This window comes from Setaria viridis, chromosome 6 (genome assembly GCF_005286985.2).
Source record: "Setaria viridis chromosome 6, Setaria_viridis_v4.0, whole genome shotgun sequence".
NCBI classification, from domain to species: Eukaryota; Viridiplantae; Streptophyta; class Magnoliopsida; order Poales; family Poaceae; genus Setaria; species Setaria viridis.
This window is the reverse complement of record NC_048268.2, coordinates 24343421-24414587: the sequence shown is the minus strand read 5'-3', so window position 1 is coordinate 24414587 and position 71167 is coordinate 24343421. Positions and strand designations below refer to the sequence as shown.

The following is a 71167-nucleotide window of genomic DNA, read 5'->3' as shown; positions in this document are numbered from 1 at the left end:
AGCAGGAAAGGAAAACCAACGTGCACTCTCACTAGAGCCAGCTCAGCTCGGTCTAGCTCGCTAGACTTACGAGCTGATTCGACTTGGCTTGTCAATAAAACAAGAAGAAAAACATGCCTAAGATCATATCGTTAGTAGCATGAGCTAGCTCATTTGGCTCGCGAGCCACGCACGCAAGGCAAACATAGAATAGAACACAGAATCAAAGCAATTTGTATTTAGAAAATGTATTAAATTTCTAAATCTTTTCAAAAGAAACCACGGGGATCAATACACACGCGAACTCAAGGAACCGTAAGACCCTATAATTTAAGAAATTCTCATAAGTTCAAAAATCATTGAACCTAAAATCAAATTATGCATGTGTACCGTGTACCTACATTTTGGTACCATGGGAGATCCCATTGAAGGAGCATTCATGTGCTTGCGATGTTGGCAAATGTCAAGGAGTCGAATGGATCGGAGAAAGAGGAAAGTTTGTTAGGGTTTAGGATTTATGTCTATTGTTTCTATGGGTACGAGCAATGGAAGCTTTGTGCACCAATGAGCTAGGTCATGAATGTCTTCCATTCACATGATAATCAGAATCCTTTAGGTGTCTACCAACAGTAGGTTGGTTTGCATTTACTATCTTAGAAGGTCTAGCCTTCAGTTGCTTGCAAGTAGTTTAATCCCAATTTGTGACCATACTGCTCCCCCTCTTATTTACAATGGTGGTTGTAACAGGGAGTTGAGTGGTTTTACATAGTACCACCACTCTTTCTGGCACTACATAGGATCAATAAGATTTTATGACACCTCATAGTAAATGCATATGGCAGTTGATTCACAATTTGTTGCAAATCATTGAACCAAGAGGGTTCAGCTTTAGTATGGGATCTTGAGCCTGAAATGCTTAATGCATTCCGATAAATTTTGTAGCATTATTTATGGTACTTGAAATCTCCCCCTAATGCTTGGAAATGCTCAGGAATATAGCTAGCGTACGGGGCGTAAATAGATCCTCACAAAGAGGTTCTAAATACTTATTGATCAACGGAGAGTGAAATCTCACATATATCCCTAGTTTCCTGTGTGCCCATAGATGTACGCTATGGTGGTGAGATTGGGTTTTTTAGAAGAAAAAGACACCCAATGTACGCAAATGGGAAATACTTCATGGATTCCCACGTACTAAAAGTATAGGGGACTGATAAATGCAGTTAATCACAAGTCAGGAGCGTGTAAAACTACATGACTCAAACAAAGATGTTGGAAATGACAATTCATTAGTGATAGTCATGTGATGATCTTAAATGTCTGAATCATAGATCCATCATATGCATTGTGGATATAATCATGAATACCTAGGCAATACAATTGACATTGTAAGCACAAGAGGTAAATTCAGTAGTCTGGAGGCTAATGTGCTCAGGTGGAGCCATTATTAATGCATGGTTTTGTGTTGTCAGTAGGACACACTAGAAGTCATCATATAGATGCATTATAGAACCATGTAATGCCTGAAATGTCCATAAAATCTTTGTATTGGACCACACTTATTCTGTTGAAAGAGTTCAAGGAACTTAAGACATTGAGATCAGATTTTAAGATAAGAGGGACTTCAAATCTAGTTCCCAGTGTTACTTGTAGACTATCCATGCTATGGAAAAATCATGACCAATAGAATTGCCTATAATTTTTCACTTCATCCCAATGATAGAATGGCCAAGTTGATCATACCAAGTGTGGTATGCATCAACAGCTTGAAAAATTATATCAAATGCAACATGTTGCACGGGAAGATGTATGTAGAATACAACCCTAGAGAAATGTTTCTCTTTGACACATATGCCATATCCAGTACTATCATCTTGTGTTTCCACATGATAGAAACTTTTATGGATATCTCTATAATTTGGTAATCAGGATAAAACATCCTAGATGACTTTAGTACCATATGGAGCATGATAGTGGACTATCATTACATTGCATAGAGCGATTGTCAAAACATTTCCTCCTTTTTTTCAAAGGACTGTGAGAATATTTTATTTCCCTAGTATAGAGTTTGTGGTTTAGTTGGCCACAAGGCACATTTCTTCCTCAATTGGAAACATTCCTGTACATGTCTATATAGGACAAGAATTTAATGAAATTCTTATCGACTATACAGAGACATAGTATTGAACATCCAATACGAAGGTATGACATTCCAATACATATGGGTTTGTGTAGAGAAGTAGATGGACTTGAAGAAGGACACCCATATGGAGGAGGCGTTGGACTTCATCGTCAGCGTCACGGGGACGTGAGACTTGACGGAGACAGTGGCGTAGGGGTGGACGGCAGGCGGCAGCGCCGGGTACATGATGAAGTCACCGCCGCCGTTGCTGGGCGCGTCGCCAGCAGGAGGAGCTTGGGGTGCACCGCTAGAGGGGCCGCCGATGCCAGGTGGCGGCACAGATACACCACCATCGGCAGCAGGGGGCAGTCCAGGAGGCGGCACAAGATCAGCAGCAGGAGCAGTGGTGTCGTCGGACACAGAGGAGTCGGCGAAGGACATGGCACATGATAGGGGAGGAAGGGGGGCAGATAGGGAGGTGCAGCGGAGGGTGGGTGGCGGCAGCGTAGCAAGGGGGTGTCACCTAGGTTTGCGCGGATCAGGGGGGAAGAGCAGGGAGAGGAGAGGAGGTCCATGATCTAATCTCATGATACCATGTAGAGAAGTAGTTGGGAAACACCACACACCCTAATGAGGGAGGGTGACCTCTATATGTATATGGCCAATATGGCTTGGAGTACAAGGAATACATCAAGTGTATAAGGAAAGGATAAATACATTCTAATATACACATATACTTCCTAATAATTTGTACAACTCAAAACTCATGAGTTTGTACTCCCCTATCATAACCAAGTTTGTAGAACTCAAGTTATGAATAATTTTTTTCAACTCAAATAGCATGAGTTTGAACATATTACAACATCATTAAATGGGATATCAATGATAGTGAGATTATGCCAAATCTCAAAGTAGATCATTTAAATAGTACTTAATGAGCATGTCATCCAACAAAATGGGGTCCTCTTAGAAAAGAGAAGTGTTCTTACATGATCATATAGGAGCTAGAAGTAAACAACCAACCACTAGTGTTGTGTTAGATTGAAGATTGAAGGGTGCTTCATATCTTGGCTCTGATGAGTACTTTGCATCCCTTAGGGACTTGTGGTATAGGATTAGGTGCTTAGGCATATGACACTATATCAAAATGTATAGTGTAACAACATTATGACAAGTGAGTTGTCATTCTCATTGCCATTCTCTTTGTGGAGTGCATTGGACATTTGCCTCTTGTTGTGTTTGCATTTATCTGCTGGGTTCATAGATTAGCAGGAGTGTCAATCCATTGAACCTCGTGTTATTCTCAATGTTATTCTAAACACTATGAACCTCAGGAGAGAGGAGCCACACAAATTGGGCATTGATGATGATTCTCCAAATGAAGTTCATCATACTATTCATTATGTGTTTTGAATGAATGGAGAATAATGCTGGCAGATTGCAAAATTTCAACTTCAAGCAAATGTTATGAACAACAAGATTGTAGTTTGCAACAATGGAGACTTACATAGTTCTACTTATAAGGCAGTAGGTCTTATGAGTTCCTTTGCTATTCATTGTGTGCTTGTACAGCAAGCCACAAAGCACATAGGTTCTTTTCCAATAGGTACTCATGTGTGAGATTCTTATGGATGTAGAACCTTAAAAGAAAGAGTGCATCACACTTCTTCTAGATGTGAAGAGGTGGATCCCCATGTTAGGGTTCACTAATCACTTTTAGTAGCCCATGGAATGCAAAAATGATCTTGATATCTAATGCACATGGAGGATAATCAATCCCATCTGGCGAGTCCATTGAACTTTATTAAAGTAATTATCCTTGACATGACATAACTATTGGTTTGACATGGCATAACCATTGGTTTCAATTAATTTACAGATGGTAAATTAAAACCACATTGGTGATGTTGTAACATTGATGCAAAATATGAAACATCATATCTTCTTATGTTGGAGAATTGTAGGTATCACATAAGGTGTACCTAATAATTGAGTTATTTTTGAAAATTGGTGGACACAACATAGATAATCTCCATGTTATGAAACAATGGAGTAGATCTCCCAGTAGTGGGAAAGAATCTTGTTGTCTGAAAGCATGGTCTCTAGGCTGATATATTCAAAAGGAACATACCGCAACCGATGCTTAGGTCTCCACTACCCTGTGCTTGACCAAATTTCAAAAATAAAATGGTAATGACCAAAAATGTGTAGACCAAAATTAAATCTCTAAATACATTTATTTGGGAGAACACGTGTAGGTAATCATCATAAGATGTAGATCTCTCAATGATGGGCACATAATATGCTGTCTAAAAGCTTGGTCTCAAGGCAAATAAATTCTTAGAGAAGAATTTATTGCAGCCAATGCCTAGATCTCCATCACCGTGTTTCAATCTCAAGTAAAAGAGATGTAGTATATTTTGCATCGAATTCATTATCAATTAAGTATGGCTTAATCAAGAGAATTCAATTTTGTTAAAATGCAACTTGTAAAGTAAATTGCTAAATTAACAAAGTCAAAAAAATGTAGTACAGGGGTAAATATTCTTCAAAATTAGACACAACCGTACATAATCTATTGTTGAAGTTGAGTACTAAAATAAAGATTGGGAAGTAGCATAATTATGTGAGATCCTGCAGGGTTCTCATCAAAATAACCACAGTTATGTATGTTAAACAACAACATACATATTCTGGTCTGAAATATAATGTATGGAAGTAAATACTCTAAAAGAGTAGACACTCTGCCATACATAATCTGTTAAAGTTGAGGACTAAAACAGAAATATAGTTTCTAGACTGAGGCATTTCAGTTGTGGCTTCAGGCGACAAACCACTAACCGCCGCTTGAACATGCCGACCAACCGCAGCCTCCGCCGCCACCGGAGGGGCGCGGGTGGGCGAAGCCACCGCCGAGCCTTGACAGTTGGCACTGCCGCTGGAGCGCAAGCAAACACTGCTGCTGGCTGTGGCTGGGAGGGTCACAGGATGGCCGGTGCCGCTACTGCGCGCCACACACTATTGGAAAACGCGGCATTAGTCCCGGTTGGTAGGGGTCAAATATACCGAAAACCCATCTAGGATTAAATTTTCGAGACGAAAGGGGGGATTCTTTAGTCCCGGATCATTCACCCGGGACTAAAGACCCCCCTTTAGTCCTAGTTGGTAAGGGGCGGCCACGCCAAGCGCACCACAAGCCCCTTTAGTCCCGGTTGGTTTTACCAACAGGGACTAAAGTGGGTACATGCATGCGCCTGCATGCACGTACCCCTTTAGTATTTAAGACTTTTTTTCAATTCTTTTCTATATTAATATTGTATGCAAGTCATATTAGTATTGTATGCAAGTCGTATATATATTTCATGGTAGTATATATATATATATATATATAATTCTTAGTATATTATACAAATTAAACTAATCTTTATACAATTACTATATATATAATAATTTGTCCACTTCATTCCTAGGATCCTCCTGTCGTGGTGTTGCTCGGTGCGTCTATTGAACGTCCGTCATAATGAAATTCTCCCTCTAGATTTATCACCTCGTCCACCAGGAATCCTATGAGACCTTCACATAGTGCCAAAATTCTTTCCTTCTCCAAGAGTTTTTTGTTGAATTTTATACATCTGTAATTTGAAAATATGTGAATGTTACATGAACAATTAAATATAAGGAGCTAGAAAATATTTAATTATTAATAGTTTTATTTTATGTACATTTATATCATGCAACGATAGCACCTTGGGTCCCACAAAATTGTGCATATGCTCACTGACGTAGTATCCACATAGATTATTGCCTTGTTCTTGTCTCAAGCACTTTAGTGGGAAAAAACAAGTTATGAAATATTCATGTTAATAAATGTACAAAATGTGCGAACTTCATATGTACCGGGAAGTCTAATCTGAATGTAACTTTTTCTTTGAATGGACCACGGTGATTCTTAAGGAATCATTTCCATGCGCTGCGGATTAACATAATGAATGATACAGTGTTAGGTGAAAATTTAGAAAACAAACTTTTGCATAGAGATAAAGGTCCATAATTATTACGAGTTTAGCATGTCTTGAATGTCTTGGTACTCCTTCGGTGGTTTCCTCAACAAAACGAACACAACGACGTGACTTCTATCAATCATAATTATTATGAGGATCCAGTGGAAACTGTGTACGTAAATGTTTATATTAGAGCTAACTAACATTAATTAGGTAAGGAAAAAAAATAAAAATAGATGGTACCCACACTTACTTAAAGTTGTATGGCAGTAGTATGTATCCCTTGTAATGTTGTTTATCCAAGAAATTGTATACCACCTCCAATGTTTTCTTTGGCTGATCCTGTATCTGCTTTTGGTTAACGAGTGGTGGATTCATGAAGCCAACATTGAACTACGATTATCTGCGGCACCTCTGAATTAGCATCCTGCATAAAATCACTACAAGAAATCTGTTAATCTGTGACGAATTTTCTGTGATGATTTCAGAGAACGTCACTACCTGCACACAATCTGTGATGATTTTCAATTTCCTGTCACGAATCTATCAAAGTAGATATGAGGCCCGTAATACAGTGGCGTTTTATCAATTTCGTCACGAAGCGGCCCAAAACCTATGACGTTATAATAATTTCGTCATGAAGCGGTCCAAAATCTGTGATGTTATAATAAATTCATCATGAAGCGGCCCAAAATCTGTGACGTTATAATAAATTCGTCACGAAGCGGTCCAAAATCTGTGACGTTATAATAAATTCGTCATGATTATTAAATTTAGAATTATCATGACACAAGGAGGGCAAATAGAATTTTTGAAAAAAAAGAGCGTAACAAAAAAAGAAAAGCAAATATAATATTTGAAACCGAAAATAGGGTGAAAAACATGAAAAAAAGTGTGATAGAATGGATTCGAACCTAGGATCTCATGTAAAAAAGGCACATGAGTTCACCTTTGAGCTACTTGTGATATGAATGTTTCTGGTATTTTTTTGCTTTGTAGAAGTGCTTATATTTCTTGCTAACGTGGAAAGTCCAGTCATCAGTCCACCTCATCCGCTGCAGCCACGTCAGCAGGCCAAAAAGCGGACCAGGCGAGGTGTTGCGGCAGCGGCCCATCTGCCCAGGCCGAGCAGCCTAGCCGCGGGAGCGGTCTAGCTGCCCAGACCACAAGGCCCAGACCACAAGGCCTAGCAGGCCACGCGGCCAAGCTGTGGCACCCGGCCTGCCCAGGCAACAAGGCCTAGCCGCGGCAATGGCCCAGCTGGCCACGCGGCCCAGCTGCTGAAGCTAAAATGGAAAAAATAAAGAAGCACAAAGTGCTCGGATTCAAACCTAGGTGTCCCAATTAACAAAGGTTGATGCGCACCATTAATCTATTACCTCACTTTGGTATTTAGTAATGAGAAAAATTATATGTAGTTATATTCTGAGCAGCTAGGGAGGAAGACCAAATGACCAATTTACATTTCTCTTTTTAATTCCGAATTAAAACATGTAAATGGTATTTCTCCCTCATAAGAACTCCAAATTTGATTGTTTTTTTCTAAAGTTTTCTAAAATCAAAATATGGCATTTTTTGTATTTGGGTATCTAAGATAATTATTTGATGTATTAGTTAGTTATTTAAAAAATAGAAAAACAACTTTTTGCACAACAAGTGGCAATGTAAATAAAAAATGTGAATATGAGGGTAAAGGTGAGGTTGTGTCCAATTTTGAGGTGTGTATGAGCGATACAAGACTTGAGTTGTATGAAGCTTCAAAGTTTCACTTAAGTTGTATGAAAAAATGTGAGAGATCTATTCATTTTGTGAATAATGTACACTAAATTTTTTTTAAAATCTTATGCAAATTTTATGTCAACCTTATACGTCAATAAATTGATTCTATGATAATTTTCTGAATTTTCTGAGAAGTTTTAGGTATTATTACCATTATTTTATAATAAGGTTGCAAGTAGAAGTTTGAATTATCCCTAGCAAAAATTTGCACATATATATTCAATATATGGGCTATAATTGAACATACAAATCTAAATATAATTTTTTTGCATTTTTTGAATCTTATTGGAGGTACACATAGTTCAACTTGGAATTACTTTCGATAAGCATGTAGAAATTCATTTAAATGATAGAAAATACTAAATCTGTTAAAAAAATTCTTGAAACTTCTACATTACAACTTAGATATTGTCTATTACATGTAAAAATATAATTAGGGGTATATAAAATAATTATTTTGCAAGTTACTTCACAAGGGTGTATTAATTAGTTAGTTAAAAAATAGAAAAATAACTTCTTTCACAACAAGTGGCAATGTAAATTCACAAATGTCAACAAGAAGGTAAAGGTAAGGTTGTGTCCAAGTTTGAGGTGCATATGAGTTTGAACATATTTACGAGGTTTTCAAATCTCAAGGTTGGACTTGAGTTGTATGTACATGTAAAAATATAATTAGGGGTATATAAAATAATTATTTTGCAAGTTACTTCACAAGGTTGTATTAATTAGTTAGTTAAAAAATAGAAAAATAACTTCTTTCACAACAAGTGGCAATGTAAATTCACAAATGTCAACAAGAAGGTAAAGATAAGGTTGTGTCCAAGTTTGAGGTGCATCGAGTTTGAACATATTTACGAGGTTTTCAAATCTCAAGGTTGGACTTGAGTTGTATGAAACAATGTGAGAGGTCTATCCATTTTATAAACAACGTACACTCCAATTTTTGTAAAATCTTATGAAATTTTTATGTCAACCTTGTAGACCTAAAATATGTTGTCCTGGTATTGTGTAGAATTTTCTGACCAAATTTAGATATTATTGTAGTTATTATGTGGTAATTTGGAGATAGAAGTTTGAATTGTCCCTACAAGACAATTGAATTTTTTTTATCTATCTCCAAGACATGGGCTATAATGAAACATTTGAGTCTAAATATATTTTTTCTGCAATTTTTCAAATCTTATCGGAGATACGCATAGTTCAACTTGGAATTATTTTCGATAAGCATGTAGAAATTCATTTAAATAATAGAAAATACTAAATCTTTTAAACAATTCTTGAAACTCCTACATGACAACTTAGATGTTGTCTATTACATGTAAAAATGGAATTAGAGGTATATAAAATAATTATTTTGCAAGTTACTTCACAAGGGTGTATTAATTAGTTAGTTAAAAAATAGAAAAATAACTTTTTTGCATAACAAGTGGAAATGTAAATCCAAAAATGTTAATAACATGGTAAAGGAAAGGTTGTGTCCAATTTTGAGGTGCGTACGAGTTCATACATGGAAAGTGCTACTTAAATCTCAAAGTTTGACTTAGATACTGGAAACTATATGAGAGATATATCCATTTGTAAACAATATATAGTACAAGTTTAATAAAATCTTGTAAAACTTTTATGATAAACTTATAGACTCAAAATATGTTTCTATGTCAATTTGTAGAATTTTTTGATCAAATTTAGATATTATTGTAATTATTATGTGGTAATTTGGAGATAGAAGTTTGAATTCTTCCTAGAAGACAATTGAATTTTTCCTCTATTTCCAAGACATTGGCTATAATGAAACATATGAGCCCAAATATATTTTTTTTGCAGTTTTTCAAGTCTTACCGGAGATACGCATAGTTCAACTTGGAGTTACTTTCAATAACCACTAGAAAATCATTTAAATGATAAAAAATAGTAATTGTATTCAAAAATTAATAAAACTCCTACATGACAACTTAGATGTTGTTTATTACATTTTAAAAATATATTGGTATATTTAAGATCATTATTTTTGTATGTTACTTTACAATAGTGTAATAAAATGAAAAAGAAAAAGAAAAAAACATTAAGCAGAGAAGGAATGAACCAAGCCCGTTTTGGCCCAAATGGCCCAACTATTTCTGGTCGTTTATCTCTGATCCGACGGTTGTGATTGCAACCTCATGGTATAAAAAGACTGGCCACTCCAAAAACCCTAGCTCCTCCCCTCTCTCCGTTCTGCTCCAGCCGCATCCCCCCTCCTTTCCGCAGCCCCCGGCCTCCTATCCGCCGTCCCCCCAGCTCCTATCCGCACCTCCTCTCCGCAGCGCCCCACCTCCTATCCGTCGCCCCCTCCCCACCTCCTCTCCGCCGCCCCCTCCGCACCTCCGGCGGTCGCGCCTCGCTCGCTACCTCCAGCGGTCGCACCTCCTCTCCGCCGCCCCGTCGCTACCTCCGGCGGCCGCTGTGGCGGATCCACTTCGGATTAGCTTGATTAAGCAGGGTTAAGCCGCCTGACATGCGACACTCCTGCCTAAACCGAGTTAACATGAAGTGCCATCGGATTTCATCCGATTTAACCACTTAAACAGGATCGAGTTTAGCAACCTCACACGAAGGTGAGTGGTTCCAGAGAATGCAACGAGTCCATTGAGTTAGGTAAGTTTACCCATTTAGTTTGACCGTAAAACCCAACATCAGAGTTTTTTTACAAGGTTCAAAGGAAAACAACAGAGGTAAACACTAGCGGAAGACTTCGTCGGGGTCGGACATCCCTGGTGAGGCCAACCGGGACGTCACAGATTCCTCTCCTCGCCGTCCGAGGAAGGATCCCACTCGACCGTCCAGCCCGGCGGGAGCTGGGGCGGCCAAGCGCCAGCAAGAGAGAGGTCGGGAGCAGCAACTTCACCTGAAAAATAGGAGCCACAACAAGGCTGAGCTGCTAAGCTCAACAAGACTTAACCGATAGGAGTAAAAGTACTCCACACTCCTATACATAAATGCACAAGCATGTTACAGATGGCATGCGCAAGTCTGGTAAAACACATAGAGTTTTCATGCAACCGGGGCTTGCCTTCAAGCAAGGAGGAAGGAAACTGCTCAACTTCTGGGGCAACTTCGGCTTCAGCGGGTAGGAGCTCAGCTACAGCTTCTTCTTCGGGCGCCGGGTGTAGCTCGTAGAAGCCGTCGGCGAGGTGCAGTTCTACACGAATGCAATGCAAAAGTTAGCATAGACGGTTATTTCAACAGCAACACTGGCTCGCCTGAGCCCAGAAACTCGCGACGAAGAGCAGGAGGGTGGGGAGGTTCAAGGGAGCGGGTGATGATCAAGAGGCAAAGGTCGGAAAGGAACTTATGATCTGATCCTTGAACTAGAGGATGTGATATACTAGGAATTCCCAGACACAGCGCGGAAGGGTTCCCAAATTTTACACATACACCCTCGGGTTGAGGAAAAGATCACAGCCGAACCCTCGGGCGAGGCGGATAAGGGTCGGCGAAACAGACAGGGTCGGGCGAGACGGAACCGGGGTCAGGCGGATAGGAGGGGTCGGGCGAAGCGGACTGGGGTCGGCAACTCACCTTCTTCCTGAAAGGAAGCCTGGGGTCGGGAAGAGGCAAACTTAGGCGGAGAGACTAAGGCTTTGAACAAAGGCTAAGACTGGCAGTGCTCCGGCGGCGGCGGTGCTTCTTGCAAATCACAAGTAAGCTTTTACGCAGCACGGAGGGGCAAGCGGCTGGGCGATTTGGAGAAAACTTAAGGGAGAATCTGAGATAAGAGCTCCTCAAGAACTTGGCGGGTGGCGCTAGGAGCTTGAGTAGGGAGCGAGAGAATGGCTAAGGCAACAATGGCGGAGGGAGACTCCGGCGACTGGTGCATTCCTTTTATAGCTGCTGGAGTGGAGAAGGAAGCAGCGCGGGAGAGAGAGAGAGAGAGAGAAGGGAAGCGGCGCGAAGGCCGGGGAGAAGTAATGGAGTGCTCTGCCGGGGCGGCGATTGAGCGACGAGGGCGGTGGTGCAGGACTCCGGGGGTGACGCCAGCGATCATTGGGTTCTGCCGTCAGGGCGGCGTAGGAGCGGGTAGACCGGTGGTTGAGATTTGGCGGAAGGCGGGCGTCGTCGTGCGGAAGATTTGATAGAAGCGACCGGTTTAATGGCGCTAGAATCGAGGGCGCACAGGTGAGAAGGCAGGCAGCCGCGGGCGCGCGGGCGAGCGCGGAGCAACAGATTGTCGGGCGACTGCTGACAGGGCGGGGAAAGGAGCTGTCGCTGCCGCGGTCGGGGTTGGCGATGGAGGGATCGTCGTGTAGCGGAGACCAGGCGGCACGACTGTGGTCAAAGTGATGGAAAAGACGGGCGACATCGGGCTCTGGGGCCGGGATTTGGCAGCGTGATGATGGGCGCGGGAGGCGAAGCTCTGCAGAAAGGTTGCAGAGGGGCTTCCACTGCCATAGGGGAAGGGGGCGCGAGAACCCACTTGGTCGCGAGCCAGAGACAAAACTGCGCGGCGGGCGTCGGAGAAGACGAGCCACGCGGCAGGGAGACTCTGAAGCGGCATGCAACTCGAGTGCGCCTGTCGCGGAGGATCTGGGGAAAAAGATCTCGCGGGTCCACCGGTGGATAGAACGGACGTTTGAGGAAGATTTAGAAGGATCCGACGGTGGGCTGAGCTTGCTGGGGTCGGGAGAGGAGCGAAACGGAGAGGGATCGGGTCTCCGGGGTCGGGATCGGCTGAAGGCTGAGCACTCAGGCGCGGTAAGAACTAGGTAGATGACTTGTGATCAAGGGCTCCGATTAAGATTAACTTGGAAGGTTTTTATGGGTCGGTCGTCACAGCCTACCCCTCTTAAAAAGAATCTCGTCCTGAGATTCGGACAGCAAAAGCGGGGTGACGTTTTTACCTCCTAGATGAGACAGAAAACCCGGAAAGCGCTTGTTCAGATATTCGTCCGTTTCCCATGTTGCTTCATCTTCGGTGTGGTTTCTCCAGAGGATCTTGTACATCTTTACCACTTGGCGTCAGGTGTGCCTTTCCTTCTGGTCAAGAACTCGATCTGGGTACTCTGCGTAGGTCAGGTCGGGCTCTACTTGAAGCTGTTCTTGTTCTAAGATCTCTGCTGGAACTCGGACACATTTCTTCAGTTGAGACACATGAAAAACGTCGTGTATTGTCGACAGCTGCTCTGGGAGTTGGATCCGGTAAGCAACGGGTCCACATACCTCCACAATCTCATAAGGGCCAATATAGCGGGGAGCTAACTTGCCTTTTACTCCAAACCGTTGCACTCCTTTGGTCGGGGAGACTCGAAGGTACACATGATCACCAAGGTCGAACTGCAGGGGTCTTCTCCGCCGGTCGGAGTAACTCTTCTGTCGAGATTGGGCAGCCTTGAGATTTGTTTGAATCACCTTTACTTGCTCTTCGGCTTCTGTCACCAAGTCAGGGCCATAGACCTGTCTTTCTCCTGGTTGGGACCAGTTCAAGGGTGTCCGGCATCTCCGGCCATACAGGGCTTCGAACGGTGCCATCTTCAGACTGGCTTGGTAGCTGTTATTGTAGGAGAATTCTGCTAAGGGCAGACACTTGTCCCAATTCTTGTCATAGTGGATAACACAAGCTCTTAACATGTCTTCAAGAACCTGGTTGACTCTCTCGGTTTGGCCATCGGTCTGGGGATGATAGGTTGAGCTTCGGATGAGCTTGGTGCCCATGGACGCTTGTAGTTGCTCCCAAAAGCGTGCCACAAACTAAACTCCTCGATCAGAGACGATGGTCTTGGGTACACCATGTAGGGAAACTATGCGGTCGAGGTACAACTCCGCATACTGCTTGACTAGGTAGGTGGTGCGAACAGGAAGGAAATGTGCGGTCTTGGTCAGACGGTCCACTATAACCTAGATGGAATCATATCGTTGTGGTGTAAGGGGCAATCCAACTATGAAATCCGTGCTGATGTCTTCCCATTTCCAAGAGGGAATAGGTAGCGGCTGCAGGGTACCTGCTACCTTTAAATGACTGGCTTTGACGTGTTGACAGGTGTCACATTCTGAAACATACCGAGCTATTTCCGGCTTCATCCCATTCCACCAAAAGGTTTGACGGAGATCATGGTACATCTTAGTACTACCAGGATGGATTGAGAACTTGGAGAGATGAGCTTCATCTAGGATTTGCTTCTTCAGCTCGAGGTCGGCGGGTACAACTAGTCGGTTTCCATAATGCATGCCTCCCGTTTTGTCCTGCCGGAATTGCTTATATCCCTCATCCTTTACTGAGAGCTTACTGAGGATCCGTTGTACTTCCTTATCTCTTACTTGTGCTGACCGGATTTGGTCTTCCAAAACTGAGTCAAGGATGATGTGACCAAGGGTTCCATGAGAAATAATCTCCAAACTGAGGTTTCCCATTTCGTGACGCAGAGTCTTGGTGAAGGCTGTTGGCAACAAGCAGTTGCAATGGTGCTTGCGACTAAGGGCATCGACTACCACATTGGCCTTGCCGGGATGATAGTGCACTTCCAAATCATAATCCTTTATCAACTCCAGCCATCTTCTCTGGCGCATGTTGAGGTCGGCTTGAGTGAAGATGTACTTGAGGCTCTTGTGGTCGGTGTAGATGTTGCAGTGGGTTCCCATTAGGTAGTGCCTCCATATCTTCAAGGCATGTACCACTGCTGCTAGCTCCAGGTCATGGATTGGGTAGCTTAGCTCATGAGGTCGTATCGCCCGTGAGGCATAGGCAATGACCCGATTGTCTTGCATAAGAACACATCCAAGTCCCGTGCCAGAGGCGTCACAGTATACGTCATACGGCCTAGAGGGGTCGGGCTGAGCCAAAACTGGGGCTGTGGTCAGCAAGTGCTTCAGGGTCTTGAAGGCCTCTTCACACTTGTTGTCCCACACAAATTTGACCTCTTTCTTCAACAACTCGGTCATCGGCTTAGCGATCTTAGAGAAATCCGGTATGAAACGCCGATAGTAGCCAGCCAGTCCAAGGAAACTTTTGATCTGGTGCTCTGAGGCAGGAGGCTTCCATTCCATGACTTCCCGCACCTTACTGGGGTCAACGGCGATACCATCCTTGGAGATAGTGTGTCCCAAAAACTTGACACTATCTAACCAGAACTCACACTTGGAGAACTTGGCATAGAGTTGGTGATCTCTTAGCCGTTGGAGAACTATATGAAGAAGGTCGGCATGCTCTTCTTCGTTCTTCGAGTACACTAGAATATCATCGATGAACACCACTACAAACTTGTCCAGCTCGGACATGAATACCGAGTTCATGAGGTACATGAAATAGGCGGGTGCATTGGTGAGTCCAAAGGACATAACTAGGTACTCGTACAGTCCATATCTGGTAGAGAAAGCTGTCTTGGGTATGTCGCAGGGTCGGATCTTGATTTGGTGATAACCAGAACGAAGATCGATCTTGGAGAACACTTTTGCTCCGGCTAACTGATCAAACAAGACATCAATGCGTGGCAGGGGGTACTTGTTCTTGACGGTCACAGCATTGAGGGGTCGGTAATCCACACACATACGTAGACTGACATCCTTCTTCTTCACAAACAGGGCAGGGCAACCCCAAGATGATGTACTGGGTCGGATGAAGCCTTTTTCCAACAGATCATGCAACTGGGTCTTCAACTCGGCTAACTCAGCGGGTGGCATCCGATAGGGTCTCTTAGATATCGGGGCTGTGCCAGGAATCAACTCTATGGAAAACTCCACTTCTCTATCAGGTGGCATACCTGGCAAGTCCTCCGAAAACACGTCAGGGTACTCACAGATAACAGGGAGGTCCTCTAGACGGGCTCCCGATAGAGGGTAGGCACAAGGAAGCACAGACTCAGGAGGGGTCAAGGATAGGGTAGAACTGCCATGGGAGGGTGAGCTGATGCAGAGGGATCGGGCTGATGTATCAAGAACCACATGATGTCGAGCCATCCAATCCATACCAAGGATGATATCTATGCCTTCTAGGTCAAGGATGATAAGGTTTTCCCTGAAGAGGGTGGGGCCTAACTGGAGAGGTACAAGAATAACAATCTGATCCGATGTTATCCTTCCTCCAGGAGTGGCGATCACATATGGTTCCTTAGTGTGACCGACATCCAGCCCACATCTTTCCTTAGCCTTACTCCCGATAAAGCTATGAGAGGCTCCCGAATCAAACAACACAACAACAGCTTGATTTAAAACAAGGAAAATACCCGTCATTACTGGCGCACCTTCGGGGAGCTCGGTCAAGCTGGTGTAGTTGAGTCGGCCTTGTCGGACTTGCACCTTGGGCCTTCTTCCTCTGGCTGCCATGGTGTTCGGACCTTGCGGTTGATTCTTGTTCCTGGGGCAGTCCCTTGCAAAATGCCCTTCGTTGCCGCAGGTAAAACAACGGTTACTGGCTGCCGGGCGGGGTGGTGTTGGCAGGGTCGGCCGGGGCACCTGTGGTTGGAAGCCTGGAAAACGAGGCGCTGTTACTGGCGGGGGTTGGGTAATCCACCTTCCTGACTGTTGGGGTCGGCCAGGGGCTTGTGGGGGAACCATCCGGAACCTTCGAGTCGGCGGACTCGGGAATGCCACAGAGGCTTTCCTCTTCTGGTCGGCTTTGAGAGCTTGCATGCAATCCTCTTGAGAGATGGCCAGATTGACCAACTCATTGTAGGTGTCCACCTTGATGGGGTTCAACCTTTCCCTGAGCTCCAAGCTCAGTCCTCGGCGGAATCTGTCCCGCTTCTTCTCGTCTGTGTCCGCATGATAGCCAGCATAACGGCACAGGTCGTTGAAAGCTTGTGCGTAGTGCAGCACATCTCGGGTTCCTTGGGTGAGGGCCAGAAACTCGTTGAGCTTGCGCTCCAAGAGACCTTCTGGAATGTGATGCGCCTTGAACGCCATCTTGAACTCATTCCAACTGACTACATGGCCAGCCGGCAGCATGTCATGGTAGTGATCCCACCAAAGCCGTGCGGAACCACGCAGCTGTTAGGCTGCAAACCGAGCCTTATTGTTGTCGGGGCATGGAGCGGTGAGAAGCTCAAACTTGGACTCGATCGTACGAACGCAGGCGTCAGCATCGAGCGGTTCTTGTGTCTTTTGGAACAAAGGGGGTTGTGTCCCCAGAAAGTCCTCATACCGAGCGATATGCGGCTGCTGTTGAGCTCTTCCACCATGTGGCTGTTGCTGTTGCCCTTGTACTAGATGCCTTAGCAGCTCAGTTTGAGTTGCCAGGATTGCCTCCAGTGGCGATGGGGGCGGGGGTGGGGGTGGGGGAAGATCCTGTCGCTGATCGCTACTGCCGGGCACAGAACCAGACCTGGTGCGATGCGCCATCTGCAAGAGTTAACGTTCCATCAATTTCATAACCTTAGGTGTACTCCAACAAATGGAACGCACAAATTAAATCCTTCAATGCGACTCTTGCCATTGGTGCAACACACGTCCTCATAGGGAAAACACACTTTTCTCATTCTCAGAGTAGATAACATTTATCTTGACCTGGTACTCAACTTCAGGCAAAACAGGTCATATACAGACTCCTATGATCCAACTTAAGCAAAGGGGTTGGGCTAGGCGATCCTTCCGAGAGAACAAGGGGTCGGCAACGATCCCTACTTAAAAAGGTCGGACGGGGCGGAAACTGCCTCAAGGGTCGGCGCACTCGGCCTCACAAACTGGGGTCGGCCACTGGACAGGCTTTCAGAACACATCATATGGTGCAACTTACTTAACCTAGCATCCACACCATACAAAGATGAAAAAGCCAGGCACCGGAATTGACTTTATACACAACGGTGTCCCAATCACAGGGAGTACTCGACTCAAGGCTAACCTATTACAACCTTTCCAAAATTTAGGCTGCCGAGGAGTACAACAAAAGAATGATTCCCTGAGAACCCTCAATCTACCAATGGACACTATGAGTAGGAGAAGGGGCGCCATCTTCCTCGATATCCATGCTGGACACTCCTTCGTCTTCCTCAGGGTCCTCCTGAGCTTCGAGCTGCATGTTGAGGGCATGCATATCATCGAGCTCAGCTTGATGCTCCTCCAGATGGGCATTGGCAACTGCCAACTCCATTTCCATCTCCATCTTCTCCTCCGATAGCTCTATCATGCCGTCCACGAGGTCGGCGACTTCTCCCTCAAGCTCGGAGATCTGGTCTTGCATGTCATGGATCTGGATACCCCGTTGAATAAGCTGGTAGGTTTGGCCTACCATATCTCTCCGTGCCGCTTGGAGGTACCCGTGAACATCTGCTGCTGTCCGGGCGAAGAGGGTCATGGCTCTCCCTTGAAGCTCTATCAACCGGTAGAGAGCTGCCATGCACCTGATATTGGTGGAAATGGTGACCATGGCGCATGTGGTGGCCAGCACCTCAATGTTCCCGACGCGGTCAAGCCATGCCGGGTCCAGCCGGTTCCTAACAGGGAAAAGGCCGATCGGGTCGAGCGTGATCTCCAAGGGATGCAGCTGGTAGAACTGCGTGAGAAGCTGAAGGGCGGCAGACTCCCATGTATCCTCAGGACCAAGGCCATAGGCTATTATACCGAAAGAGGGCCAGTCGGGCCGCGCAGGGGGAGGAGGTACCACCGCCTGCACCTGGCACGTCTGGATACCCTGCTCCAGATATAACCGTCCGGCGTATAAGGGTGGGGACTGGTACCCAAACCACTTCAACGTGTCCCATAGAATCACGGGAAAACCCTCGAAATGCAGACATGTCAACTGGAAAGTACCGTCCGCTCCAAAAAGAACGTGCCCGGGAACAGCCATCTGGAACCAAGAAACCGAAACCACGTGAGATAGACTCCAAGGATCAGGGGTCGGGCAGAGAAGCATTCGGTTTTAACCGAGAGCAACTGAAAGAAACTAGATATCCTTAGACCCAAAAGAACTCCTCCGAACAAGGTTGCTGTTGAGAAAGAAAACCGTACAACTTTTTAGACATGACGCATGCACGGCCTACCTTACACATAACCAAAAACAACTGCCCGAAACTTTGGGTCTTACGCGGTCAGTGCCGGTGACAAGGCAACCATTACGTCTCTCCCTATAGTAACTAGTCGGTTCTACAACGCCTCCTAAACGAACGCGGTTAGCGTACCTGCAGCAAAACACCAACACACGAACCTTTCGTGCCAGCACCCACGAAAGCGTTCCCAAACATTACCGCTCACTATAGGAACGACACCCATGCGTTTAAGGCTGCATGGACAGCACTCAACCGTGGAAATAGGTTCCCTTTGAATGGAACCATATAACCCTTCGCATACTCGTGATGCGGAATCGGCACACGTATGACAAACGTGGCGAACCAACCGTGTCGATAGGTTCGTTGGAATCGAACCGTACCAACCTTCGTATGGAATACATACGGAACCTGCACACGTGTGATAGACATGGGCAAAAACAACCACGAGGATAGGGTCCTTTGAATAGAACTCCCTATCAACCTTCGCATGCTCTTGATGCGGAACTCGGCACACGTATGATAGACGTGGCGAAGTGCTGGAGGGTTAGCAAGATAACCAAGTAATTATTAGTCACCTAAAACAACCCCAAAATCCCCTAGGGCCTCTCGTACTAAAGCCATCCTTAACGGTCATACGAGATTTTTCAAAAGTTTCTTGCAACTTTCATCTTCTCAAGAAGTGTTTAGGGCTTGTTGTGTTCTCTGAAATGCTAAACACGGCTCTAATACTAGCTGTGGCGGATCCACTTCGGATTAGCTTGATTAAGCAGGGTTAAGCCGCCTGACATGCGACACTCCTGCCTAAACCGAGTTAACATGAAGTGCCATCGGATTTCATCCGATTTAACCACTTAAACAGGATCGAGTTTAGCAACCTCACACGAAGGTGAGTGGTTCCAGAGAATGGAACGAGTCCATTGAGTTAGGTAAGTTTACCCATTTAGTTTGACCGTAAAACCCAACATCAGAGTTTTTTTACAAGGTTCAAAGGAAAACAACAGAGGTAAACACTAGCGGAAGACTTCGTCGGGGTCGGACATCCCTGGTGAGGCCAACCGGGACGTCATAGATTCCTCTCCTCACCGTCCGAGGAAGGATCCCACTCGACCGTCCAGCCCGGCGGGAGCTGGGGCGGCCAAGCGCCAGCAAGAGAGAGGTCGGGAGCAGCAACTTCACCTGAAAAATAGGAGCCACAACAAGGCTGAGCTGCTAAGCTCAACAAGACTTAACCGATAGGAGTAAAAGTACTCCACACTCCTAGACATGCAAGGCTCTTTGGCTGAGGGGTTTGTTTGCCAAAAGCACTACGTAAAACCCTATTTTCAAGTTTTAGCTCCGATTCTAGGTTCATTTACCAGTCTAGGTTTTGCCACCTATTCTAAGCAATCATAGAACCAAACAAGAGTTGTAGATATAACAACAAACATTGCCATCATCAGATTCCTCATTTACTCAGGGTGACATAGTGATCAAGCAATCTCAAACTGTGAGAGGCAGACGAATCGATTCGAGTTTTTTAACCATGCATGGTGAACCTAGCCTCACGACATCCGCGCACCCGGAGGTCGCTTCCTGTGTCGGCCTTCCCCATCAATCCCCTAACCCGTGTCGGGCCCATTTCCTTTGGTGCAAGGTTCCATAGACCCGGCCTCTGCCGTCCTGTGACCACGCTTGCCACCACGTGCGACATTCAGCAGGGGAAACTCCGTTCCAAGAACAATGGGGCGACCGCTCACGTCTAGGTTCAATCCGGTACTAGGCTTCCTCATCCCATACTAAGTATGAGGCTAGTACTTTCAAACACTTGATCACGAACACCACCACTGTCGGGCCTTAGCAAGTTTTCATAGACAGACGGGGTAACCATCCGACCACCAAAGAGTTACCAAGACCCTGCCCCGTCCATCGTCCTTATGGTTATAACAGAAAGGGTAGACATGCAACTCCTATAACTTGGGAGTGACAGGAAATCACTCGACTTTTACCGTCACCTAGTTAAGCAATGCAGCTACTCGGTCCAACAGCTAGTGCTCAGATCATGGGGATAACTAAGTTATGCATCTAGGGCTTCAAACAACTCCTATACGTAAATGCACAAGCATGTTACAGAAGGCATGCGCAAGTCTGGTAAAACACATAGGGTTTTCATGCAACTGGGGCTTGCCTTCAAGCAAGGAGGAAGGAAACTGCTCGACTTCTAGGGCAACTTCGGCTTCAGCGGGCAGGAGCTCAGCTACAGCTTCTTCTTCGGGCGCCGGGTGTAGCTCATAGAAGCCGTCGGCAAGGTGCAGTTCTACACGAATGCAATGCAAAAGTTAGCATAGACGGTTATTTCAACAGCAACACTGGCTCGCCTGAGCCCAGAAACTCGCGACGAAGAGCAGGAGGGTGGGGAGGTTCAAGGGAGCGGGTGATGATCAAGAGGCAAAGGTCGGAAAGGAACTTATGATCTGATCCTTGAACTAGAGGATGTGATATACTAGGAATTCCCAGACACAGCGCGGAAGGGTTCCCAAATTTTACACATACACCCTCGGGTTGAGGAAAAGATCATAGCCGAACCCTCGGGCGAGGCGGATAAGGGTCGGCGAAACAGACAGGGTGGGGCGAGACGGAACCGAGGTCGGGCGGATAGGAGGGGTCGGGCGAAGCGGACTGGGGTCGGCAACTCACCTTCTTCCTGAAAGGAAGCCTGGGGTCGGGAAGAGGCAGACTTAGGCGGAGGGACTAAGGCTTTGAACAAAGGCTAAGACTGGCAGTGCTCCGGCGGCGGCGGTGCTTCTTGCAGATCACAAGTAAGCTTTTACGTAGCACGGAGGGGCAAGCGGCTGGGCGATTTGGAGAAAACTTAAGGGAGAATCTGAGATAAGAGCTCCTCAAGAACTTGGCGGGTGGCGCTAGGAGCTTGAGCAGGGAGCGCGAGAATGGCTAAGGCAACAATGGCGGAGGGAGACTCCGGCGACTGGTGCATTCCTTTTATAGCTGCTGGAGCGGAGAAAGGAAGCAGCGCGGGAGAGAGAGAGAGAAGGGAAGCGGCGCGAAGGCCGAGGAGAAGCAATGGAGTGCTCTGCCGGGGCGGCGATTGAGCGACGAGGGCGGTGGTGCAGGACTCCGGGGGTGACGCCAGCGATCATTGGGTTCTGCCGTCAGGGCGGCGTAGGAGCGGGTAGACCGGTGGTTGAGATTTGGCGGAAGGCGGGCGTCGTCGTGCGGAAGATTTGATAGAAGCGACCGGTTTAACGGCGCTAGAATCGAGGGCGCACAGGTGAGAAGACAGGCAGCCGCGGGCGCGCGGGCGAGCGCGGAGCAACAGATTGTCGGGCGACTGCCGACAGGGCGGGGAAAGGAGCTGTCGCTGCCGCGGTCGGGGTTGGCGATGGAGGGATCGTCGTGTAGCGGAGACCAGGCGGCGCGACTGTGGTTGAAGTGACAGAAAAGACGGGCGACATCGGGCTCTGGGGCCGGGATCTGGCGGCGTGATGATGGGCGCGGGAGGCGAAGCTCTGCAGAAAGGTTGCGGAGGGGCTTCCGTTGCCATTGGGGAAGGGGGCACGAGAACCCACTTGGTCGCGAGCCAGAGACAAAACTGCGCGGCGGGCGTCGGAGAAGACGAGCCACGCGGCAGGGAGACTCTGAAGCGGCATGCAACTCGAGTGCGCCTGTCGCGGAGGATCTGGGGAAAAAGATCTCGCGGGTCCACCGGTGGATAGAACGGACGTTTGAGGAAGATTTAGAAGGATTCGACAGTGGGCTGAGCTCATCGGGGTCGGGAGAGGAGGGAAACGGAGAGGGATCGGGTCTCCGGGGTCGGGATCGGCTGAAGGCTGAGCACTCAGGCGCGGTAAGAACCAGGTAGATGACTTGTGATCAAGGGCTCCGATTAAGATTAACTTGGAAGGTTTTTATGGGTCGGTCGTCACAGCCGCGCCTCCTCTCCTCTCCCTCGCCAGCTCCGACGGTCGTGCCTCCTCTCCTTTCCCTCATCACCTCCGGCGGCCGTGCCTCCCTCCCCACCTCTGGTCCTAGATCCGGTCGCCACACCTAGATTCAGTCGCCACGAACCCCGATCCGCTGACCTCGCTCGATGATGGCCGTCGACGAGGCGTCCGCCGCGGGTGTCACGGTGGCGGCGGCTAACGCGGGCCCGGCTGTGGCGTGCTCGCTCCCCGTGAACGACATGCCCCTCCCCGCCTTCGACGCCAACCACTGCCCAGATCTGCCGACCTCACTCGATGATGTTCCTATTTGAGGGCCCCTTCAGTGCCATCCTCCACACCGGCGATTGCCGCCTCATGCTGGACTACCTCAGCGCCCTGATGCCCCTTCTCGCCCGCCACATCAACTACCTCTTCCTCGACTGCACCTTCACGCGATGTCCCCTGCAGTTCCCCACCAAGGAGGACTCCATCCATCAGGTGAGCTCCTGCTTTGCCACATGCATCTGTATTCGGCGAATTGCTGCCCGATTGGAGCTCCTAGGATCTGAATTCCCCACCCAATTGCTATAATAAACTGTTTAGATGAAGAGAATAAACTGTTTGATATGTTGAGTGGAAAATAAATTATTTATAGACCTCTTGAGAATAAACTATTTGATATGTTGATATGTCAAGGCAAGGAAGGAGAAGCTCGAATCCAAGAGGACCAAGCTTAGCCTGATATGACCATTTCTCTCCCTCTATTTCATTTCTGATGATGTCAATAATACCTTAATTGATCACTTAGATTGCACATGTAGTTCTGGTGTACTGTTTATAACTTGGTAGTGTTTGCTATGGTACATTTTCTGCCCCTTGTATGAATGGTTTAATTTGTTTGATGTATAATATTTTGAGCAAATTTCATTGGTTCAATGTATTAGTACTGGAGTTCTGTGTGAATGTTTTAGTACTGGAGTTCTATGTGAATGTTTGCATATATAGTACTGGAGTTCTGTAATTGCAGATAGATGCAATTGCTGTGAAATTGGGGGGCTGTTAAATGTACTCTATCTTGTAGTGTAATCATGATTGGTCTATTCATTCTTAAGCTGATCCGACTATGTTAGATTTGTTACTATATGTTCTTCTATTGAGCTGTTGGTCAGCCTTTTGGTCTCACTTGTATGTTTGTCTACTTGAAAAAAATAGGAAATTGTGTTAGTCTATCCTGCACTTTCATCCCCAACATTATCAGCAAGTGCAGCTACCAGAGCGTGCAATGCACTTGGACTTCTTCAGGTATAGTGATGATAGCGTAGAAAGTTGGGCTGTGTTTGGCTGGCTGCAAAGGGTTTCCAGCGAGCAAGCAGCTGCAGCGTGCTCTCTGCCGCAGCAGCAGTAGAAGCAGCTAGCCGAACATAGCCTTGGCTGCTGGTTGCAATGCAGTCTTGTTTACTATTGTTATACTCCACAGGCCTACATGATTATGACACCTAGATGCTTAGTCTCAATTCTCACCTTGACTGATCGAGATATAACATAGTGCTTTAAAAGTACTTTCTTCTGCTTTCACATTACCATGCACTTAACATATTGTGGGTCTATACAGTGATCATTGTAATTTCATCAGCATCTATAACCCTCTGCAGTTTTACTGTGAACTTAAAAAAAAGGCAAGTTAGTCTAGGATGTTGTGCACTTAACATCCTATGAAGTATGATATGCATACACATGACCTGTTTGATTAAATACCTTGATGCTCAACTAGTATGCCAACTTTCACACTTGTGTTTCGCACTTGTCAACCTATTTGATTAACCTGTTCATGATTCTAATTTTGTCCGTGATTCCTTGTTTTTTTTTCCAAATACAGGAATGAGAAATCCCTGCTGACGATCCACGACTTCTCAACGTTACCCGTGTTTTGGACAACCTGAACGTCCGATTTGGTTGCAGATTATTGACGAGAAGGTTTAGTGGATGCAAGATGAAAACATAATGTAATGATCTTTTGTGATGTGCTTATGAATGTAACCTGAGATGTTGAATCTTTTTTTTTAATTATGAGATGCTGATCTAATATGCTGTAATTCTGATAAATGGGCTAAAAATGTACTATGTGTTTTCAGTTTAAATGTTGCTATTATAAATGGGCTGACTGTTTGAGTGAGTTGAAATTTGATGGGCTGAAATGTTTATGGGCTGAAATACACGTCGGCGGCCACGTGAGCAGCTACGTCAGCATACACATCAGCAGCCACGTTGGCATACACATCAGCAGCCACGTCATCGGCGCTTTCCACATCATCATCATTATCCACATCACCAGTCACGTTGGCCGCCACGTGGCAACCATCTGTGACGTTTATTTTTGTCACAAAACATTGGGCCTGGGCTGGGTTGCACGGGCCTGAGGGTGGTTTGTGACAGTTTTAAAATATCATAGATTGTGCTGATCTGTGATGAAAACGATGAATACGTCACCTGCGTTAATCTGTGACGCTCAATACATGACGTTATCTGAAATCGTCACAGACGCTGCTTTATGACGGTTTTTCAGCGATCTGTGATGGATTTGGTCTGTCACAGATTAACAGATTTCTTGTAGTGAATGGAAGACGAAGTTAGTAAGACGACGCACACACAAAAAATAATGGTACGTGTCAATAAGATTTTCAGCTAGAATGCTTATGATGGCACCACGGAAAAAGCTGTCAGCACGATCAAAGGCACATAGATCCTCCGAGGTACTGCCCTCGAGCTTTCTGGCTACGACATGCATAACGTTCATGGCTTTCAACCACAATGTAAGCCTCTCACGCAACGCTTGTAATTGGAACCATCAAATACGTTTGGTATAATGGACGTAGCAAAACTAGATACCAAAAGCCTATTAACAAAATAAGGTTTTTGGATTGTTAGAAAACTAGGCCTATTTCAGTATATTTTAATTTCAAAATTAAACATAAATATTATCATGAATATGTTGAGTGATTCAGTGATAGCATAACATGTGCCAGTGTTCAAGTTTAAATATCTAATAAACAGGAATAAGAATAGGCACAAATGATTTAGAATGTACCTTGGGCGGGACCAGTGCCGGAGGCACCGGATGCGCCGTTACCATCTGGATTAGTCATACTAATCGTGGGATGGTCTCAGTCGATGTAGTCGTACAGACGTGATGCCGGAAGAGATCGATGCAGTGCAGTCCCTCGAACGGCCTCCGGGAAGTAGTAGGAAGTAGTCGATCAGCGCGGCTTGCAGACGAACAGGTTCTCAGCCACCCAGAAGTAGACGTTGTAGCAGTTGCGTAGATGTTGCAGACGAACACAGAGAGAGAGAGAGAGCAGTCACATTAAACACTCCCCAAAAACCTTATCGCCCGCCTATCCCGAGCAGGATCTCTGGCAGAAGGCAAGGTTCGGAGGCTCTGCTCTCGCCAGAACTTGTGTGTGCAGTGCCTGGCGATGGGAATGCAAAGATGTGCAACAGAATACAGAGGGAGAAGGGAGAAGTCTCCTGAAAGGAATACTTGGTGCGAGTCTCGGAGGAGGAGAAAGGAAGCCTTATATAGCCGAGTGGTGAGGGAGGGGGGATGAACCTGGACGCCTGGTATTCAACCCTGTCATCAAACGCAATCAATTCACGGCAATCAATCGCAGCAATCAAACCAGTAACCGTTGGAATATTCCAGAGTTACTTGGTGCGAGTCTGGGAGGAGGAGTAAGGGAACCTTATATAGCTGAGCGGTGAGGGAGGGGGGATGAACCTGGACACCTGCGATTCAGCCCTATCATCAAACACAATCAATTCACGGCAATCAATCATAGCAATCAAACCAGTAGCTGTTGGAATATTCCAGAGTTTATTCCTTAGCCGTTACTTGAATGAATACTCTCAATTGATGACTCTGATGACCTTTTACTGGAATGAATACTCTCAATTGATGACTCTGATGGCCGGCAAAAGGTTCACCGCACCGCATCACGTCGCTTCGGTCAGCTCGGCTCGGCTCAGCACGCCCTGGCCCGGCGAGCGAGCACACACGCATGTAGCACGCCAATCTCTTTTATTGACTTCGCAATAGGTGTACTCAAAGTTCACCATTTAAGTCAGTAAAGATCCTCTTCAAATCCCCGTACTAAGCACTTACCTCTCTAGTATTTATTAGTGGGATTTTAATTCTTTTAATTGAATAAATATTTGGGCTAAGCCCATATATTCCAACAGGTGCTGCCCAACGAGAAGGGGTGGAGATGACCTGCGCAGCGTGGCCAGCGCTATGGGAACGGCGAGCCCGCGGCCGGGGTGGGCCAGCGGCAACAGGGTGTGCAGGGTAGAGCGAGTCGTGTGAGGAGAAGGAGAGGGGCGGTGGCGGTGCGACGCGCCGCGAGGAGGAGAGGGACGGAGACGTGAAGGAGGGTGACGGTGGTGGCGGCGCGGCGTGAGGAGAGGGGCGGAGTGCTAGGTTTGGGAGCTTTGCGGGTTCCTGCGGGATTCTGATTTTGTCCAGTGGCTTTGGTGATGCGGGTAAGGGTGGGCCGCAAACAATTTGCTGCTGGGCCGCATAGATCGCAAAGAGCAATATTGCGGGGCGGGTTCGCGGCCTCGTATAAGAACCCGCCCCGCCTGCAATCCTACCGACGCATGCAGTCTCTGCCGTGGCAAGGAAAGCATTCTGTCCAATTTATTCCCTACCTAGGCAGAGGAGAGAGAAGCCACTGCGTTAATATGAGAGACAGCGGGCAGAGCGATGAAATGAAGTGACCGCTCCCCTCTCTCCCCTCTCCTATGCCCCAGCTTTGTAATCCCTCTTTTGCCCCCAGCTTTCCTCTTCTTCGCTCCGCACGGAAGCAGACGCTCCCTCCCCTAAACCCCTCTGCATACGCTCTAAATCTTTGCAAAATTTTGGCAGCAAAAGATTAGCGGTTTCCGTTACCCGAGGCCTATAAATCCAGCCCCGTCCTGGGTTTTGCTTCGAATCATAGTGGATCTGAGGGCATTTCGCAGCATTCAGGAGCGCTCTCAAAGGCGATTTCGGCCCATCTGCTTTTGGGGATTTCTTAGCGCATTCTGTAGCATTTCTCAACGGGATTTGGTGAGCATTTTGTGCTGTTCTTTTCTCGGTCCCTTGGTTGGTTACGTGTTGATAAGTTCCCCGTCGTTGTGGATTTAGTGTCCGTTCTGTTGTGCTCAGGCTCATCAAGTTCTTGATCGTTCGTTAAACATATTTTCGCAATTCTAATTCCATGTTTAGAGAGGTATTAGGATTGTTTTGCAACCCTTCCAGATTGTTGTACATCTGAAAATTCCCGCAGCTTTGTGGAAAAAGAATGGGCCTTTATTTCTCTGGGGAATGAATTCCTGTGGCATCTGATGCTCTAGGACCATAAAGCTCACTAAAGCTTACTTGCAACTTTACTGCTGTCCTACCTCACTAAACTGCCCTACGGAATAAATCCTGAGGCTGTTTTCCTTTTCGTCATCTTTGGCAAAGCAGGGGAAGGGCCTCCCATGGAGATGACTGACATGAAGCCAGAGGAGATGAGCCACCCACCCATGGACCAGCTGCTAGGAATGGAGTACTGCATAGACTCCAATCCATCCTGGGGTAACTAGTACTACTCAAGTGCCTAGGCTTGTAGGATTCATTCATCTAACTGTGTTCTGTCTTTCTGGAACTAATCTGTGTGTTTCCTGTATGGCGCAGGAGGGGCTGTTGTGCTGGGCTTCCAGCATTTCATCCTTTGCCTTGGGACGGCAGTGATGATCCCCACCATGCTGGTTCCCCTCATGGGAGGAAATGCCGTAAGAATCCCTTCACTGTTTAATATCGTTGTTGCCTATAGATGATCTCATGTCGTGCCTGATTGCCTTATGTCGTTTGCTGTATCTTGAAACAAAATGTTAGAATTCAATATTCAGATCTGATTCTACACTGGCCATGTCAGTTACAAGCACAGAGAGCATTGTCTTTGAAGTCAGCATGACTCATGTTATTTTCATTTGATATGTAGTTTAGCGCTTTCCTGGTTGAGTTTATTGTTACAGAACTAACAGCTCTGTTTCCCCTGTTGTTTGAAACTAATAAAGAATTTTGTCTCTTGTTCCATCTAGCATCTTTTATGTTTAAAGATATATCTATCTTGTGCCATGAAAATGTGCTCACACTATTTCATCCCTTGCGTGTATACAGAATTCATCCTTTTGGATTATGATCTTTTTATCTACTATTTTAGTGATAGAGTCCATCCTGATTGGTACATGTTTGTTTGTTTACTTCCAGCATGACAAGGCATTGGTGGTACAGACAGTGCTGTTTGTGACTGGGATAAATACAATGCTCCAAACTCTGTTTGGAACTCGTCTACCTACCATCATCGGTGGGTCATATGCATTCATAATCCCGGTCATATCAATAATCAGTGACCCCTCACTGATGCAAATTGCTGATGACCATACAGTAAGCATGAAACAATTTTGCCCTTTCAGCTAATCAGTATATTACAATTCATCTCAATGCCACAAGCCCACAACTAACATGTTTTCTCTTCTTGCAGAGGTTCAAAATGACAATGAGAGCCATACAGGGGGCCCTGATAATATCCTCCTGCATTCAAATAATACTTGGCTACAGCCAGTTATGGGGGGTATGCTCCAGGTACAGACACGTCCCTCCAGTTCAAATTGAATTTTCATGTGATCCAATTGTTCAAATATTCCTTGTCCGTGTCATTTAGTGTTTCTTGACTTGTATGGGCAAGTGCCCATTAAACTGAGAAGTGTTTTGGTCAATTAAGGGAGCTTTCTAACAGTCCTTTTTTTGTATGTGCAACTTTTGGCATGACATGTGTTGACAATAGGGGCACATGATCAATCAGTAGGTTATATCCTGTTTATTCTTTATACTTGCCCTGGGTCCTTTGATGATCCACTATGCTTTCTTGGTTTGAGAAGTGGGCATCACTTTCGGGAAAAGGCAATATGGAAATATAGTAATCCATGGGTGCAAATTAGCCAAAAGTAATGGCAAATGCCTGAAACCTTCAGATTGACGATAAGGATCTAAATGTTGTTTGATGTCCATGCTGCAGGTTCTTCAGCCCACTTGGGATGGTTCCAGTGATTGCACTGGCGGGGCTTGGCCTTTTTGAGAGAGGATTCCCAGTGGTAAAATCTACAAATGTTATCACTTTGTTGAATTGTTATTTTTCCTGAAAATTTATATGCTCATTATCGGTAATATGTTGCTTGTACTGTCATAATATATGCTTCCTACATGGGATCTTTCAAAAACTTCATTAGAACCATTTATATTTACATGGGATCTTTCAACAACTTCATTAGAACCATTTGAATTAATGTCTAGCATACTTGAGCATTTTAACTGTATTCTTTCTATACTGTATCATGAGTTTCTCATCCCTAATGCTAATCAATCGAGTTGTTGTTCTTAGATTGGAAAATGCGTGGAGATTGGTCTTCCGATGCTCGTCCTATTTGTGACACTTTCCCAATATCTGAAGCATGTGCCAGTGCGCCATTTTCCGATTTTGGAGAGGTTCTCGGTGCTCATCTCCATTGCACTTGTCTGGGTATATGCCCACATCCTCACTGTGAGCGGGGCATACAAACATAGCTCGCTGCTCACCCAGGTCAATTGCCACACCAACCATGCCAATCTCATCACAACTGCACCATGGTCAGTAGATTAGTAATGCCTTAACCAGTGCTCCGTTTTCCTCTCACTATTTCACACTTCAAAATAACTTGATCAAAAATATTCTTCAGGATCAGTATTCCATACCCACTGCAATGGGGTGCACCGACGTTCAGTGCAGATCATTCATTCGGTATGATGTCTGCCGTGCTGGTGTCCTTAATAGAGGTAAGGTTCCATTACTACTATGTGATTTATTGTAGCATACACAATGCAGTTAGTTAACATTATGCTGATCTGATTTGTCTGACGATATTTTGAACATTGCAGTCTACTGGAGCATTTATGGCTGCTGCCCGGTTGGCAAGTGCGACGCCACCACCACCGTTTGTCCTGAGCAGGGGCATTGGATGGCAGGTCAGTTAATGTCACACACTAGGAAACAATGAGAAATTTGGTGATTCCTCTATTGAGAAGATGATTTTTGGTTTCTCCTCTTTCTGCTGATTTATGTGAAAATTCAGGGAATTGGTCTGCTATTTGACGGTCTATTTGGTACTGTGAGCGGCTCTACAGTCTCTGTGTAAGTGTGTTAATCTGTCACACCAAGTTTGCTTTCAGATAAAGAGTGTCATGCCAGGCCTAACTTCATGTATGTTACTTTGCCCAAAACAGGGAGAATGTCGGTCTCCTAGGATCAACCAGGATTGGTAGCAGAAGAGTGATCCAGATCTCTGCTGGTTTCATGATCTTCTTCTCCATCCTAGGTAGAATATTTTTTTCAATATAGTTCAATATACTCACCAATCTTTCTCTGGTTCTGAACACATTTCATAATTTCAGGGCGATTTGGAGCGCTCTTCGCATCGATCCCATTCACACTGTTTGCCGCCATATATTGCGTGTTGTTTGGCTATGTCGGTACGAACTTTCAGTTTCAGATGTCAAAAGAAAACTTCTCTCTTCTGTTAATAATTTGTTATTGGTTTTGCTATTTCACAAGATTTTAGCTCTCTAAGGCCTCTGTTTTCTCTTTTGTTTTCAGGTGCTGTGGGGCTCTCCTTTATGCAGTTCACAAACATGAACTCGATGCGCAACCTCTTCATCATCGGCATCTCACTCTTCCTTGGCATCTCCATCCCAGAGTACTTCTTCCAGTTTACAATAAGCGCTCAGCATAGCCCAGCACACACAAGAGCCGGATGGGTATGTACTATGTAGCCCTTTTCTGCTCGCTGTAAATACCTTGTATAAGCTGAAAATGAATGGACGCAGAAAACTTTTCTGAACTGAACTAAACTGTTCTGTGCAATGTGCAGTTCAATGACCTCATCAACACCATCTTTTCCTCACCCCCAACCGTAGGATTCATCATCTCGGTGATCCTCGACAACACGTTGGAGGTGAGAAACAGGGCGAAGGACCGCGGGATGCCTTGGTGGGCGAGGTTCAGGACGTTCCGCGGTGACAGCCGGAATGAGGAGTTCTACAACCTGCCATTCAACCTCAACCGGTTCTTCCCACCATCATAAGCTGGGTGACTGCGTCGGCAGTAGGACTTAAGTGGAATAGAAGCCAACCGTTGAGCGATTTTAGCTACCAATATCATTGTAATTATGGTTTGGCTTCCATAGAGATTAGAGAGAGTTAGGAGTAGAGGTAGAACTAGAGCAAAGAAATGCTGGGCATGATAAGAAACTGCCGTCTTACCAGCAAGAAAGCAAGGATTTGTTGGTTGTGCTGGGAGGTTCCGGTGGTGGTTGTGCATGCTTCAGTTGTTGGTTGGAGATGAGCAATAAGAATCAATTATTTTGAGTTGGCTTTCCTGTTCTTGTGTGAATTTAGCAGTATTCAGTTATCAGAACTAAAAAAACATTGGGTACATGGAGGAAAAATACATTTAATAAGTCTTTTTTTTAAAAAAGGAAATGATTAACTCAGATGGGCTCTTGTAGGCATATAGCAGCTCAATTACATGGGAACTAAAAGTCTGAATAATTCAAATGGGAACTAGCATAGCAAGTCGAACATTCAGAGAACATGTCACAGTAGCCGGGGAGTCTTTTTACATGTTGAAAAGTTGTTAAATGAGTTGCTTAACGTTTTGATTGCTAGTAAAATGTATATTACTCCCTCCTTTTACAAATATAACAACTGTAACTTTTGACTTTATTGTTTAAAGTCTGGCCGTGGATTTTTTTTCCAAAAATAAATGAGGATAAACTAAATCTACGATGTTTTTAAAGTATTTTTGATGTAGCAATCTGATGACAATGCAATCTACTGCATTAATTAACTAAAATTCAAGGGGAAAATTATTTTGTCAAAGCATGCATTGTTAAAGTCAAAGTACTCATCTATTTTGTAAACCAAGATAGCACTGTGTAATCCTGATATATATTTTTGAAAGATAATCATGATATATTACAATTACCCTTTTTCGCAATGGCAAATAAGCAACATCAAAAGTAGCCTGTTGCAAAGAATGAAACAATAACAAACAAAAAATATACTGGGTCACATGCATCTTCTCTTTTTTCCTGCAAAAACATTTTAAGACCATTTTTCACCAAAACCACCCTGCTGCGCAAAAATATTTGCTAATGAAATTTGCTTTTCTACAAAGCTTTTTAAAACTATTTGCCATGCAGACTAGAGTCCGGAAGATCAAGAAAGACAAATACAGGAAAAATAAATCAAAACAAATACATCCGACCTGCCGGATTCGAACCAGCGACCTAAGGATTTATCTGCCTACACTACAGTCCTCCGCTCTACCAACTGAGCTAAGGTCGGTTTGTGGATATGCGCCCACTTATCATTTTTATTTTCTAGTCTGGCATGTCCATAACCTCTCGCTCAGGTTTAGGTTGTTTGCTGGTTCTTCGAAATTTGAAAGTTCAGTATTACAGAAACAAGAATTTCGAGAGTTCGTATTTCCTTGTAAAACGTCGGTGGCAGTTACTTTGCTAGTTAACCTTTTCGGGAACCGCAGTAAATACCTCTTTCGTTTGCTGTCCAGGCGTTGGGCGACCAGCCATGTGCGTATCCTACTGTAGGAGCACACGCAAAGGCCAGCAAGCCACCATGGAGGATTGGAGCTGGAGGGTACAAAGTGAAAGGCTGGTACAACTTTTACATCTATAGGAGAAATGACCAGATGAAAAGTTCATGGTTCCCAAACTACCCTTCTCGATGCACTCGAATGCCGGAAAAAGACTAGAGAAAGGCACCAGCTCTTCTTTTTTTGAAAGACCAAAGGCATCCGCCCTTGTCACAAAGACTTCACGATTTTACAACATTGTCCTCACAAGAGAGAATTTTTCCCGCGGTTCCGTGTTGACCATTTTCCATGGATTAATTAGTAGTAGGACAACCAGGCGATATGATTACATGGGCTTCAGATATAGGAGAACAGATCCACGCATGTCTAGGCAAACTATTTATATTACAGAGGCACAACTCAAGAATGTACAGGACTAAGAAAACGTTTTTACTAGCATCTAGCATACGTCTAGGAACCGTTCAGCACAGACCAGATTCTCCTGAAACGAACGCCATTTTCACAGATCAGAATCATGGATTAAATTATGCTAGAACCAACGGTACTCTGTAGGGTTAGTACTTAGTCTTTGTTTGTCGACGCCATTCTCGTGAAATGCAATGCTTGCTCGACCTTGCTGTTCAATTTGGGAACCTTTCCGAGACTTCTCCACGGAATGGAAAGTCAAGCGTCACTAATAGTTACAGGAGGATGGAGGAATCATTCATTCATTTGCCTGCTCCTGGATATCCCTCCAACCGTTCTTATGGAGGAGGTGATGCGCGAGCTCGTTCGGTGGGCTGGCTGCGGCTGCAGCTGCAGCAGCCTAGCACCTAATTAGAACGGCGCTTGGTCGACATAGGCCTGGTTCACCCGTCACATCGAATGTTTAAGTACTAATTAGGAGTATTAAACGTAGATTATTTACAAAACACATAATATAAGTGGAGGCTAAACGGCGAGACGAATCTATTAAGCCTAATTAGTCCATGATTTGACAATAATGATGGATTAATTAGGCTTAATAGGTTCGTCTCGCCGTTTAGCCTCCACTTATATAATGGATTTTGTAAATAGTCTACGTTTAATACTCCTAATTAATACCTAAACATTCGATGTGACACGTGATAAAAATAAGCAAAGGGAACCAAACACCCCCATAGAAGATAGCTTCTCTCCTGTTGAAAGAAAAGGCATTTATTTCCATACTATTTGCCATATCAAATACCGAAGATGGAAAGATAGTAAAACAAAATACATAATGCTTCAGTAGCTTAGGTCATTATGTGTGCAAGACTAACCTTGCACTCTGCCACAGTTTGCGAGCTTACAGAGGCAGTCGCGGAAACTGGTCAGTACACGCCTCTCTTGCCCTATGAAAATGTTTGGCAAGTTCTGTATCATGGTTGAGCGAATTGCATCTTCAGCTCTTGACGACTGGAGAACAGCATCATGCTCATCACACATCAATACCTGGGATCCAGGAGACATATGCCTGTTGATATCGTTCCATCCATAAGAACTGCTTTCTGGTGAATATGCATGTATGTCCTGTCCTTTCTGAACTGCTTCCCTGTCAGAGTTTCTGGAGGACAGGCAACTTTCTGCTTGGTCCAACTTTTTTGTGCTGGTGTTCTCCGTAATACCTGAATCTGAAAAATTAGAGTTTCAGAGAAAATATATCACGGTAAGGTGTTTACAAAGTATATATAATATGCACTAATCAAAGAATTATCAAGCAAATGCACTTAACAAAAGTTAGCAACCAAAGTTCAATATCTGCAGATGCCCATCTCAAGAGTGAGGACTTGGAGACTTTTATCAGTAAAGAATACTACAGTTCAGATGATCAATGAAAGGTGAGTATCTTTCTTGTAAAATGTTGGTGGCAATTACTTAGAAGTGAATAAACTGTGAGTCCAGAAGGTAGATAACACTTGAAATCATTTGCAGTAAGTGTATGGCAAAATAAGTCCAGAAGGCACAACTGCCTGACATGTGGTCAAAGTGGTAATCTAGATGAACCCTGGTGCCTTGCCTCGTTCTTCCTCTACTCCCTTTTGTGGTGGTTTGTGGTTGGAGACAAAGCATACAAAATAATTGCTTTGGAAATTCTAATATTTATTTTTATGAAATATTATCCAGCTGGTCAACCCTATGGCTCCTAACACCTAACCAACCTACTAGCCAGGGGTGGACCCAAGAACTGCTAAGGACCGGGGCTGCTCCCAGCTTAGTAGAAACTTGTATGTGTTTGTCCTTTGATATTTGACTAACGTTTCCTAAACCACCATTGGAATTTTGGCCTTGGACTCAGGCTGCAGCCTGGGCAGCCCAGGTCGTAGGTCCGCCACTGATTCTAGCCCCTTGGGCTGATTGGTCTAATACAGGAGATAGTAGAAAAAAGATTGAGATACTGACTAAACACTGCATGGGGCCTTAACTTGATTTTCCTTTTTTAAGTCTTAAACAGGGGGAGTATCAGGTTACATTTGGGGATTGATTTGGACTGATAGGCGTCCACTTAGTACAGAGTTACCTGTACTATCAAAATTTCATTTGTACTTTAATATATATGCATAATTTCAGCTGGTGGAGGAACAATGCAATTCCCTCCCAGAGTCCCAACACTTGGAAATCAGCAAGTCATCTAAAGAAAAACTAAAAGTCCCTGTCACCGGGTAGTGACCATGATATCTGCAGGTGGTGTTTTATCTTACAAATCACATCTCAAGTCGTAGTTCACTAGCATAGTTTTTATAGAGAATAGAAAACAATACCCAGAAATGCTTCGGCAGCTTGTCTTGATGCTAGAATTAAATGTTTACAGAGTTCATTTACATCCTCCATCTGGATAATGTCTGCAAAAACTGACCTTCAGGAGGATTGGAAATACGTATTAGACAAAAAAAATTAAATAACCACAGAAGTGAAATATACAATAAGCATGAGCTGAACAACACCTGTTACCTGTAAGTAACTCCATGAGGTCCTAATTTGGAGGAGCCCTTAGTATCTCTTTCCGAAACAAGACCCTTATTATCATCTACGGGAGGAGAAGTGGGAAAACACAAAAATATCTGCAATCGGCCGAAAATAAGATGTATTACCGACCAGAATTTAATTTATGTTTGACATTTAGTTTATAAATCAAATAATTCGACGGAGGTTCCGGTGGCGGTCACCCCTCGCCGGCGGCCACTCCGGCACCGGTGACCACCAACCCCGCATCGGGAGGATCCCCCTCCCCGTCCCGAAAGCTCTCCCCTTGCACGGAGCCCTTCTTCCCCACGGGGACATCCGGCGGCCGAGGCAAGCAGGTCCGGTGGCTGGACGATTCCGGATCTGACTCGTCCTCCTATGGCGGCTTCCCGCGGCCGTCCTACCGCGACATCCTCCTCTCCAGCCCCCCGCCTCCTCCACCAGCAATCGCCCCCCCCCCCCCTCATCCCATCCCACCACCAAGCTTGCGCCACCCCCGCGCCTCCTTCCCCCTGCTGGGGTGGACACCCCGGGGCCGCGAGGTACCGGCCGCCCCCCCCTTGGGCGCCGCGACCAGACCTCTGTGGCCCTCGACCCCCCCCCCCCCCCCCGCGGGGCCGCGCCCCTCCGGCGGATCGATCTGCGGCCATCCTCCCGCCCCCTCCTCTAGTGCAGCGGATGAGGGATGGACTATGGCGGAGAGTCGCCGATCTCGGTCTAGAAGGCGTCGGCGCCAACGCCTGGCCCAGCGCCAGTTCTTGGAAGCACTCAACCCCCGACCAGCGACGAAGCGCATCCCGCCGGAGCTCTCTGGTCGTTGCCTCATCTGCCTCTCCTTCAACCACCTCATCGCCCAATGTCGACGCCCTATCCGGTGCTTCCGGTGCACGGGTTCTGGCACCTCGCCCGCGACTGCAAGCGTCCGCGCAGTCCTACTAGCTCCGCCTCCTCCGGCGTTGGGGATGAGCGTCGCTTCGTGCGCGCCCACCGCGATTCCCCTCCGACGCCACATGGGCGTGACGCTGGAGGACGCACTCCCTCGCCGCCACACCTTGAGTCAAGCTCCGCTCGTGCCCCCGCCCCCCGGTCGGCGGCGGGCGGTAGCCATGCCACCCCTCAACCACGTGGCTCCCAGGTCTCGTCATCACTGCAACTGAACCCACCGCGGCCTCCGCTTCGTGAAGGGCCGTCGGGTTCAGGTACCCCCTCGGACGATGACATCGCCAACGCACTCTACGACGAAGATATGCCCCCCGGCCACCCGGACTGCCGCCCGGGGGAGGTTACCTGCTTCCTATCCAGGGATGCTGCCATGGACGCGGAGGAGGAGCGTCTCCGCTTTTCGCTCCTGGCGGCGGCCTCAGGTGCCCCGGCCGACCTGCCGCTCGATGGTTTTCGCCGAGCCATCGCTGAGCTGCCGGTGGCTGGGTCGGACAATTTCTCGGTGCGTCAGTTTTGGCCCGAGTGTTTCCTGGTGTCCTTCACGTCGCAGCGCACCAGGGACGCGGCCTTGGCTGCGAGGTTCGTGCCGGTGGGAGAATTCCGTTTTTCTCTCCGCCCTTGGACGCGGCTGGTGCGGGCGAGCGCTGATACTTGCTTCTTCCGCGTTTCTCTAGAGCTGGACGGCATCCCCGCGCATGCCTGGAGCGCCCGAACAGCCAGGAAAATTCTTGCTCCTGGTTGTTGGGTGGAACAGGTGGCGTCCGCTCCCAGCGATTGGTTGGACATGAGAACGATGAAGGTGCAGGCGTGGACTGATGATCCGGCCCGCATCCCGAAGTGATGTAGGCTCTGGATTGCGGAACATGAACAGCAAGTTTCGTATGAGGACCCGACGATGCAGCGAATTTGGGGGAACCTGCCGCCATACCTTAGGCAGAAGAAAGGCCTGTTCTACGACATTGTCATCCGGCTTCGCCATGTCACGGATTTCCGTTCACGCACGCCGATGCCGTCCCCGTCGCTGCCGTCCAGTGATGGGGGGTCCGACCGCGACGGCGACCCTGATCGGAACACCTCTGGCGGGGACGGGTATGGTCCGTGTCTGCATGGCTTCCCCACTAGGCAAGGCTTCGAGGACGGCTCCTTCTTCAGCTGCGACGACGTCAATGCTCCGGGTCCCAGCTCCAGGCGCGTCTCTTTGGCGCCGCCACCGTCCAGGACGCTGCGGCGGCCCGACGGCCCCGAGATGGCGCTTACGGCGGTGGCTCCTCCTCAGTCGCGGCCCCTTGACTGCCCGCCGGTCTCGGAGGGGCCCACCATTATGGCTCCTTTACCAAATGTGACTGTCCTTCGCGTGGGGTACGTGGCCATGGGCAGCCCGCCCGTGAACGTCCACGCTACCTCTGGTACGTCTTGCAGGGTGCATGACCAGGGCACAACGCGGTCATGCCCTGTCACCGCGACGTCGTCGCGGCGTGTGCATCGGGAGTCCGGAAGTCTGGGGAGGTGCCCATGCGTGCCTGTACCTCTCCCACCCCCCCCGGCTGACCTCTCGGTTGACCTGCTCCCGGACTTCCTGCCTTCTACGCCCCCGTCTCGTGACGACCCCATGTTGCTTGAAACCACCCTTCTGTCTTCGTCGCCGGGGGGTCGGACGCCCGACATAGGCGGGCACGGAGAACTGCAGGCCTGGGAACACCCGACCCCTCCCTGCACGTACTCCAGGCGCCCTCACGGCTTGCAGGGCTTGCCGACCGACCCCTCCCCGTCCGAGCAGGTGCCGCCGGCGCAGGGGGAGTCTACGCCACTGGCGACGCAGCCGACGTCACCACCATCCCCTACTTCCTCCATGGTGGCGTGGGAGAAAACTGAGGCCTTTCTTCACAGCGTTCGACTTCCCTTGGACCCCCCGCTGGCAAAACATCCACTGATCCAAGCCGCGCCGCTCATCACCACCGTGACGCCCCGCCGTAGCAACCGGCTCGCCAACAAACCTCTCAATGCAGCAATTTGCCCATCGCGCAAGGGTGAGATCCTCGCCATGAAGAAACTGGGTGTTTTGTCCCAGGACGCCGATGACGACTGCGCTACTCCCCGAAACTTCGACAAGTTCCTGTCTTCCACTGTGCAACCCCAGCACTTTGCTGCGCTCCGTGACATACTGCCGCTGGCCAATGGGCTCTCTGATGCCCAGTTAAGGCAACTGGTGAGCCAGGCCGGAGAGCTCAGCGTCTAACGCAGCTGCCGCACCCCCGCTGCTCGTGTCGCCGCGGTTACTAATGGAAGTTGCCAACATAAATGTTCTGGTGTGGAACGTCCGTGGCCTGAACGCACGTTCCCGGCGCGACTCACTGTGCACAGTGGTGTCCGACACGACGGCGTCGATTGTATGTATCCAGGAGACTAAACTGAGTGTAATCTCGCCTTTCCTTGTTGCTGGAATGCTGGGTAGTTCCTTCTTGTCGTTCGATTACATACCGGCTGTGGGAACCAGGGGGGGCATCCTGATCGCTTGCAAGGGCCCAGCTGTGTCATGCGTGCGGGTGCACGCTGGACGCCACTCTTTAACTATTTCAGCACAGGTTCATGGCCATGACATGCCTTGGACCCTTACCACCGTCTATGGACCTCAACCGGACATTGACAAAATCGAATTCCTTGAGGAATTACGCTTGGTCCACTCCCTGGCCTCGCCAATGTGGCTTGTTGTGGGCGACTTCAACCTGATTTTGCGGGCAGCGGAGAAGAGCACCTCCAATGTTAACCGTCGCAACATCGGACGTTTTAGGTGCTTCGTTGAAGATGTCAACTTGAAGGAGGTCTACCTCCATGGTAGACGATACACCCGGAGCAATGAGCGGCAAGCCCCGGTAATGGCCAACTCGATCGGGTCCTTGTGTTCATGGACTGGGAAGCCTGCTACAGTTTCGCCATGCTCCAGGACCTCTCGTCGGACATCTCAGATCATTGCCCGCTTCTACTGGCGTCCAACGCCAGCTACTCCCCCAAGCGCCGCTTTCACTTTGAACCTTGGTGGGTTCGGGTGCCGGGATTCACCGAAACCGTCCAGATGGCCTGGTGTGGTCTGACTGCCACAAATGACCCGTTGATCACTCTCGACCAGAAGCTAAAGCGCACCTCCAAAGCGCTGCAGAAATGGAGTAGCAGGAAAGTGGGGGAGGTCAAAGCGCAGCTCATGATAGCTAGAGCCATGGTCTTGTGGCTGGATAGGGCGCAGGAACACCGGTCCTTATCGCAGGAGGAATCCAGTTTGAGGAGTCAGCTCAAATGCAAAATTCTTGGCCTCTCCTCCCTTGAGCGCACCATTGCACGCCAACGCTCCAGGCTCCTCTTCCTGAAGGAGGGTGACGCCAACACTAAATTGTTCCATATACATGCCAGCCACCGCACAAGAAAGAAGCACATTGCTAGACTTGAGCACGAGGGCGTCACTACAATCACACACGACGAAAAGGAGCTGCTCCTATTCAACTATTTTGCGATGATCCTTGGAACTCCATCGTCAAGAACAGAAGCCATCGACCTAGCATCGCTAGGCTTGCTGCCAGTTGACCTCAATCATCTGGAAGCACCATTCCTTGAGCAGGAGATATGGAGAACCATTGTTGAGCTACCAAATGAGCGCGCCCCCGGGCCGGATGGCTTCACGGCGGAATTCTACAGAGCGGCCTGGCCGGTGATCAAGAGAGATGTTCTTGCATGTTTCGACGCGCTCTACCATGGGGCATGCGCCCAGTTTGGCCGACTGAACAGCTCACTTATCACCCTGATACCGAAAAAGCAGGACGCGGTGTCCCCAGCCGACTATAGGCCTATCAGCCTTGTTCATAGTTTCGCAAAGCTAGCGGCGAAGCTGCTCGCCAACCGTCTTGATCAGGAGCTACACAATCTGGTGGATGTTAACCAGAGTGCGTTTGTCAAGGGACGGTCAATCCATGATAACTTCAAGTTTGTTGAGCTAGCTGCAAAAACCTTACACAGGAAACGAAAGCCAAGCTGCTAATTAAGCTTGACATCTCTAAGGCATTCGACACGGTGTGTTGGCCATTCCTCCTGCAAGTCCTACAGGCGAGGGGCTTTGGGACCAAGTGGAGGGACTGGATCTCTGTCCTAATGTCTTTGGCCACCACCAGAATTCTGCTCAACGGTTCCCCTGGTCAATCAATAGGCAATGCTAGAGGGATGCGGCAAGGCGACCCCCTTTCGCCAATGCTTTTCATACTCGTCATGAAGGTACTGCACCGGCTCCTTAGGAGGGCGGCCGAATTGGGTGTCCTCTCCCATCCAGCCGATAACACTATCTGTCATCAGTGCTCCTTACACGCCGATGACGTGATCATTTTTGCTAGGCCAGTGGTCCAGGATGCAATCGCCATTAAAGGGATTCTTGACTTCTTCGGCAACGCTTCAGGGCTGCGCACAAATCTGCAGAAGTGCTCTATCGCCCCAATTGCTTGTAGTGACCAGCAAATTGAGAGGATCAGAGGTATTTTCCCCGCTCAAGTGGTTGGGTTTCCAATACAGTACCTCGGTATGCCCCTATCGGTTCGGCGCTTGAGGAAGACCCATTTCCAACCTTTGATTGACAAGGTGGCCAGTAAAATCCCTAGCTGGAAGGCTCAACTCATGAACAAGGCGGGGAGGCTGACCGTGGTCCAATCGGTCCTGACAGCGACTTGCACCTACAATCTAATTTCTCTTGACATCCCGGCCTGGGTATTCCATGAAATCGACAAACTCCGAAGAGGCTTCCTGTGGGCAGGAAAGCGGGCCGCCAATGGAGGGCAATGTACTGTTGCCTGGCTAATTGCTTGCCGTCCTAAACCTGTGGGGGGTCTAGGAATCCAGGACCTCCGAATGGCATCGTTGGCTCTCCGTTTGCGCTGGCTGTGGTTCAAAAGGACTGATGATCGGCGGCCATGGAAGTACCTTGCCAACACGCTGGACAACAACCACACCTTGCTCAAAATCTTCCAGATTTCCACTCGTGTACACTTGGGCAGCGGGAATATTGCACTCTTCTGGGAGGACTGCTGGCTGGGCGATCTCTCTCCCTGCACTTTAGCTCCTGACCTGTGCCTCATGGTTAAGCCAAATATTAGGAAAACAAGAACTGTGGCGGCTGCTCTTCTGGGGAAAAGATGGATCCGTGACATCGTTGGACGACTAATAGTGGCTGCAATCTCGCAATACGTCCAGCTATGGCACGCTGTATCTGATGTCCAGCTCCAGGAAGGTGCAATGGACACGATAATGTGGCGTTGGGAGAAGTCAGGCACATACTCCGCTAGGTCGGCCTACAATTTCTTCTTCGTGGGGTCAGTTAAATCACCGGCTTTTGGTTGTATCTGGCGAGCTTGGGCCCCCCTCCGCGTTAAGCTTTTCATGTGGCTTGCTATGAGGCAACGGCTTTGGACATCGGCTCGCCGTAAGAAGCATGGGCTACAGAATTGGGACGAGTGTTGCCTATGTTGCCAGGAGCCCGAGACCTCTGATCATCTGCTTGCCACTTGCAGTTACACGCAGCAGGTATGGCACTCAGTTGATCAAATGACAGGCAATGCCTCATCCATACCAGCCCCCGGGTCTTCACTCTTGGATTGGTGGTTGATCCGGAGACGAAGCTACTCTTGGATTGGTGGTTGATCTGGAGACGAAGCTTCCATGGTGCCAGGAAGAAAGGGTTCGACTCCACAATCATCTTGGTCTCCTGGCGCATTTGGAAAGAGCGAAACAATCGGGTCTTCACCGGAGACCCTCAACAGATACCGCAACAGCTAGCAGTAGCAGTCGCGGAAGAAGCAGCGACCTGGTTCATGGCTGGGGCACATTGGCTATATAGTGTAGGATGGCATTTTGAGAGTCTGTGATGATGTGCCATTCGTGGTTTAATATCTAGGAGCTCCCGCCTCGTGTAATCAGCCCATAGAACCATCTACCGTGTGCGTGTGCCCGGTTTAGGCCCGCGTTGTATTAGTACTTTTATCTCTTCTTAATGGAATGATACGCAGCTCTCCTGCGTATTCTAGAAAAAAAAAATAAATCAAATAAGTAAGATTTAAGAGTAGAATTACTAATTAGGTACTCCCTCCGTCCCAAATTGTAGAAGGTTTTGGCTTTTCTAGGTGCATATTTTTTATTATGCACATAGATATAGTGTATATCTAGATGCATAATTATATCTATGGATCTAGAAAAACTAAAATAACCTACAATTTGAAACGGAGGGAGTAATCAACAACCCTCATATTCAAAGGGCAGCACAACAGCCCATATCATGTATACTACAGTAAGGTAGCCTTAAATTGTATTGGAAGTCCTATAATGAAAGTAGAAAACATGACAATTGACAACATTGAAAAGTATGTTTAAAAAGAATTATTTGTGAAGATCCATTGTTGCTAGTGGGATGATGGATGCCTGATGCAGCCATTGAGGTAACAGAGTCATTTTTTGTTGTACGAGGAAGGACTGAAGATGGTTGAAGAATTCCACTTGAAGCATAATTCTGCTTGTTCTGCACAAAGACGGTATGCTTCTGGGCACGAATTGCTTTCCTCTCTTCATTACTCTCATAGTTCTTGCAATCCATGCATTTGCAGTTATCTGAACAGAGAACATTAGATTGGAAGCACTCACAGTATTTCTTCAGACATTCTGATTTCCGGCAATTGCAGCCTCTTGTATGCTTCCCAACATGTGGGCCTTCTGCTTCTTTTCCCTGTAACGTAAACGAGATAACATTCACACATGACATGATGGTATATAGTATGCAACTCAGTATCTGTATTGTTTCTCTGTTAACTTTCTCTGACACAGGAACATGGCAATTTTTGCATTCATTGAAAAGATACCGTAAGGAAGTAAGGCAACAAAATTATGACCATAATAAGGTATTGCTTTTTAACTCAAGCATCCAGTTTGTTACTTAGGTAACAATTACCTGCCTCGTGATCGACTATTATCATTTAATTGACACAAAGGATCATGTTAAATTTTGTCTATATTACGAAAGCATTGAATATGTATCAAAAGATAGAAAGTTAGATAATGAAATCATGACCATAAAATAGTTCATGGATAGAAAACTTCAGATGACCAAATAAAGAAAAGGCCTTTAAAGTAAAAAAAAACCAAACAATTAGCATCAAATAGTACTTGTGCACATCACATGTGACACTTTTTCCAATGATATTAAACTCTCAACCCAAGAAACATTACCTGCAATTTTACTTAAAAGGTCACTTCAAGTTTTTCCTTTATTGTACTTCCACCATTTAGAAATGAAAATAACAAACAACTCTTGTTCACAAATGACATAGGATAGTTGAATAACTAAGATATTAAAGAAGTAGAGACCCTGAAATAAACATAAGCACCATAATAAAAGTATACACCATGCCCTACCTCAGAACTTTGCTTTGAGCATGATCTGTTCTCGACTTTGGGCATAAAGGCCATAGGTCTACGTTCCAGTACAGCATCGATAGCATCCTGTATTGCTCTTGCATTATCATGACTACCATTGTTATAACAGTTTGTGCAATTGAAACCTTTGCAGTATCTCCCTGCTGCAAAACACTCACAATACCTAGAAATGATTCAATCAAAAGACCAATGAGTAGGATTATGACTTAAAAAAAGAAACCAGGTAACATAAAAAATATTATTGAAATGCTAAGAACTGTTAACTGTTTTTTTCGTGAATACGCCGGAGAGCTGCGCATCTTTGTATTAAGAAGGAAATAATCATACAACACCTTCCGGACGCACGCACACGGTTCAAGTTGCAAAACTTGCTAACACATAAAACCTTTACAACCAATGGGTGGAAACCTAGCTATAGAGTTCTAAGCGTGTGCTGAGAACAACAGCGCCATGTTTGGCGTCCCTAGGTTCCCTGGCCAGCCCAGAGCTGCTAGATCTTGGCGCCTGCCGCGCACCACCTCTCACCTTCTGCTGTGATCTGTTGGACTCGTGTAGTGACATTCTTGGCCTGGGAACGATTGAAAACTCCGTCATTCCTCTCCTTACAAAGGTTCCAGGAGATTAGCATGAAAGCTGAATCAAGGCCTTTGCGCTTGTTTGTAGTGAAACCAGCTCTTTTCTGCAGCCACCAATCCAGCAGTGACTGATGCTGTAACGGTGCAGTGTTCTGAATGTTGATTGAAGTGCTGACTTCATGCCACACCTGCAACGTGTAGGAGCATCTGGAGAACAGGTGCTTTGCCGTTTCCAGTGCTTGATCGCAGAGGGCACATCATTAACAGAAGCAACAGAAATTCAAATGTATCAGCTCATCGTTGTTAAAAGGGACACACTATTCAGAGAAATGAAAGGTGCTAACTGCTCAACAAGTATGAGTTTCCCAACATGGGACTTAAAATAGGATTCCTATGTACTCCTTATACTCTTTCAAAATTTGAGACCAGAATTCTGCTTTCTATGGTTTTTTAGCTTCCATCTCTATAGTGAAGGCAATATGCATGTGACTGTAGGTTGCTTTGCTCAATCCATTGTGTCTGGTGCACTGACTGTATACAATACAATAAAGCAAGTTTCATATAGCAATCAACTTAGTGACAAAGTTATAAAAAGATGAAGTAGCAGAGCCCTTAGTCGTACATCAAGTAAAAATTGTCACATGCATGCCTCTTGAGAAAAGACTAAAATAGGGTGCTGTGTGAAATTATTTCCTTGCAGTTCCTACAGTTGCTCTTTATCCATTTCTTCTAACTTTCAACTTTATTCGATGTGATTGTTATACATATTACTCAGGTGAACTTTTTACATCCAGGTGGAACTAAAACAATAAAGGTGGCAGACACACAACATATGATGAAGGTACAACCATAGTGATATTTTAGCATGCAAACAGTTTGGAGTAAGGCTTATGTGTTGTATCTAAATAACTAAAGGAAAACATAAGAAGAGAAAACAAAAACCAAAATTCAACTGCGATGGCAAGATAATTCTTTTGCTGCATAGTTTTTGGATGAAAATTGATAGGACCTTCACAAACATAGAAGAAACTTATTAGGGAACCTACCGCTTCAGACATTTTGAGTTCTTGCACTTGCAGTTTCTTATCCCTGCCGGTGTCTTATTTTTCGATCCAGATAGTGTTTCAATCCACAAATTTTGGGAATTCAGCATCGTGAAGAGAACAAAAACAATTCACCAGTAAAAAAATATCGTCAAAAGATGGTGATGTGTCATTAAGCCTTTTGACACAAGTATTTCAAGTTTCCAGGAAACTCTTTCTTGCTCTGACAAAAGTAGAGAAGGAACAAGTACAATATACATAATTTTTTGTAAATCATATCTTAATGTGTCCTGGTTTTCTCACTAAATTATGATTTAGATATTCACATACACATTTGGGCAAATATCTCCAAAAACATTCAGCATGGCTCAAACAGGAAGTAATCTGAAAGATATTCAATTCTTTGGAAGCATTCCATCTCATTATATACACCATAAGACTTAAAGCTTAAGAATCACATGATAAGGTGCAACGAGATAAAACTCACAGGTTAACGGAGGTTGCAGATGTTAGTGGTGTTACCGGCATCTCCTGCTTCAGTGACTCTTTCTCCAGCACTAGGGATGCCTGTTGCAACGGGTTATGCATCTGCAGCTTTGGCAACGGCCGACGCACCTGCAGCTTTGGCAATGGATGACGCACTGGAAGCTTTGGCAGTGGCAACTCTACAACTGGCAAAGCCTCCGTATCTGGCAAAGCTGGTGTCAGTACTGATGAAGTTTGTAGCAACTTCAGCTTCTTAGCTGGAGGGAGATGAGGTAATGGCATAGGGTGCTTCACAGCAGCCCATGTAGACCATATCACCGGAGGCCACAGAAGAAGCGACGACTGGAGGCTCTGCAGTGAAGGCTGAAGGCGGGGACATGTTTGTGCTTGCCCAAGCGCCTGGGAGAGCGCTGCTGCTGTGGTAGCAATCTCTGGCTTGCCAGCATAGAAGGCAGAGGCAATGTCCAGATGCATTGAGCCCAGAGAAAGCTCTGGTGGCTTGTCCATTCCCCCTAATTCTTGATCCAAGCTGGTGCTACTGCTAGATTTTCACTATCATCTCCAGGATCACCTATAGCATCACAAGTTAAAATTCAATTTAACTGTAAACAAGCCAGTCACTTGCTCATTTGCGCTGTGCAAACGTCTATGATGGATTCCAAGGTCAATCAGTATAATGAGGTCAAATAAATTACACAAAAAGAACTGAAGCCCGCAAACAATTCCAGAAACCCAACCCAGGAATCGAACAATTTCAGCCCAAAACACAACATAACCCCCTGATTTCAGCCCAAAACACAACATAACCCCCTGATTGCAGCAATCCATGAACCCACAATGGACAAATACAACGAAATTACGACCTAAAAATACCAGGATCGAAGAAAATACGCATTGCCACTAAAACAACCGAAACTCTCGGGGACTTGACAAACCTGACAAAAAAAATCCCCCAAAACACAAGCAAACCAGAGGCCAGAGGATCACCACAATCCCACCAAAAATTTTGCTCCAGCCGCCAATATTCATCAAACTCTAGCGAATCCTAGCGTCATCCAGTCCCACAAACCCCAGCATTCCACTAGAGTTCCCCACAAATTCCTCATGGACAGACAAACCCCCGTACTGAAATGTTCCCCAACACACCAAACAAAAAGGGAACTAAATCCTAAGAGCCCGAAACACGCAGCATCCAACACCCCCTCCGTTCCCAAACTCTTGAGAACGGATCGCCCGAGGCCCAAACCAAGCGCGCACCCACCCATGAATCAGACCTCCCGCAAACATTACCAACCAGATTAAAAATGGGAAATTAGCCGCGCAAGAGCTCGCAGGATATAACCTTACCTGCGAAGCGCGCTGGACCGCCCTACCGATCGTTCGATCTGGAATCGCTGGACAGCGGCAGCGTGGTGCGGCGGATGCGACGAGGTGGGGAGTGGAGGAGGGCGACTGGGGTTTTCGTTTCGCTTCGCTCTGCCGTCAGCGCTGCGCTGATGATTTGGCTTCGGCTCCCGGTTTGGAGGGAGAGCGAATTTATACCTCCTGATGAGTGGGACCATAATCTTTTTTTCAAATCGACGGAATGGACGATTAGATTCGGTGGAGTGTGGACGATTAGATTCGCGGTGGAATGTACGATGGATCGGACGGTGGCAGGGTCGTCCCGCAAAAAACCGAGGCCCTGTTCAGAACTTTAAATGAGGCTTCCTAACGATTTTTTAATAATATACTTATCCATAGCCTTTTTCCTGAGGTTGAGTTCATTCCTCTGTCCTTTGGTTTTTTTTCTTATGCCTTTGGCGAGCAGAATCATATTTTCTAGATCGGTTTCCTGCAGAAAATATAGCTTTGATCTTGAAACACCAGATATCTAGACCAATTGACGTGCATGTATAAAAAAGATAAGAAAAAAGCTCGTTAACTAGTCCATGTAAAGCAATAAGTAGAATCGATCAGCAATCAATCGAGTAAAGAAACAGAAAATCACCTTACAATTAACTTGCTTGTCTTCTAGCTGTGTAACTCAGTACGTGAGCATGTCCCGTTCGGAAGCAAGAAGATCTCAAGAGGAATCAAGTTCCACGCCTCCACGCCTCCACTGCATTGGCGGCATGATGGGAAAAGAAGCTTTGGGTTTCGGTGTTGCTTCAGTGATCCAAATGATCAAGAGAAACATGTTTTGGGCCAGGGATTAGTAGGCTTGATGGGTTGAGCACTAGAAAATCGAGGCCCTTAAAAATTGGAGACCCTGTACCGTCGCATGGGTCGCACACCTCTAGGGTCGGGCCTGGACGGTGGGCTGGGGGAAGATGTGCTAGTTGTCAAAGGTGAGCTTAGATGTGATTGTGTGAATGCTTGTCAGTGGGTATTAGGAAGATACTGGTGTGCTACGGAAAAGAAATGGGTTGATTGGAAGGTTTCCTACCGGACCATTTTTTTTAACGAAGCATACCATTTTTTTTAACGAACCAAGGAGCGCTGCTGATTATATTAAAAAGAAGGTAAAATCCAAACTGGACCAAACAAATACAACTGCAACACCGAGCAACAACATAATGACACCGCATGACACCTCGCTACTCCATAAACACCACTCCACTCCTAACCGATTGCCAAGCTGCACCGCCATCACTGGAGGATAAAACCATCAAACCGATAAGCCATTTGTCACCGCTTGCACCATCATGGCCGACGATGTCCCACACTGAGCTAGCCACTGCCATGTAGGGCTAGTTGCCATAGTCCACAGCAAGCTGTGTAGCTGTCACACCATCGGATCCACTTGTGCCGCCTCTCGACGTTGTCACATGCCGGACCAGCCCCTGATAGCCAGAGCATGGCCACCCTGACCCGCTGCAAGCTTAGGCCGAAACATGAGTAGCTGCCGAAACATGAGTAGCTGCGTCCGACCGTCGCCATGATGACCCCACCCACCGTGATCTGACCGCACACACCATAGCTCAAGGCAACCCAGTTGCCTCAACAAAGATAGCAGATGTGCCACACGGGGCCTCCAACGGCCGATAGAAGGTCTCCTTGCACCAGAACGGCCACCGCTATGCGGGCACATCTGCCGCCACACCACACAGGTGCTCCTTTGTCATCCCACTCCTCCCACGGCGACCTTCATGCCAACTTCGTGGTTAGACGCATGGCACACCAAACCACCACCCTAAACTGCCAACAGAAATCATGCCCACCAATCCACCAACACCTCTTCTCAGCCGCCATCTGCCACCGCGTACACATGCACCTTGAATCGGCAACTTGGTCTCCACCGTCAACACCAAGCTCAGCGTGCCGACCTAACCACACCTCACGAGCAAGTAGTGCCAACCACCAAATAAACCACAGAGTAGCCAACATGACAGGATGAGGTGAAGCAAAGCTTCCATAACGACGCCTCGCCTCCAAGAAAGGGCACGATGCATAGCGCTGTCGGACGCGCATCCATTGTGGAATGGCTTTCACCTAGAAGACTTCACCGCGCATAGCCGTGGTACACCGTCATCACGCATCATTGCTGCCACACACAAACATCGGCTTTTGGTGACGCATTGCAGGCGTCCCCACCATCACCGAGCACTGCCGCAAGGACCACAGGCGTCCCCGCCACACCCGCCGCACAAGTTGAAATCGACGGAGCATCGCTGCTAAGACATCGCCGCCCGTGCCACCAGCTGCAGGCATCGCAGCCTCCGAAGGTGCCGCACCACCCTTGGCTGCCGCAAGCTCCACACCGCAGACCCTTGGCTGCCGCAAGCTCCACACTGCAGACCAGGCACCAACAACTTCTTAGAAAAGCTCAAAAGTTGTAGCTCAAACAAACAGGCCCTAAGGATTCTAGTTCCAAGCTTCTAGAGCGAAGGCTTTTTTTCGCTAAAAGATAAGAGGATCAAGGTTCAATACAAAATGGTTTAATTTCACAATTTTGTATGTAAACCTGATTAAAAAAATTTAAGAATTTGCTTTAGAATTTTCAAGAGTAAGATAATAACTCAATTTAAGGGGGTTGATGATGTAAATTACAAGTTCAAGGAGCTATGTGAGAAAATATACCTACAAGATAAAATTCAGGCTTATTATGAGATTTTCTCTTCAATAATAACCCTACAGTTTTATTTAAATAAACTCTAAGGACTATAATCAATGGGTTAATCTTAAAACAAAAGAAGACAAGTGCTAGATCTAAAATAACATACATTGAATACTCTAAGTTCCATATAATAAAATGATGGTAAAATTGGTCAAGTGAATTGTTAGGTCGACCCAATGTATTTGGATCAAGTAGTCTTTAGAGGTGGGATCATATGACAGTGATCTATAGGCTATAGATATTGCAAATGTCATAATGGCCAGTACAAAAAGTAGGCAGTAGCGGTGGGGCATGGAGAAAGGGGAGGAAGGAGAGAGATGGAGAGAAAGTGAAGGAAGGAGAGAAATAAATTGTTATATGGACTAGTTTTATAATGTATTTGGATTAGTATAGAAATTGTTTATTCCCTATATACTGTTTTTAGCTTCCATTGTGGTCAATCTTAGGGATTTGCAGGAGGCTAAAGGATCAAGAGAGAGAAAGACCACAAAATCGAGGTGGGCAGATAGTGGCTATGAGCATGTGTGGGGTATCAAACCACTGAGACGACTGAGAAAGGCAAAAAGGAGATCGTCTAAAGTTGGAGAAGAATAGGAGAATATGAAGAAGTTTGAACTCACGTGTAATGGTGACGCTAAGGACTGCTCGCTTGGAGTCGTGTAGGAGAGAAAATAAGCAAGATCCTATAACAGTCTCCTATCCTAAGTTTAAAGGGTTAATAAAAAAACGCATTTCAGTAGGTTCTCTACATATCTCTCTATTTTGGGAGGTCTTCAAATTTTCTCCTCCATCCTCTATTTCTAGGGTCTTTAGGAAGCCCTCTATTCATGGGAGTATTTCTAGAGTTAGAATTATTTTTGTGACAAAAAAAAGAGAACCTTCCTTGATCTTTGGAGGTTTTAATTTAAAGGCTATTGCTTTTAAAATCCAACTCTTACATAAATTAGTACTTCAGAAAACAGCAAGATTTGTATCATTATGCACTTCAACGTATCAAGCAGTCGAATCCAGTTGCCCTCAGTCATCACCTATGGATGCGTCTGAGGAATGGACTGGAACGGAGCCGTTCCATCCCAATTTTCACTGCGTTGGCTCATGGACTCGAGGGATGGAGCCATCCCACAACAAGAATATTCCTTCGAGATGCTGCACCGGCTCATTCCAAATTTCAGGTCGGACGAGCTCATCCCTTTCCAACGGCGTGAAAAACCGTTAGCTTGCTCGCGTCTCTCTCGCACAGGTGTTCAAGCGGCGGGTGCCGATTGCCGGCGCCGCCGCCCGCCGGAAGCTTGCAACCAGGGCGCGAGGCCAGGCCGAGCAGCAGCGCTGCAGCGGTGGGGTTCGCAGGCGGGGCGTGCGAGCCGTGGGGCGGCGGCCGGCCGCCGGCGAGGCGCACGGCCAAGGCGAGCAGCAAGCAGGGCTGCGGGGCGACGGCTCACCTGCGGCGACGGGGGCTTGCCTACGGGACGAGCAGGCTCAACGGAAGGGGCTGGACCGGCCGATGCGCATGGCAGCGACGGGTGCTGGACGGAGACAAGACGTGGCAAAATTTTCTTTTCTTGCTCCATAATCCGATGAAGAAATGACATATTGCTTCGGGTGTGATCTTCAGGCCAAGGTGTGAAGGAATGATTAGTTGATTGCTGATATTTCTAGCTTGCGCATGGTTCAGATTTGAGCGGTCGAGCGGATGCAAGGGCTTGAAATGAAGGGCGGCGGCAGCGTTGAGGAAGAGGGTGAGAGACTTGTTTCACTGACAAACGGACCCCACGGTTAACGGTGTTAACGGAATAAGAACCCTTCCATCCTCACTCTTTCGAAAAAAATGAGGCAATTCCCCGTGAGCCATTAAAAAAGTTTCTAATTCCATATTTACCATAAAAAATTTACGGTGCCTTGGGAGCCACCGCTCCAACTTTTTTTGGACCTCGGTGCCACTTCTGTCTAGATTAGCGGAAAAGGAAGCTACCAGCAAGACCGAATGTCCATTTTACCCTTCTGTTCATCTTCCTGCTTTCTTCTCCCAACTAAACAGGCGCGGACGTCACCCATCAGCACCACGAGCATGGTGGTGTGCGAGGTCTTCGCCGGGGCGGGCACCATCCTGGAGGTGAGGGAAGCGGAGATGCCTCAATCGTGCCGCCCTCCATGGAGCCTAGCTCCGCGCGCGCTGCTCCGGCCCGAGCTCCTCCCCCCGAGCTACGTCGCCGGACGCCCTTCGACCCTGAGGCCAAGCTCTCTGTTGCTCGAGCTGCTCCTAGAGGACTTGCGGGGCCGGCCTTGCCCAGGGTGTCGCGGCCACGCCGGGGGCTGACTGCTAGGATTGACGCCGACGGCACCAATGAGAACGAGCAGTAGCCGCCGCTCCCATCTCGCCGCTACGCCCTGCCGCGCCGCTCGCAATCTCTGCGCCCCGCTGCCATTGCTACGCCTCGCGGCAGGCCGTGGGGGCGGATGGAGGTCCTCCACCGGGTAGGAAAGGAAGAAAAAAGAAAGGGCGGTGAAGACAGGGAGTGTAAAGGAAAACTAAGGGTAAAACTGTCGGTTACAAAATAAACTGACGTCCAGATAGCTCCTAACGTCAATTTTACGTAACGGATCGAAGTAACAGCGGTGGCACTCAGAGAACAAAAACATGAGCCAATGGCACTGAGGGACCAAGAACTTTTTTTCATGGCAGATAGCAGATACGGAACCAAGACCTTTTATAATGGCGCAGAAGGAATTGTCTCAAAAATAATCGAACAGTTCCATCCTCCCATCAAACACGGAGATGGATCTATCCTATCCTTAAAATTAGGTACGGATCCATACCATTTTACCTCGCTCTCCAAACCAAAGGCTATCTAAGGGTCTGTTTGATAGAGCTCCACGCAGCTCCAGATCCTTAAAAACAGCTCCGCTCCCATTTTTTCCAGCTAAACGGTGCAGCTCCGTGAAATCCAGATCCGCAAAAAAATTGGATCCAGCTTCCAGATCCACCAAATCCACGAAGCACCCCTGGGGTGCTCTCAAAACGCTGGTTTTGTAACCCCTCATGGAGTTGGTGGAAATTACCCACCAATGCCATCGATTATACACATCCTCGTACCGGTTCGTGTCTATTCTTTTCTCCACGCCGCCCCTCTTTTTTTCATCCGACGCTTTCTTTCTTCCTTCTTCCCCGCCGCATCCAGCGCCGGCCGCCGCCTCCAGCGCCTTCGTCTCCGTCGGTGGCCGGACCGCCGCCGGGAATGAGGAGATCAGCTCCTCCTCCACCTCCTCCGCCCCCTTCATCTTCCAATCCGACCCCTAGGGTTGGACTTCCCCATCCCGGCGGTGTCACTAGCGCGCCCGGCGGCGGGACCCTGGCCGCGGCGGGCCTGGGCGGCGCGCCCGGCCGCGACTGGCCTGGGCGGCGCAAGCCTGGCCGCGGCTGGCCTGGGCGGCGCGGCCGGCCTGGATGGCGCAAGCCTGGCCGCGGCTGGCCTGGGCGGCGCGGCCGGCCTGGATGGCGCAAGCTGGGCCGCGGCTGGCCTGGGCGACGCGGCCAACGGTGGTAGCGTGGCCGCGGATGGCTTGGTACCATTTTGGCATTCTCGCATATTTTGTCCGATTTCTATACTTTGTTGCTTGTTTTGTCGAAAGACCCGAAATATCTGATTGTCAATACCTTATGTTAATCATATCTGGTTAAATTATTCAGCAGGTGTAGGGACCCTTATTATTTCCTGACAGATAAAATCTCTGGCTTCTTGGAAAATCACCTCAACTGTGTGCAACGATAGTCCGTAAAAATGCACGTATAGAGCATTGTACAAACAAGCTTATTTTGAAGCTCCTGTATATACACGAAAGCCATGATAAGATCCTGAAAATGAGAGGAAAAGATCAGTGCCCAGAACGAGAAATTGCATCACTATTTATCGCCCAGCTAATAGCAAGTGTCGATTAAGGGTGGTACGAGTTGAATCGCTTGTTTACCTCAGCATCCATAATGAAGTTAGATAAAATTTGATGGGTGCACAAAAATGTATAATGCATATAGTTTACATAATCAAAATTAGACAACTTGTCACATATAATGAACTAGTTTGTGGGCTTATAGTGCAGTTCTGCCTGTCTCGGTAGCAGAGGTGGACTTGTTGACATAATACATTTTCACATATGTGTCAACGGGCCAACCAGGAACTATGCATGACACAAGTGTGTTATACAATGCATTGAGTGTGGACGAGAAATTCTTTCCACATCCACCGCAAGGTAAAATTTATTGAAATAGTTACTTTACCATTATGCGTGACTATAAATAAATTTATTTTTTGTCATCATTTGTAGGTAAATACTACATTGTCGATGCAGGGTATCCCAATCGTCCAGGTTATCTAGCTCCATATAAGGGTGAGAGGTATCATATGCCTGAGTAGCATAGAGGTATGGAACCAAAAACTCCAAAGGAAAAATTCAATCGCATCCATTCTTCTATTCGAAATGTGATTGAGCGAAATTGAAAATGAAGTGGCAAATTTTATACAAAATGCTGAACTACCCGATGTGGAAACAAAAAATGGTAGTTATTGCTTGTATGGTCCTTCACAATTTCATTCGTGAGCATAATAGTGAGGATTCAGACTTTGCTCGGTTTGATTGTGATCCTAATTTTGTCCCTACAATACCGCAACGGTACAATCGATTTGTAGTTCCATCGGATGGATCTACTTCAGAAGGCAGTGTCACTACAATGGATATTTTTCGCGATGAGCTGGCCACCAATCTTGCTCTTGCTTGGAGGTAGAATGTAATGAAGTAGTGAATTATCAAATTTATTTTTTATGTATGGACAATTATTTATGTATGAACAATTAATTTATGTATGAACAATTAATCAACTTCTTGGGGAAATGACTGGGCTTTTGTCCGGTCTTTATCGATCTATGGATTCAACGGCCAGATATGACAGCAGGATGATCACTATTGCGTACCTCCCCCGTAATTAGAAAAAATGAGAATAAAAAAATGGGAAAACACCCAATCGGTAGCTACCACGCCGAACATAAATTCACTAGAAACTTTATATAAGCCGGCAACCAGCTAAACGACACAGTTGACAACAAATCGTTAATTGGCGCATAACTGTTTTCTCACATTTACATTTATTTCTTATAAGCAGAAAAAAATGAGAAGAAAAAATGGAAAACACCAAGGGCATTAGTGGACAATCCAACCAAAAACTCTGTTTCTGAATTTGGAGCTGTTGTCTCAGCCAAACACTTTTGCTCAGCTCCACGGTGAGAGCATAGATCCACGCTGGAGCTGCTCTGTGGTGGAGCTGTTGTTTTTTGATCTGGAGCTGCGTGGAGCTCTGCCAAACAGACCCTAAAAAAGTCCTGCGCGGCTGCGCCCTAGCCTCGTGGGACGGAAATTCATCGTTGCGCTGGTGGGCCGCGGCGCTGGTCTTGCGCAGCCGTCGGATGGGAACCTTGCCGTTTAAACAGAGAAATAACGAGAGATTAGGAAGGAGCTTATACATTGGTGTCGTCTAATAGGTGGTCTCATGCATTGACACGTAATCTTGAGACGATTCAACAGGCAACTCGTACAATGGGTTGTCCATAAGTTGTCTGGTAGTGGTATATAATTCCTTAATTTGCGCATAAGAAAAATAAAATAGTATGAGTTGCGTGGCAACAATAACTCGTACAATAGTTGTTAAGTTGTTTCGTAGTCCTACAATTTAGCTCATGAGGTGGTTGTTTCGCGAAGCAACGACCTCTTTCTTTCTCCTCGCTCTCTCTCCTCCACATCATCAAAAATCCTACGTGGTACTGTATGAGACTACTAACGTGTAACAATGTCGTGTAGCAATGTATTTCCTTGCTGTTACCTTCTTGACCGGTCTTTGCCTTTTCAATCCCACCCTACCCGTCTCTCCGTATCCCTCTCTCACGCTCTCTCTTTTCGCCGGCGCTAGCAAGGAGACGGCGGCGGCGGTGGCCGGATTGGAGGCGCGACCGAGACGGCGGTGCATCATCACCGGATCTACAGAGTCCGGAGGCGGCGGCGGCAAGATTTGTGTGGCGACCGAGGCCCCGGCGAGACAAGTTGCTGGAGTTTCTCCTCCCCTTTTCCTCTCCGTTTTCTCACTTCTGCGTGGAATCTACGGAAGGTGAATCCATGGAGGCGAGCTCCTCCACATGGATCTATGGACGGCGGATCCATGGAGGGAGGGGCGGGCTTCTCCAGGTGGATCCATGTGCTTCGCGCCGCATGCTTCTTCTTCAGCAGTAATTTCCTTTGCGTGGTCCACGGATGGGTGACCTCCTCCACGTTTTGAGTTCGCCGGAGCCACGCCTCGTCGACGTTGCCAATTATTTTCACCAACCGTATCTTTTTCTCTCATACGTCACTCTTCTTGTTGATGCCCATGATGCCGTATCCGCATCTTCCATTATGGGTTTGTGGCTGCAGCGTCCATGCCAGAAAGTTTATGTGATTTTCCATGATGCTCACGCAAATTCGTGAGATGTTCATATTTTCTTCAGAAATGTACATGGAAATTTTGTAATTGTTCCTTTGCGTGTTTTTTTTAAATTTCTGTGCTCTGAACAAAGGATGCAATTTATTTGTTTTTGTGCATGTTCACGGAATTAGGGTAAGTATGTTTAATTTTGAGATGATATGATCAATATTGTCCATTTTGTGGCATGTCATGTGAATAAATAAGATAGTGTAAACGGTTGTGATGATATTTTTTTAATTCTTGGTTCAAATTTGTTGAAATAAAAAGAAAAGGAAAGATGGCAGGTTAATGGTGAGGGGAAATGCCATAATTCGTTGTAAACATTCTTGTTAATCGAATAAAAATTTAAAAAATCTCGAGTGGTTCCATGGTCTACAGTGTTTATCCATGACCGTTAAGAGCAACTCTTAAGAGTATAAAAAAATTCTTTGCTAAAACTATGCATTGGGGACTCTTCTAAAAAATTTCTCCCAAAAACATATCAACCCACAACAAATAGTTAATAATTAGTTCACAATATTTCAAAATAGGCTACATCATCATATTGGGCCCATTAGAAGTCCGTTTCTTTTTCCCCTCCATCACCGTGACCAGGTCTCAATGTCATTGATTTTTCCTCCATCAAAATCAGCAGCAGAGAGCAAGAAGGCAGGGGCCGATGTTCTTGGGTGAGGAGCGGAGGAGCAGCGGGTCCGCAGCGACGTCGGCGGCGATGTCGGTGTGGGAGAGGTTGACGCCAGAGAGCATAGCGAGGATGGCGTTGGGGTTGGAGGTGGAGTTAATGTGGGCTTGAGTTGAGTCGAGGCCGGAGGCGGCGACGAGGTACTCCTCGAGGGAGAACAGGGGCGGCAGAGGCGAAGGTGGAGAGGAAGCAGGTGTGGTGGTAGATGCGGGCGGGGAGTAGGGTGGCTGCCCGGAGAAGAGGGAGGAGGTGCCTCCAGAGGAGCAGCGTACCGGTGGCGGAGGGGGCTACGGCGCGGCGACAGTTGAGAGGAGCAGGGCAGGTCTGCGACTCCGCGTCGATAGATGGGTGGTCCGCGACCCCGCTGGTGCCGTCACCCCTCGCCCCGCCGTCCGCCTCGGAAACCTGCCTCGGAAAGCTGCCGCTACTGCCGCCAAAAGCCGAAGATTTGTGCGTCGTGAAGTGGAGGGGAGCTGGCGGGAATGGTGAATCGCACGCGGGAAAGCAGGCTCGAGGGCGGATTGGGGGTGGAGGAAAGTCCCACATATTTGCGCGGCGCGGGGAAAGATTTTTCGCGTCGCAAAAAGATTGGGGGAGGTTGGGGAACTATTGGAGTTTTTTTTTCATTTCCCCCCTAAAGAAGGTATTATGGGTGAGATAGAGGTGCTCTTGGAGTTGCTCTAATGTCTTTTTTTCATTTCCCCTAAATGTATTTTGATTTTTTTCTTTGAAATGTATAATTTAAATTATTAGCAGAAGTGGAAATAAGCGACATATTTAAAAAAACGAAAATGTTCCACTGTCCACTCATTAGCGGGTCTGCAGTACTCCTCTGGTCCTCCTCAGGGGACGTTTGATTAGATGGGCTAAACTTTAGCAAGATCACATCGAATTTCGGATGCTAATTAGAATGATTAAACATGAGCTAATTACAAAACTAATTGTATGGTTGGAGTCTAATTCGCGAGACAAATCTATTAAGGCTAATTAATCCATCATTAGCAAATAGTTACTGTAGCACGGCATTGTCAAATCATGGACTAATTAGGTTTAATAGATTCGTCTCGCGAATTAGACTCCATCTGTCCAATTAGTTTTGTAATTAGACTATGTTTAATAACATCCGATGTGATAGCTGCTAAAGTTTAGCAGGATGTATTCAAACACCCCCTTAGTTTTACGAAGTACTCTAAAAGCGAAGGAATTAAGGGGGTGTTTGGATACACCCGCTAAAGTTTAGCACCTGTCACATCAGATGTTTGGATACTTAAAGAGTATTAAATTTATAAAACTAATTGTACATATGGAGCCTAATTTGCGAGACAAATCTATTAAGCCTAATTAGTCAATGATTTGACAATGTGGTGTACAGTAATCATTTGCTAATGATGGATTAATTAGGCTTAATAATTCATTTCGCGAATTAGCTCATAGTTCTACAATTATTTATAATTAGCTCATGTTTAGTCCCCTAATTAGTATACGGATATCTAATGTTTAGCCTAGAGTAATAATAATTCTCCTTTCACAAATCAAGAGGCACGAATCCAACGCCACTCGACACCGACGACGGGGCAGACCACCTCCAAATCGACGCGTCCCTCGTGGGAGGCAACACTGCTCATCCTCTCAGCCCGACCCGGCTCGCTCAAAGCCAAACCCGATTCCCCTTCCGCCTCCCACCGGCACCGCTTACCCCGCCGCCGCCGCGTTGGCAGCGGCGATGGCGTCGTCGTCGACGCGCCCCCTTCTCCGCCGCCTAGCGGCGCTGGCCGGTGGCCGCGTCCGCGCCAACCACCGGCTGCTCTCCTCCTCTCCCTCGGCTGTCTCCGCGGAGCGGGCGTCGCAGTCGCCAGCGGAGCCGGAGGCCGTGCGCATGACGGAGGGTTGCGTCCGGGTACGTCTTTCTCCCCTACTACCTACTACCTACAAGTAGGTTGTTCCACCGCAGTTTTTCAACTCTGTGCGTTTGGGGGGGGGGGGGGGGGGGGGGGGGGGGGGGGGGGGGGGGGCGGGCGGGGTGGGGGTGTGTTCTAGTTTTTTTCGGGGGGCTTTAGCCTCCTATGGAGGATTTGATTTCTGTGCTACCTTAAATTGGTCCCGATGGGGAAGCTGGAAATGCCTTAGTACCTAGTTTTGTTGCTCTGAAGGGATAGATGGTGGATCCAACTGAAGAAAATTAGTTTTAGTCATCCTGAAGCACCAATACTAATTTGTGAATCCCAGAAGCATGATACATGTCTAGGAACTTGACAAAAAAAATCTGGTGATTACATATTGCGACCAATTGAATTCTGGATTGCTAAAATTTGCGTGGGGGTACTTCCCACCATGTTTTATCGGACGAGCTGCTTGCATCTCATTTATGTTCTATCCTTTGTGTCAAGTGGACTTACGATGTGCCTTTTGCGACCGAGAAAGCATTCCTGTCATGCTGTCCTTTTATTTCCGTTGTAGTTTCTTTTTATGCTGTGCTCAGAAATTTAACACTTTGCAGAGATTAAAACAATTACATGGTAAGGAACCATCTGCTGAAGGTAAGATGCTGCGGTTAAGCGTTGAAGCTGGTGGATGTTCTGGGTTCCAGTATTCTTTCTCTCTCGATGACAAGAAAAACCCAGATGACAGGTGAGTTATCTATTTTGATTGAGATTCTAGATTTTCTTCCATTCAATTATTCCTTTAAGATTCATTGCGCAGCATGTGAATTTATTGTGCATTACAACTGTGACCATGGTTCTCCTTCACTTTTTTCCCTCAGTAATTGTTTAATTTACTTGTAGGGTCTTTGAGACTGATGGTGTTAAATTGGTTGTGGATGACATCTCGTATGACTTTGTGAAAGGCGCCACTGTGGATTATGAGGAGGAACTTATACGTTCAGCATTTGTGGTTAGTTCGAAACTTTGTTTCTTCACTTTTTCCAGATATTTTTTCTGCAAATTAGACTAGTTAGTTCAAAATATGCTGAAATCTTAAATGTTCTAGCTCCTTTGTTTTTCAATGGATTATCACTCAAGAACATTCAGCTCATGCGCATATGCCTGTGATAAGTTGGTACAGTGGAGAAATATAAAGTTGGAAGAATGTGAAACTGAAATACCGGCCACCTAAAGATGGATTTCAGAAATACTGTTGACTTAGTATTTCCAATTTTGTTAAAAATAAAGTGAAATACAGATACATAAATTTCTATCTTTGTTTTTTTATTCCTCCACGATCCTCTGTAGTCTGTACTCCATTTAATAGTTTTGTGGCTCTTTCTTCCCCACCTTGAGGACTCGGTGTGGATCTTGGCTCATCAGAACATTTTGTATTGCTTCAAAACATGTTACAAGCACAAGATTAACTTGGAGCAGTTGCCTTGGAGGTGGTAGGAAACAAAGAATAGAAAATTACGGTCTAAATTAAATCTTGCCAGGCTGTTTCTTGCTTAAACTTTGCCACATGCTACTGTTCACAGTGGACATCTGTGAGCTAGCGGCTTTACTGGCTAGCTGCCTAGCTTGTACTGGGTTATTGAAGTAATTGTTGCCCATTTTCATCTAATCATCCTAGATTCTGTTCATAGAGTAACAAAAATGTGCACACATAGCAGTTTATTGACCTGTGCCTCACTATAACATTGCACATCTCATTGTATTGTATTCTGGTTATCTTGCTGCTACTCATTTGAGACCCTTCTGGAAGTAAGGGGAAGAATGAGAATGAAATGATTCAGGAGGTGTGAATTGTAGGTATCGCTTACCTGTCTTCACATGACTGAGAGAGCCACTCAGGCCAACACTTTTCAGGCACTAAAATCAGCCATTCTATGTGTGGCCATCAAGTAAGAAATTAACCAATTCGTGGCATAGGCCACGCAAACTGACTCGCTGCTCAATGTTTGGTAGCCCTTGTTGCTTATGCCCATGTGCATCTAGTCACCATGTGCAATTCACTTGTATGTGCCTAGGTGCCATGCAAATAGATTAAAGGTCAAAGCCTCCATGACCTCAGAACGTTTTCCCAATTTGTGGGTCAAAAGTGAACATGGTTGATGTCCTCACGCTGATTGGGTAAGATGCGTGAGGCAGGCTATGGAAAAGAGGACTATGAGAAGGAGGGAAGGAGAGAGGGAACAAAAATGAGAGAAGGGAGGGTTTGGGCAACTAGGTTAGATTACGCTGGCTAAGACAGAAGACAACAGCCTAGCTGATTCAGAGCATATCTTACCTAATCAACCCAGCTTAGTTGAGGTCACATTCTGTGTTCAAACTAGTGTCCAGAAAACAATGCCCCCTGCAACTAACAATTTGGACACCTGCGATCCATGCCCCTTGACCTGGATGGTGACTAGTATGCGAATCAAGATTGGTGAGGAAGATGAGACTGGGTTGCTTCCATTGGGGGGGGGGGGGCCCACACCACCTGCAGTGGTGAGGGGTTGGTGTCATGGTTGGGTTGGGTATTCCTCGGCTTTGTGGAGTGTGGTCCCCCTCTACACCTGCTGCAGCATATCCTAGCTCGTCAACCTAGCTTAGTTGGGTTCTTCTTCACTGGCTAGCTGCTGTAGTTTATGGTTCTTTCTTTTCATTGTGAGTGTTGCTTTCCAATCATATGCTGCTTGTAAATTGTGCAAAATAGTTTATTTGCTAATGTGTGAACAAAAAATTCTGGAACTAGACTTTCGATACCTAATGGCTGAGACTTATTTTCAAGAGTTGAGGTTTCAGAGAAGTTTAGAAATGGACAAGTTGTTTCATCTTTTAGGGATTTCATGTTTCAGTCACCTTCCTCAATACACATGCTTCATTTGGTTCCACTTCCCACTTTTGTTACTTTCTTGCTATGCATTCCAAGTGTTTGTTAAAAAATCAAGAATATAAAAACCTGTGGACTGTTGCCAACTTCAACTCGAGAACATCATATATTCTCTAAGTTCTGTTGTGCGTGACTTATATTTGCCTTTATGATACGCAGGTCTCTACAAATCCTAGTGCTGTTGGGGGCTGCAGCTGCAAGAGTTCTTTCATGGTCAAATAGCTTCAACTTTGTTAGCTTGAAGAGAGGGGTAGCCGGAAATAGTATTTTGTAGTGAAATATACCTTTTAGATACAGAGTGCACACTTCATTTTTGGTAGTCCTGATGATGTTTCTTTATGGTTTTTTATTGCTGTTAGATATATCATCACAAACAGCCTGATCCTATTTGTACCGCTCTACCTTGATCACTAGATGACACATTTATGTACATGTAATCATTTGGCTTTTCCCTTTTTCTATGTTGCTTTCTTACAAAATGCTAAATAAGACGAACAGTTTTGTTGTACTCATGACTGAATATATTCAACTTTTGAGTATCAATCTTCAGTAATTCTTTCTATATTTCCACATGACCACATGCTTTCAGAATTTTAACAATGGTTGTGCAATGCCACTAATTCCCAATAGTATCTCTTTATCCTGGTATGTGTTCCTACAGAAACCAGGAACATGATCATTTTCACATTTCGTTCTCCAACCTCCAGGCTCCTCTCCTCATGTTCACGCGTGAATAGTACCTGCCCAGCCCTAGCCGCGGACCCCTCTCCCTCTGTGCCTCTTCCATGGCCGCCGGCCACCCTCCCCTCCAATAGATCACATACAGGATAGGATGAGGAACATCTACCCATTACGAGAAGAGACAATTCCTTATTTGACACCTTAACCCTTAAATTTTTTTCGTTCCTTATTTAACATTGACTTCAACTTTCGTTCCCAAATTGACACTCTATTCGATTTGCCATCCGACCACCGTTAAATTTCCTGTGAAAAGACTATTTTGCCCCTATTAAGAACATGGGACCCACTGCAACCACCCTTCTCCTTCCTCCCTCCCCCTCTCTCATGGCCTAAACAACACCGCCAGCCCGCTTGCCTTTGCCGAGCGCCCCGTCGGGCATCCCTGTGCTACCGTCGCCACGCGCTATCCCCGTGCCGTCCACCCCGGCCAGGGGCATCTCCTTGGCGCGCGGGGCCGGAGGGCACCATTGGCACATGTGGTCGGGAGAGCATGGCCTGGGCGCGGAGGGTGACCGCGGCTAGCACGAGGCGGAGCAGGGCTGCCGCCGTGGACGGCCTCAGGGCAGAGCTCGGTCTCGACACCATCAGGGCCCAGTGTTAGGAAAAAGGACTTCGGGTGGCGCCCCTCTTCTTTTTCGATACAGTTCTAATCTCTCTTTCTCCGGAAGTCACTGGGTTATCGAGGAGTTTATGTATGGTTTTTCAGGAACAGACGGTGGAAGCGAAGTGGTGACTTCGCGAGCTGGAGAGAGCGGAGGCATATCAAGTGGGAGCGAAATGGCAATTCCGCTAGCTGGAGCGAGCATGAGCGAAGTGGAGACTTCGCGAGGCTACTTTACGAGCAAGGTAGCCGGAGACAGCTCGGGCTGAAGCGCGGGGCGTGGAGTCAAAAGGCGGCATCATCGGACCGGGCAACAACAATGTGTCCGGGGAAAGGGCGAAGTGGCTGGGCTGCTTCGTGGATGTGAGCTGGCATATGCTTAATTGTAAAGTGATGAGTTGTAAAGGGTGTGGTTAAAGTGGTGTAATGTTACTGTAATGCCCTCGAATATGCTTCGCATAAAGTGAAAAATGAGGGTGATGTGTTGTAAAGTGTAAAAATTACGGTTCTATAAAATGGAGCCGTCGTGAATGGAAATGGACACGTTACGACGGAATCTCCCCCGAAGCCATTTCCTCAGTTCTTTATCTTTCTTGTTACCTTGGTTTGGAAACTCGTTGCCCCACTTCGGGGATGATTTTTACCCCAACAGTTTTGGCGCCCACCGTGCTTCGTTCCTTTAACCGTAATGATGCTGAACAAGAAAGCAAAAAACACCAATACACAAAATGCTGCTGATGACCCGTAGGCAGCAGCAACGAACCCTCTGGACATCGTACCAAGTTGCAGGCGGGTCTGAAGACAAAGTGAAGATGAAGTTGAGGTTGAAGACATCGCTGACAGCCAGTTTGAAGTCGACCTAACCGATGCTGGAGTGGAAGACGAAGACGTGGTGGCTCTCAAGCGAATCGAAGCAAGATTGTTGAAGAGATTCAGAGATGCACAGTCCACGTCCAACATCCAAACAAGAGCGCAAGCCGAGGCAGCCATAGTGAAGGCAAAGACACCACAGCAAGGTGACCCAGAGAGAGAAAAACACAAATACCAAGCTATGTTGAAAGAAGTAGTGAAAAAGAGAAAACTGATAGAACAATTGCAGAGAGAGAAAATGGAAGATACTGTAAGGCAAAGAAAATCACAGTTGCAAGAACAAGTGAAGATATTGCAGGCACAGATCAACTCTTTGTAGGCGCAGAATGATAACAACCCAATTCAAGTCGAAGAGGGTCAAGGTGATAGTGAAGAGTAACGGGAAGATGATTCAAGTCTTGAGGTGTTGGTGGAACATACACCACAGTGGCAGCAGTAGGGAAATGCATATCCTTACAAGCCGAAGCTAATTCCACCTTTAACAATTGATCTGAAGTTAGCATACTGGCCTCCAAGATTTAGGATGCCAACGTCAATGCCAGAGTATGACAGGGAGTTAGACCCAAGGCACTTTGTCTTGATATACAATGCTGCAATTTCTTCGGGAGGTGGAAATGACTGCGTAAAAGCCAAAGCACTAGTGGTGGTGCTCAAAAGCTCGGCTTAGCAATGGTAAGCATTGTTGCCTAAGGGGAGTATTTCTTTGTGGGATCAACTTCGGGACAAGTTGTTCGACAATTTTCAAGGATTTCAGCCTCAAGAGTACACTTCGGGAGATCTCCATAACATCAAGCAAGGAGATAAGGAATCTTTGCAAGAGTACATGAGAAGGTTTGTGAAGGCGAGAGCGAAAGCTCCTCAGGTACCAGAAAACACAGTGATTGATGCTGTTATTGGAGGGCTAAGGTTGAGGCCCTGCGAAGAGTACTTGGACAGACGAAGGTCTAAGTCCGAAAAGCAACTCTTTGACATAATGCAATAGTATTGCAAGTTTGATAGAGAAAGACAGAGGACAATAGATGAATACAATGCATAAAAGAGAAATGACAAACCAAAGCAAAATTGGCTGCCACAACAGTCGAATAGCCAAAAATTCCAAGCTGGGTAGCAGCATGAAAATACTATCAACAATGTTTCTATGCAGCCAACTTTCAAAATTCTTCGTACCAGTTCTCTGGAACGAGAGGGGGCCGGGGTGGGGGGGGGTCGTACGAACTCAAGAGGAGGCCACTCAAGAAGAGGCTCTGAAGTAAAGAAAATACCGTACTGTTGGTTGCATGGGAAAAACAAAGGTCATTGGACAAATGAGTGTAGAGCAGCACTAGAGGCGAGAGAAAAAGAAGCCGCAAAGCAAAGAGCAGGCGAAGACAGTGAACCACACTTCGTCCACTTTTCAGTCAGCTGCTTATAGCTCTGCGCCAAATTGACACTCATATCAACAACCAAATTACTTTGCACAAGGTTTTTATCCACCTCCACCACTTCCTCCACAGTACAGTAAAATGAGACTGCCTATCCCAGTTAGCATCAAAATTACAATATACCACAGCCACCTAAGATAGACCCACCCAGCAAATGCCTTCGCAATACTACCCTATCAAGGAACAAGATCATTCGGGTCATAGAGTAAATGTGATCAATGCGATCAGAGGGGGATGCAACTTTCCAGTATTCGAAAGCAAGAGACAGAAGAAAGATCACATCTGCGAAGTCAGGCACGTATCTACTGGTCGAGCATTTAGATCGAAGTGGTCTCACATTCCAATAATTTTTACAGAGGCAGACATGAGGTTAGACAAGTTCCCACACGAAGATCCTCTAGTGATCAGGGCCACCATGGGCAAGAAATACAAAGCATTTGTTGGACAATGACATTTGGGGAATATTGGTAGACAATGGGAGTTCAACAGATGTCATAAGCTATGACTTATTTAGGAGGATGGGTTACGAAGATAGTCAAATGAAGACAACAACGAAGCCGTTATATGGTTTTGGAAACAAAAGAGTGGAGTCCCGCGACACAATTGAGATGAGTGTAAGCTTAGGTGAGGGCACACTGATGCAAACAAATATGGTCACCTTCGATGTGATTGACATCACATACTCTTATTTGACAATTTTTGGCAGAGGAGTTATCAACAAGTTTGCTGCAGTAATCCACATGCCATTCTTATGCATGAAAATTTCAACACACAACAGAGTGCTCACTATGTATGGAGATCAGTAGGATGCTAGGGAAAAAGAGCACATTACTAGGATAGATTAGAAACCAGTACATATGATAGAAGAGGAAGAAGAGGAGGTCAAGTTCAAAGAGCAAGATGAGAAATCAATATATGAAGAGAGAGTTCATCCCATTGAGCATACCAAAAGAGTACAATTGTGTGAAGATGTTTTCTCAAAAGAGTATAATTGTGTGAAGATGTTTTGGACAAGACAGTCATTATAGCAAGAGACTTGTCCGAAGAAGAAGAACAATGCTTAATAACTTGCCTCAGAAATAATCAATATGTGTTTGCATGGAGAAAAAAAGATTTGCAAGGTGTCCCGTGTGCCACTGCGAAGACAAAAGTTGAGGGTGTTATCCCCAGAGAAAACTTTAGCAGCGCAAAGGGAAGTCCAAAAGCTGTTAGATGCTGGAGTGATACGCAAAGTGCATTATACTACCTGGCTCTCGAAGATTGTCATGGTCCCAAAGAAGAATGGAGTTTGGAGAATGTGCATAGATTTTACATTGTTGAACATGGCATGTCCTAAAGATGACTACCCCCTGCCAAGAATACATATACTAGTTGACTCCGCAGCAGGCTGCGAAATGATGTCTTTACTTGATTGTTTCTCTGGGTATCATCAGATTTGGATGAGAAAACTTGACGAAGAAGAAATGAGCTTCATCACGCCATTTGGAGTATTCTGTTTTGTGAGAATTCTAGAAGGACTTCGCAATGCCGGGCCAACATTCAATAGAATGCTTCAAATAGTGCTGGGCCCTTAGTTGAGAAGAAATATCTCCGCGTATGTTGATGATGTTGTTGTGAAAAGTAAAAAGAAAGAAGACCACATCGCAGACTTGTGTAAACTTTTGCAAATTTGAGAAAGTATGGTCTCAAGCTTAATCTGGAGAAATGTGTCTTTGGGTTAAAGAAGGGAAAGTTTTTGGGCTGCATGGTGTCAAAATCTGGCATACAGGAAAGTCCTAAGAAAATTGAGGCGATCAGAAAAATGAAGTAGCCAAGAACAAAAAGAGATATCCATAAATTGACAGGAAGAATAGCAGCTCTGGGTGTTTCATTTTGAGGTCAGCAAAAAGAAGTTTGCCTTTCTTCAAGTTACTAGCAGTGAAGAATAAATTTGTTTGGGGGCTCCAGAGCAGAAAGCATTTGAAGAGTTGAAAGCGCACCTAGAAAACATGGCAGTTTTGACAAGCCCGGGAGAAAGGGGAAGTTACTATTGTACATCGCAGCGTCTAATCTAGCATTGAGTGCGGTATTAGTAGAAGAAAGAGACGTTGACGGTCACATGAAGTAGTTACCAGTGTACTTTATTTCTGAGGCTTTGGCGGGTGTGAAGAGGTTTTATTCTGAGATGGAGAAAATGGCTTATGCAGTCGTGATGGCTTCCAGGAAGCTAAAACATTACTTTCAGAGCTATACAATCACTGTGCTAAGGTCTTTCCCATTGAGAGACATTTTTGAAAACAAAGAATCTTCGGGTAGAATTGGCAAGTGAGCAACAAAGTTGTCACAGTATGCAATAAACTTCACTTCGCGGTCTGCCACAAGTTTTAGCTGACTTTGTGGCAGATTGGACTCCATCTGATGAGTACAAAGAAAACAAAGAGCCACAAGAGAAACCCTGGGAAATGTATTGTGATGGGCATATTGTTATGATGGAGTGGCGGCATCAGCTGTATTGTTGTTGCCCTAAAGAATCAAGTTGAGGTATGTATGCAGTGCGCTTGAGTTTCGCAGAGCACACGAATATTGTTGGGGAGTATGAGGGATTGTTGTTGGGACTTTTCAAGGCAAGAGCACTGGGGGTTAGGAGACTTATAATCAGAATAGACTCCGAGCTTATAGCAAACCAAATTGGCAAATCATACAAAGCAAAAACCTAGAGATGGCAAAGTACTTGAAAATAGTAAGATCAATGGAAAAATACTTCTTTAGTTTCACAGTCAAAAGAATACTGAGAGAAATGAATGGTGAAGCAGACGAGCTAGCGAAGAAGGTAGCAACAAATGAGCCGTTGCCACCAGATGTGTTCTACGAAGTGGTGAAGTACAAATTGATAGATTGCGATGAAGCCTAGTAAAGTTCGTGGATGCTATCACGAGCGAAGATTGATGAGCACCAATAATCACATTTTTGAGAGGTTATTATGAGCAAGAAAGTGATGCGGATAACAAAAGAATGGCCTTGAGGGCAAGAAGCTATTTGATGAAGGGGGAAGGCCTATACAAAAGAGGAGGATGCACATCGTTGCTAAAGTGCGTATCCACACAAGAAGGAAAGAACTTGTTGCATGAAATACACTTAGGAATGTGTTCTTTGCGCATTGGCACTAGAAAATTGGTGAGCAAAGCTTTCCGTCAAGCATTCTATTGGCCAACAACAATTCTAGATGCTGAAGAGATAGTGAGGAAGTGTGATAATTGTCAAAAACATGCCAATTACAACAAAACATCACTATATGAAATACAACTGCTTCCACCTGTTTGGCCGTTTGCAAGATGGGGCATTGTGACATTGTGAGTCAATTACCAGGGGCACCGGGAAATTACAAGTACACAATTGTGGTAGTAGAATACTTCTCCAAGTGGATCGAAGCCAAACTAGTACAAGTGATAACTTTGTGCGTGGTTCAAATTTTTCTAGCAAAGCATAATATGTAGGTTTGGCGTACCGCACGAAGTCACAGTTGACAATGGAAAGCAGTTTGACAGCTGAAGATCAGGCAATTCTGTATTCAGGTGGGAATGAAGTTATGTTTCGCTTCTATCTATCACCCACAATCAAATGGTGCAGTAGAAAGAGCCAATGGAATAATCTTCACTGGGATCAAGAAAAAAAATAACTAACATGCCAAGGGGCAAGTGGACCGAAGAGCTACCAAGAGTGATTTGGTTCCATAACACAATGGAATCAAGAGCAACGAAGTTTTCTCCTTTCAGGCTGCTGTATGGAGAAGACGCAATGGTGCCGGAGAAAATAAATCTTGGTTCACTACGTATAGAGCAGGAGCCGATAAGAAAAGACATGGATGTGGCATTAGACACAAGAGAAGAAGCGAGAGTGCAAGCACTCCACAATCAATCAACTTATCAAGATGAAACAAGGAGATGGAAGAATAAGAAAGTGCATCTAAGAGAAATCATAACGGGAGACATGGTGTTGCGAAGAAAAGCAAAAGCTGTGGGGAAATTACAGTCGAAGTGGGATGGACCGTTCCTGGTGGCAGAAACAAGAATGGGGGCTTACAAACTTCAAACTCTAGAAGGCGAAGAAGTTCCATATTCCTGGAACAAAGACATGCTGCAGAAGTACTGGGTATGAAGGAGTCAAAAAAGAATAAATTTAGTATTGTTCTTTAGTTTCTTTTTTTAAGCTTTTGTAATTTAAGTTTCACAATCTTTGTATCAGAAGCATTGAGGGAAGCCGTATTCTTTTCTTCATGGGGAGAGTCTTCATTGGGAAGCAATGTCTCAGCGAAGATGTGAGGTTTTTAACAAGGCAGACTTCTTGTGTAACATCTCCTTGTGAAATATAAACAAGGGCTCCCCAGGAAAAATAAACAAAAGAGAAAAAATTACAACACAAAATGCTGAAGTGACAAACCTGTACAATTCAAAGAGGACTCACTTTCGACAAACCACAGTCAAAGACTCATAATAAGTGAATCAGTGAACAATGAGGTAGATAACCTTGAAGTCCATGAAA

At 46.2% G+C, this 71167-nt stretch overlaps 3 protein-coding genes, 1 non-coding gene and 1 pseudogene across 4 annotated transcripts; 2 read left to right on the top strand and 3 right to left on the bottom strand.

Moving 5' to 3' along the window:
• LOC140223220 (uncharacterized) overlaps positions 1-2542 on the bottom strand; it is a 14493-nt pseudogene extending 11951 nt beyond the window's left edge.
• A 24858-nt stretch (positions 2543-27400) lies between these two features.
• Positions 27401-32239, top strand: LOC117862103 (nucleobase-ascorbate transporter 2). Its single transcript, XM_034745613.2, has 14 exons — positions 27401-27851; positions 28254-28364; positions 28464-28561; positions 29040-29216; positions 29314-29414; positions 29848-29923; positions 30211-30455; positions 30545-30641; positions 30744-30830; positions 30938-30996; positions 31089-31180; positions 31257-31334; positions 31459-31619; positions 31733-32239. Exons 2-14 carry the CDS (start codon positions 28268-28270, stop codon positions 31943-31945), a joined length of 1581 nt encoding a protein of 526 aa, XP_034601504.1. The 5' UTR covers positions 27401-27851; positions 28254-28267; the 3' UTR covers positions 31946-32239.
• A 727-nt stretch (positions 32240-32966) lies between these two features.
• LOC117860354 (protein tesmin/TSO1-like CXC 7) lies at positions 32967-48528 on the bottom strand. The gene is made up of 10 exons (XM_072294757.1): positions 48281-48528; positions 46935-47504; positions 46822-46831; positions 46451-46503; positions 44809-44992; positions 43822-44122; positions 36427-36502; positions 36237-36331; positions 34758-35108; positions 32967-33031 (listed from the first exon to the last, which is right to left on the bottom strand). Exons 2-10 carry the CDS (start codon positions 47438-47440, stop codon positions 32967-32969), a joined length of 1641 nt encoding a protein of 546 aa, XP_072150858.1. The 5' UTR covers positions 47441-47504; positions 48281-48528.
• TRNAY-GUA (transfer RNA tyrosine (anticodon GUA)) lies at positions 33124-33209 on the bottom strand. The gene is given in 2 exon segments: positions 33124-33159; positions 33173-33209. It is a non-coding gene; the product is annotated as a tRNA-Tyr (tRNA).
• Positions 48529-59801: 11273 nt separating the features above from the next.
• On the top strand, positions 59802-63559 carry LOC117862268 (iron-sulfur assembly protein IscA-like 2, mitochondrial). The gene is made up of 4 exons (XM_034745801.2): positions 59802-60110; positions 60711-60841; positions 60997-61105; positions 63176-63559. The coding sequence occupies exons 1-4, from the start codon at positions 59937-59939 to the stop codon at positions 63236-63238; spliced, it is 477 nt and encodes a 158-aa protein (XP_034601692.1). The 5' UTR covers positions 59802-59936; the 3' UTR covers positions 63239-63559.
• Positions 63560-71167: the final 7608 nt, after the last annotated feature.

Bases quoted from the DNA above. Each gene is read 5' to 3' on its own strand.
- LOC117862103 (XM_034745613.2), top strand. From the start codon at position 28,268: ATGGAGATGACTGACATGAAGCCAGAGGAGATGAGCCACCCACCCATG. The intron at 28,365-28,463 runs GTAACTAGTACT...TGTATGGCGCAG, and splicing joins AGACTCCAATCCATCCTGGG to GAGGGGCTGTTGTGCTGGGC. The intron at 31,335-31,458 runs GTACGAACTTTC...TTTTGTTTTCAG, and splicing joins CGTGTTGTTTGGCTATGTCG to GTGCTGTGGGGCTCTCCTTT.
- LOC117860354 (XM_072294757.1), bottom strand. From the start codon at position 47,440: ATGGACAAGCCACCAGAGCTTTCTCTGGGCTCAATGCATCTGGACATT. The intron at 36,332-36,426 runs GTAACAGGTGTT...ATCCTCCTGAAG, and splicing joins CCTCATGGAGTTACTTACAG to GTCAGTTTTTGCAGACATTA. The intron at 33,032-34,757 runs GTTAGTCTTGCA...AAAGCTTTGTAG, and splicing joins AAACTGTGGCAGAGTGCAAG to AAAAGCAAATTTCATTAGCA.
- LOC117862268 (XM_034745801.2), top strand. From the start codon at position 59,937: ATGGCGTCGTCGTCGACGCGCCCCCTTCTCCGCCGCCTAGCGGCGCTG. The intron at 60,842-60,996 runs GTGAGTTATCTA...ATTTACTTGTAG, and splicing joins AAGAAAAACCCAGATGACAG to GGTCTTTGAGACTGATGGTG. The intron at 61,106-63,175 runs GTTAGTTCGAAA...TATGATACGCAG, and splicing joins TTATACGTTCAGCATTTGTG to GTCTCTACAAATCCTAGTGC.